This window comes from Hyperoodon ampullatus (assembly GCF_949752795.1).
Source record: "Hyperoodon ampullatus genome assembly, chromosome: 9".
Lineage (NCBI taxonomy): Eukaryota > Metazoa > Chordata > Mammalia > Artiodactyla > Ziphiidae > Hyperoodon > Hyperoodon ampullatus.
In genome coordinates this window covers 43329382-43401470 of record NC_136922.1, presented here as the reverse complement: position 1 = coordinate 43401470, position 72089 = coordinate 43329382, and the positions used below count along the sequence as shown (strand labels likewise).

The 72089-nt window shown below is 36.3% G+C and overlaps 1 protein-coding gene across 1 annotated transcript; it reads left to right on the top strand.

The window, feature by feature from the left end:
• Nucleotides 1-44804: 44804 nt before the first annotated feature.
• On the top strand, nt 44805-63874 carry TMEM106B (transmembrane protein 106B; the record flags this gene model as incomplete). Its single annotated transcript, XM_079711745.1, has 7 exons — nt 44805-45021; nt 48349-48412; nt 52242-52401; nt 61737-61877; nt 62129-62178; nt 62941-62994; nt 63736-63874. The coding sequence occupies 7 exons, from the start codon at nt 44805-44807 to the stop codon at nt 63872-63874; spliced, it is 825 nt and encodes a 274-aa protein (XP_079567871.1).
• Between the last annotated feature and the right edge of the window lie 8215 nt (nt 63875-72089).

The following is a 72089-nucleotide window of genomic DNA, read 5'->3' as shown; positions in this document are numbered from 1 at the left end:
AAACTCTTTTTCCTGAACACTTAAAACATCTGGCATACAGCAAGTGCTCAATAAATATTGAAGTGAATGAGCAAATAGAGTGAGAATCATTCTGAAAATTAGTATATCATGAAAACAATGTAGCCCTACAGTAACATAATGTAGGTAGAGAGCTCAACCAGCAGAATATACTAGATATATTTAAGACTAGAAATTCAGCCAAATACAAATGCAATTTAGTATAAAAGAGAGAAAACATTTCAAATTAGGAAAAAGATTGGTTCATAATTATTGGTGTTTCAACAACTTGAATGACTATTTGGAACAAGAAAATAAATTAAGCAAAATCCTTACCTTACACCTTAAAAGAAAATAAACTCCAAATGAATTAAGTATTTAAATATAAAAAAGGATACCAAGAAGTACTACAAAATCCATGGTAGGATTTTGAAAGTCACTTCAGAAATGCGATGAGTTTTAAAAATGTGGCACAGGGACTTCCCTGGTGGTCCAGTGGTAAGGAATTTGCTTTCCAATGCAGGGGATGCAGGTTCCATCTCTGGTTAGCGAACTACGATCCTACCACAACTAAGCCTGCAACTAAGCCCGCATGCCGCAACTACTGAGCCCACGTGCTCTGGAGCCCAGGCACCACAACGAGAAAGAGAAAACTGCACACCACAACTAGAGAGAAGCCCACACACCACAACGAAGAGCCCATGTGCTGCAACAAAAAGATCCCGCATACCGCAATGAAGATCCCACGTGCCACAACAAAGACCCGACACAGCCAATAAATAAATAAATAAATAACGTGGCACAAAGTCCAGAAATCTTTTTTTTTTTTTTTTTTTTTTGCGGTACGCAGGCCTCTCACTGTTGTGGCCTCTCCCGTTGCGGAGCACAGGCTCCGGACGTGCAGGCCCAGCGGCCATGGCTCACGGGCTCAGCCGCTCCGCGGCATGTGGGATCTTCCCGGACCGGGGCACGAACCCTTGTCACCTGCATCAGCAGGTGGACTCTCAACCACTGCACCACCAGGGGAGCCCCAGAAATCATTTTTTAAGTGTTGAAAATTTTTACTACAAAAATGTTTAAATGTCTTTATTTGAAAAATCATTTTTAAAAAACGCAAAGGAGAAAAAAACATTTGCAACTTGTATCACATAAAAATTGCAAATTTTCTCAATATATGAAAAGTTCCTAAAACTAAATAAGAAAACAACCAACAACCTAGTAGAAAAATGAGCAAAGTATGTGAATAGATACCATATTGAATTAAATAATTCCTAAATAATCCTTGAAAATATGTTCAATCACACTAAAAAAAGTGCAATTCAACTGACAATGACATGTTATCATTTCATTGTAAAGCATTAAAAAAAAATGATACCATACTGTGTTAGAAAGGGTAGATAGAGGACATCAGGTACTCTCATACACTGTTATTGGAAGTATAAATTGGAACAACTTCCATGAAGAATGTATTAGTTACCTCCCGCTACATAACAAATTACCCAAAACTCAGAAGCTTAAAAATGACAATAAACATTTATCTTCTCTGATAGTTTCTCTGGATTAGAAATTTGGGAGCAGCTTACGTTGGGCAGTCCTGGCTCAGGGTCCCTTACAACGATGCAACCAGGATGTTAGTCAGGGCTGCAGTCATTTTAAGGCTTGATGATGGCTGAATGATCCACTCTTAAAAGTGACTCACATACCTGGCTAGCAATTTGGTGCTGGTTGTTGGTGGGAATCCTCAGTTCGTCTAAATATAAGCCTTTCCCAAGGCTGCTTGAGTGTCCTCATGACATGGCATCTGGATTCCTCTACAGCCAGAGATCCAAAAGAAAGCAAGGTGGAAGTTGTGATGTCTTTTATGACTAGGCTCTGTAGTCACATATCATTTTCTCCATATCTTATTGGTCACATAGGTCAGCACTGTTCAATGTGGGAGGGGGCTACACAGAAACACATATTTCAGGACAAAAGGATAACTGGGGATCACCTTGGAGACTGGCTACCACAGGGGGCAATTTGGAAAAAAACTTTCAAAATAACAATTTCATGTAAATTCTGAAACCAAAATTCTACTTCTAGCCAATCTTCCAGATACAAACTCAGTTGTACACAAGATTATATTCATCTCAGCTTTGTTAGCAATCACAGAAAATTGAAATAATCTAAGTATTTTTCAATAGGGATCTGATTAAATAAATTATAATGCATCCATACAATGTGATATATATTTATTTTAAAGGAATAGAATACTGTGGATAGAATCTATTAAAAAAATAGAAATAATATTGCCTTTGGGAAAAGGAAGTTGCGGTCAGGGTGATAAGGGAAATTTATTTTTCAGTGAGTACTCTTCTGTACATTTAATATTTTGTAACTTTGTACAAAAATTATCTACTTTGAGAAAATGAAAAAAAATACATAACTGCTGTAATCTTTGTAAAACTAAGTTCCCAAGAAAGTGTTAGGTGGGCTCTACTGAGCATTTATGGCTTTATTTTGTCTTTTTGTGATATATTATTCAATTTGCTATCATCATCATCATTATTTGGACTTTGAACTCAATTCTTCTCTGAGATTTCAAGCTTCTTGAATGTATTGATTACCTGGCATATTTTGCATCCCCAAATATTCCTAAGCACAATATCAAGCACACAGGAAGTGCTTAATGCATATTTGTTTAAATCAGGATTTCAAAACCTCAGCATCACTGATACTTTGGGCCAGATAATTTTTTGTTAAAAGGGGCTATTCTGTGCATCATAGAATGTTTAGCTGCAACCTTGGCCTCCTAGTAGATGCCAGTAGTACACTCTAAGTTATGACAAACAAAAATATCTCTAAACACTGTCAAATGCCCCCTGAAGGGAAGGAATCATCCCCACTGAGAGCCACTGGTTTAAAGTAATGACATATCCAATCTTGGAGTAGCTACAGAATTTTTAAAGATTCTTAAGCAAGGTTTACTATATATTTTCTACTACATGTAATAATTTGGTATATACTTTTGGTATAAGTGAATTAAGAGTTGGAATATAATATGTTATAGATTGTAAACTAAACAAAGACTAATCTTTAATACTTTTGTCATTATTCATTTATTATTCTTAATTGTTCCTTGTTATTTTATATCCAGAATGGACCTTGCATAGGAAGGTGAAGAATTCAGAATTCCTCATTTAGTGAAACAGTATGATTTGCAACATGATGAATGATGGCCTATATGTGAGATAAATCATTTTCTCACCCTTTTCTTCTAGATGACTATAATGACAGTAAAAATTGATTATCAGTACACCAAGGGCCAAGGGTATGATTTGGAATAAACACTCCATTCTTTGATGCAGATCACCTCATCAAATAGGGATTAAACTATATAAAGATTAATTACACTAGCCAAAGTGTTAGTTCTGGATGATTTCTTTTAACTGATAACCAATGGTTTACAAACTAGAAATTATCATCTGTGAAATTGGATAAAGAGCCTTACAGTGAGAATGATAGACAGGGTAACACTAAGGATATCTAAGATAGATCATTATCATCTCACAAACAGCATTACTGGGGAGAAAAGACCTCCATAACACATGGGTGAAGGAATTAACAAATCTTTCCCTGTCTCTAAGATTGTCATTTTGTTATTGAAAGTCTCTGTGGTATTAAGAGCACTTCCCATCTCTCCTACTCAACTCATTTTCCCCCTTTGTCTTAATTCCACCAAAAGGAGAAGGAAGAAAAGAAGAAATGAAGGAGGGAGGGAGGCTGGAAGAAAGGGAGGGAAGAAAGGAAAAAGGTAGCAAAGGAGGAATGGAAGGTAATTTTCCTGTGATAGAATAAAATTGCCATAGACCTCTACTCTACAAGATAAAGATTAAACTAGTGGCCTAATTTTGTATCTTCTTTTCCTTTAATTCCACCAAAACACAATTTAGCCAATATCTATATGGCCCATTTTTGAAAAATACTTAAGAAACTTAGTTAGCCAATGTGACTATGTTCACTCCATTTTCATAATGTAATTTTTAAAAACATATTATGAAGGATCACTATAGACATACTTCCTGCTATTGTTCAGCCTAACTTCAAACAATATTCTTAAAAACTAAAAATTCCTGTTCCCTTTAATTCTATATTTACATTGCGTTCTCTTATCTGTCTTGATACCTGAGTATCTGCCACCAAATCCCAAATGGTTTTGTACATCTACCAACAGTTTCAGTACTTAAAAAAAGAACTAAAGCTATTTTCAGTTAAAAAAATTTCTGTCAATCCTAATCTGACTAGAGTACAAGATACTGACATTAGATACTGTTTTTAATACTGACTCCATTTTGTTTGCATCACTGCTGTATAATAGTCCAACATGTTAGAACAAAATATTAACAAAGAGTGAGGTACCTAGTTATTCATTATTTCATATTAACACAGAATATAATTGCAGCATATTATTATTATTTATTTATTTACAAGCCTACAGGTTTTACAGCTTGACTTTATAAAGCAAGAAGACATTACAGAATCATCCTATCAAGGTAGGTCACTTGTATAACTAGAAATTTTTACACAGAATTCACAATTCAGTAGTTTGAATGACTGGTCATACATCAAACTTTAAGGACAAAATAATTAATCAAGGAGGAATATGCTTTCTGTGCTTTCAGAGAGAAATATTACATTTTCTTTGTAAGATAAATGCTATTTAATGGATAATAATAATGTCTACAACATGATAAACCTCAGATGAACTGATCTGAGAACCATGGTGAAGCTATGTATAATGTTTATATTGATGAAGCTAAATGTAATGTTTGTCTGGAAATTCCAAGTTATCTTTCTTCCCAAGAAAAAAACTTGACATGTGGTATTATTCATTGAATCTTCAAAGACAAATACTCTTCATATCATAAACATTTATTCATTTTCTACTGTAACTTCTCTTATGTTAATTTAAGCCAAATGAAAGAAATGACAGAAATTGCAATTTCACATGGTTCAACCTAAACGTATGAGCAAGAAAACTAAGGAACTGAAATAAGAGAGGAAAAGAAAGAAGATAAAAGGAGAATACTGGCTTGGTAAAGGTAGGCAGTTCTCTTTAATTGTGTTATAATCAACAAAACAACTTACGAATATCACACAAAATATTAATATTCAAATAGGTCTTTCATTTTGAAAAACTTACATAAAGCATTATGAGGTTTAAAGAATCAATGCACATGTGACATGTGAATTTTACACTTTAACTTGGTGTCACAATCAGTGATCTAATGGATGAGAGATTAATAAATTAAAATATTCATATCCAGAGAAAAATAAAATTTGAAACGATACATGCATGCCAATGTTCACTGCAGCACTATTTACGATAGCCGAGACACGGAAACAACCTATAATAAGTGTCCATCGACAGATGAATGGAAAAAGAAGATGTGGACATATGTACAATGATATACTACTCAGCCATAAAAAAGATACTACTCAGCCATAAAAAAGAATGAAATAATACCATTTGCAGCAACATGGATGGACCTAGAGATTATCATACTAAGTGAAGTAAGAAAGAGAAAGACAAATAGCATATGATATCACTTACATGTGGAATCTAAAATATGACACAAAAGAACTTATCTACGTAACAAAAACAGACTCACAGACATAATGAACAGACTTGTGGTTGCCAAGGTGGAAGGGGAGGGGAAGGAATGGATTGGGAGTTTGGGATTTGCCAATGCAAACTATTATATATAGAATGGATAAACAACAGGGTCCTACTGTATAGCACAGGGAACTATATTCAATATCCTGTGATAAACCATAATACAAAAGAATATAAAAAAGAATGTGTATATATATATGTATAACTGAATCACTTTGCTGTACAGTAGAAACTAACAGAACACTGTAAATCAACAATACTTCAATAAAATAAATTTCAAAGATAATAATAAATGAAAACATTCTACTCAACACTGAATAGTTAAGCATAGTGAATGCCTAATTCTGATTATAATTTACAGAACTTAACAATGCATTTGCAAGAGAAGAAATCTTTTATTTTTCTTTAAAAGTTGACAATGACAGGGTTGTATCACACTTTCATGACTTTGATTTTAAAATTATATTGTAAAAAAAAAAAATTATATTGTAGGGAATAAGGGATGGTCTATGATATCTTACATCTGAAACTTCTCCAGCTAAAAACCTGGGGAGCAATTTGGCATAGATTTATCAGGAAAGTGAATGCCTATAATGAATTCTAAGTTATGAATCAACTATATAATAGATATATTTTGAAAGATATAAAGGTCAATTATCTATGATGATTTAGGATATTTATACTAACCTGAGAAGGACAAAAATGATGAAACTACCATTGATCTCAGCTTCAGTTTGATAACATAAAATTGGCATAATATCCAAACCAAGCGAATTGGCATAATATCCAAACCAAGTGAACATAATCAAGCACTTTAGATAATATAAGTTAAGACACTTACAGTACAGAGCTTGAAAGAATTCAAATCCCTCAGTGTAGGCTATAAGACATTATTCAGTACAAACATCATTGACCACACTTTCCATGTGAGTTTGAATTTTGGGTATTCCTCTAAGGGGCAGAATCACCTGGTAATTTAGGCTGAGAGAATGACTCAGCGGTTTCTTGCTCTGTCCAGTACTATCACATTTCAGTTGTCACATAATACATAATATACCCTGGTAATTATAGCCTGTACTTTAGAGCCCCAGAATTTATTCATCTTATAGCTGAATGTATATACTCTGACCAACATCTCACATCCCCTCCCACCCCCTTCAGCCTTTGACAAATACCTTTCTACTCTCCATTTCTTTAAGTTCAGCTTTTTTAGATTCTACGTGTTAAGTGACAACATATGGTATTTGTCTTTCTCTCTCTGACTTATTTCACTTAGCATAATGCCTTCAAGGTCCATCCACATTATCACAAAACTTAAGATTTCCTTTTTTTAAAATGGTTGAATAATATTCCACATGTGGTATATATGCCACATTTTCTTTACCTATTCATCATAGATTCGAAGTCATCTATGAACACACACTTAAGTTGTTTCTATGTCTTGGCTATTGTGAAAAAAAGCAGCAGTGAATGTGGGAGTGCACATATCTCTCTGATATCCTGGAGAAAGCAGGTGCTGGGGTGAGCCAGGGGCCTGAAATCACTCACCTGGTATCCTTAGCGCTTATGAAGTTACTTTCATGTGTGGATGGTTACTCAAATTGATGTTGCTAGGTAAAAACAGGCCCTGGAAATTCCTATACAGCCATTTTGCTGATGTCCCTCCCTTGTTCAGGAGTATTTCAAACTAAAGATTATATTTCTGCTTATGACTTCATTATTTATTTCAAAAATTTCTAAACTACGACAAAGTAAAATGAAGAATTCTAAAGACACTGAAAATCTCACTATTTAGAAAGAAAAGCTAAAAATTCAACTTTAGGATTAATTACCACATACTCCTTTAGCATTGTTAAATGGACATTTAAATTAATTGATGAGAATTTCACACAAAAAAGAAAACTATTCATGAAAATGAATTAACGTTCTGCTTTCACTGAAATAATTTCCAGGTGGACAAAATTTGAGACAATCCTCCTTTATTCTAAAGAAACTAAAAGAATTTTTGACCTATTAGTTAAGGTATATGACAGTTTAATTTTTTTAGATGTTTCTGTTTCATAAGATGAAGAATGATTAGATGACCAACCCATACATCCTCTGGGGCCTACTCTCTTTGGTCAAGAGCTGTTCCCTTTCTCTGAAACAAGTTATTTTGATCTATGCTTTGCCACTGCCACCTCCATGTCACCAGTACCTCAGCCTTCTCCACAAACCAGTATCCTCTCCTTCATCATAGAGTTCTGTGAGGCCATCCTGAGAGAATAACCTCAGCACCAAATCCTTATAGTGTCCCTCTTTGGCACCCACAGTTAACTAAATCAACTGTTACTGCATATTCCAAGTCCAAAACCTTCCACCACTCACTGGCCCAAGAGAAAATTGGAATTATCCAGCTTGAGCCACAAATATACTTCAGGACCATATCACTGAGGCCAGGAGGCAAGGACTTCTTGGTCATGTATACCTGCCCCTTCCTGGATTGTGGCCAAAGAGAAAATTCTCATAGAAGATTTGAGCAGAGAGCCAATTACATTGTTAATAAACCTTATATAGAGTGATAGTAATACTCAGAGAGATGGGGCTGTGTTATCAGCCAGTCCTCCTGCTAAATAGATTATCCTTTCTTTGACCTCTGTGGAAATTGAGAGTGTTGTTGTGTTTTATGAATGTCCACATTTTGGAAGATCAAGTACATTTTACTAAGGCAGCCTGATCTTTTTTTTTTATATAGGTCAAGGAGGAAGAAACATGGCCAGCTCTCCATCTGGTATGTGCACTTTATTCTTATAATTAAGCAAAGTAAAAGTACTACATGTCAGAGAATGTCAGGTCTCTTATACAGCTTTTAAAAACATCAATGCAAAGGTCTCCCTAGATACGCAGTACTAGGACAAATGTGGCTTTTAAAAATGAATTTAACTTCCTCAAAAAATGTGTCATATAACAGAAAAACTGTTATCCAGAATTCTGACTGGTACAGACCCTAAGTGAATTAGCCAAGAAATAAAAAATGAAAAGTGCACAGATTTGCAGACAAATGTGGAGGTGTTTGCCAAGCTCATGGCTTTCTTCTCTGATAACTGCACTTCCCTTCCCCCTACTCACAGAGATGGTGGCCTTGCCAATATGTTTATTCTAGGCACCCTGATTTCTTCCTGGCTACATTTATTTAGTTCATGGATTAGACATTTCATCTAAGCTTGCCAAATAAGATTTTCTTTCCTGAGACTTTGGCTTTAGGTTTAGAGACAGCAGTAAAATGCTTTAAAAAATTGACTAAAAAGTGACCTATAAGCAGTATTGGACTGATAGTAGTTGGACATTATATTCTAAGTGATTTCATCCAGTTCTACATACCAAATACCATCTATGGTTCATGACAACTGTATTCATTATCTATTGCTGCATAACAAGTTACCACAAAATTAGTAGCTTAGCAGTTTCTGTGTGAGAGCAGTTCAGGTATAGCTTAGCTGGGTCTCCTCCTTAGACTCTCACAAGGCTGCACTCAACATGTCTGCCAGGCTGCTGTGTTCACAGCTGAGCTCTTGAGCTGTAACTCAGCTAAGAAAGAATTTTCTTCTAAAACTCCTCCAGGTTTTTGGCACAATTAATTTCCTTGCAGCTGTATGACTTAGGGCTCAGCTGTCGGATGGAGGCAGCTCTCATGTCCTAGAGGTCACCTTCAGTGGCACGCCATGTGGCCCTTATCCATAGACAGTTCACAACATGATTTTTGCTTATTCAAGGCCAGCAAGGGAATCTCTTTCTTCAGTCTGGTAAACAGTCTTATATAACAAAACATAATCATGGGCATGATATTCCATCACCTTTGTCAGAGTCTATTTGTCAGATGCAAGTCATAGGCTCCACCTACTCTCCAGGAAAGGGGATCTAACAATGGCATTACTCATCGGGGCCACCCTAGGGTGTGTCTGCTACAATAACTCAATCAATGTGGCCAGCTTTGATCCCTCCCTCCCCTAGGCTCCAGACTACCCTACATCTCCGCTTGATGTTGAATAGGTATGTCAAAATGAACATGTTAAAGAAAAAAGAAAGAATCTTATCTCCATTCATAACCCCCAGCTAAACCTGCTTCTCCATTTCAGTTGATGATACCACAATTTACGCTTGTCTCAGGGCAAAATCCTTGGAGTCATTTATGATTTACCTACCTACCCCAGCTATTATACTCAATCCATCAGTAAATGTAGTTAGCTCAACCTTCAAGTCCCAAGTCTAACCACTTACTCATATGTATTGCTCACCATCCTAGTCATGAAAAGCTTTCTTACAGGTCTTCCAGCTCTGTCTCTCTACAATGCATTTATGACACAGTCAACAGAATTAGATTTAAAGTAATAATGAGAGAGAGAAAGAGAGGAAAAAAAGATGAAAAAGATAAGGAGGAAGACATAAAAGCAGGAGGAGGGGAGGAAAGTGCAGGAGAGAAGAGAAAATTAAGGATAAGGTATATGTGAGAGAAAAAGTGAGAGAGAGAGAGAAGAACGGAGGAATTGGGGTAAAAATAAGAGGGAGGATGGATAACTAAAGAAAGAAGAGAGTTGAGAGAGAATAAGAAAAAGACACAATAGAGTCATCTTTCTCTTTTTTCCCACCTTCCATGTGTGAGCTCTCAGCAAATCCTATTGATTCACCTTCATAATATGTCTGAAATCTGTCCATTAATCACCACTTCCATCACTACTACTCTAATGAAAGCTATCGCCTCTTGCCTGCGCTACTTTATAAGCTTCCTAACTGGACAACTTACTTATGTTCTGGCTGCACCCCACAATCTATTTGTCACATAGCAGCCATAGTGATTCTTTTAAAATGTAAACCAAATGATATAATTTCTCTACTCTTAATCCTCTTATGGCTTCCCATTATACTGAGCCAATAATAACAGTGATTGGTGAGCTGAACCCATGCTAGTTCTCTGACCTGGGTACTGATTCTTGCCCCCTTGCTCTCTCTTCTCCAGGCACACTGGATAACCCCTAAGCTGAGATATGCTTCACATGCTCCTACTTCAGAGCCATTGCTATTCCTCTGTATGATGTTCTTCCTCCAGATAATCACATAGCTGGCTCCCTCCCTTTAATCAGGTCCCCATTGGCACACCAACCTCTCAGAAACGTCTGTATAAAAATATCATCGTTCTTCATCATTCTTTTATTCTTATCTTGGTTTATATTCCTCCAATGCACTTACCAGTATTCAACATTTTAGTATATTGATTTTTATTGGTTTTTTTCCCTACATGTAAGCTCCATGAAAATGAGAACCTGTTCTGTTTACTTTTGTACCCTTATTATCTAGAAAAGTATCTAGCACATTGAAGGAACTCAGTAACTATTTGTTGAATGAATGCATGAAAAAAAGTAATCTGGACTTATTCCTAAACTCCCATCCACTTGTTAGCATCAGAAAGTATAAGCTAAATACTCCTAATATGCAATTTTACTTAAACTTAGTCAAATTTAGTGCTTTTAAAAGTCTCTTTAAGTTAATTCTAGAATAAACTGGTCTTTTTTCTCTTCATATATGATGCTGTTGTCCAAGTAAGGCAGAACTTAAGACAAGTCATATTACATAAATTGGTTTCCCTTTGCATGAATGCTCTAAATTTTCTGATGCATATAAAAATTAAGAATAAAGGGTCAGTAATTCGTAAATATTTTAATTTGTTAATGACCCTAAATATATAATTTTCTACCAAATTTATTCATCATTAACTTATTAGCAAGCTAGCGCTCTAACAATTTTTAGAATGTTAATTTTTAAAAAATGTTGGTTTTTCAGCAGATTTAACACAGACCTTCAATTACACAATTTAGCTGAGAATTTATTAAGCCAGTTCCCAAAAATATCAGTTACATGTATGTTTTCACATGTCAGACACAAACATATCTCAGATTCTCATTTCTATACCAGATAAGTGATCTGTCCCTTAAACACACCACAAACACCCAGTAATTGAGCTCTTGTATAGTTCTTCTACAATGATCTGAACAGATAATTGCAGATAAATAAGCACCTTAAAAGCAGAGGAAACATTCAGAAGTATAGAAAAGTATATCCTTTAACATGTATTTCACTTGTAATATATGAGTTTAAGAACTGGCATTTTTCCAAATGACGATAATTTGCCTCCTGATATGAGAGAAGATATTTAATAATATAAATGCATGCACTGCATTTTCAAAAATTTAAAGTAATATTTTATAAAATTTTAGCTATATCAGTGTCCTTTTTTTTCCACTTAAAAAGAATTCTTTGGAGTATAGTTTATCTTCAGATCAAAAATATGGCATATCAGTTGCACATCTAATTATTCTTCAATTTCAGCCTTATATTTTAAATTTTGAGGAACTACTAATCTAGGGGGAAATTGAATTAACTAAATTTTAAACAGATGGGTACATTATTATTTAACATAATTAATATTTTTAAGTTAGGAAACCAAATTCTATTCCATAGTCAAATAATAAGGAAAAAAGATGTTATGTAATATATTTGTATGTAATAGTAAATAAATATGTACTATTTTATGATTAAAAATTATCATGTGAAAACTATCATTAAGCTAACTTGATCCACAAAGACAGTAAGATTCTTTCTGGACGATTGTTAAAGCTTAGTCCCTTTAACAGCAGCCCCTCTAAAAGTCTCAGGTTACTGATACCGAGGGTCCTTGGAGAGGACTTTTTGTCTGCCTTTCTGAAGCTTAGTTGATCAATTCATATTTTAATCCACGAATTAACTTAATACCCTTCTAATATATCCTCCTCTTAATTTAAGTTACTCAAAGTTGACTTCTGTTGCTTGCAACCCAATGAACCACAATAATACAATTTATCAGAGTAAGGGTCAAAATGCAATTATTAAAAACATCCCCTCTACTCAACACCACAAAAAAGATTAAGTGCTGCTGTGCTGTCCAACAGAATAGCCACTAGGCACATGTGACTATTTATATTTAAATAAATTAAAATTAAAGAAAATTTAAAATTCATCTCCACTATATCCACCATTTAAGTGTCTGTACCCATATGTGGCTAGTGGCTGTCATATTAGATGGTACAGATAAAGGACATTTCCATCACTGCAGAAAGTTCTATGGGAAAGCACTGTCTAGAGACTGGGCATCAGAAAAATTAATTGTGGTCTGTGGGTATAGCAAAGCCTGGGAAAAGACTACTGGAAAAAAATTCTTCCACCGGCCATTGTACCAAGAACAAATTTATAAATTATGCCTCTATATTCTAATTTCTCTTTTCAGAAAGAAACTATTCATAAACTGCCCATACCTCTAGGAATGCTATGACATTCTTGAAATGATTTCTGTGACTCTTTGTTCAGTGTGCTGATCCAATCTTTACAGTCATTAGTAAACCATGCAAAGTTATTATTTAATAAAACAAATTTTCATTAAAATGATAAAAAATTAAATTTAAAATGGGAATTACAAATGAATAAAAGAAAAAAAAGCATTAAAGGATTGGATAACAAATATTAATTCAGCATGCATATTCATATCAAGTAAAATAGGCTAAAATATGTGTACTAAGTAAAATATGCTAAAATGAGGTCATTCTCAAAGACATTAAAGCAAATCAGCCTCATAGAGTCATTGCAGACTGATGAGGAGGGACTTAAAGGGCATTCACCATCCATTGGTTGGACAATGATATCTTTCACTGACAGTACAGGAGGTCATGTTGGTATTTTATTTTAAGTCTAAAGTCGTACTTTACCCACATAAAAAAGTAAAATATTACAATGTTTATGTTCGAGACTAAATATTTACCACAACATCCCCCAAGAGGCATGCACTTATTAAAGTGCAGCATCAACCTCATAAAGTGTAAGGGGACTACTGCATACATACATTAATACATTCATGTACACATACATACATACATATATCCACAAATCTGGATCCAGACTCTTATTTGTCTGAATCTTCAGCCCTGTGTTTTCCAGTCATTCTGTTTTCTCCTGATATGGGATTACATAAGCATGAAAATAGCCACTCTTTTGTTTTTTCTTGCTTTCAAACTACCATATACTGCATCTAAGAAGCAATAATTAATTATTTTAAAATCCCCTTATTAATGGAAGTAATGACCAAGTTATAGTCTGTACCTATGTATAAACATGCCATGGTAAGAAAACCCACAATATTCTGAAGTAAACTTAAAGTGACAACACTTATAGGCTGATGTGTTCTCTAACAATTGATAAAGAAACTATTTTTCTGCATGACATTTTAAATGCAACATGGTACTTTTAATCTGAATGTTATGATGAAAATATATTGACCATTTATTTTTAAATAAATAAACCACTTAATATCCATACCAAAATATGGATAATACTTAGAACATGAAACATTCTGACTGAAATTAGATTATTTAGGCTTTTAAATAATTGTAGGAAAGATTTTAGAGTATAAATGATGAATTAACTAGTTGGTAAGAGCAGTATGCTAATGAGACTTTGGTTCCTTTACACATCAGCTAATTTCAGTCTTTTTCATACCTCTTAAATCTTAAGACAGTGTGTGTGTGTGTGTGTGTGTGTGAGAGAGAGAGAGAGAGAGACAGAGAGACAGAGAGAGAGAGAGTGAATTAATGTAAATGATCCCTGTATCAGGAAGAACAGCTATGAGTACATATGCTACTGACATTGGATCAGTAGTATTATTTATTTGAAAATGACTTTTAACCAGATTGCTTGTTCATTAAGTTACATCTTCTAAATCTGGAGTCTATTATGGCCTCCATTATATCATATGCAATTCTATAATTGATAAAATAATTTTGGTGGGTCTTCCCAGCAGATCTACCAGTACTGATTCCATGAATTAAACCAACCCATTCAATTCAGTGTGGTTCAATTACATGTAATGGGCCTGTGCTCTCCTAACTCAGAAAACAACATTCATTAAACTGTGATATACCTCATTACTTCATATTACAAAAGCATCATACACCTAAGCAATAGAGCAGCTGTAGTAAAACAAAATACTCTCTTCCCTTCTGGAGACCATTAGAAAACCAAGTCTGACAGGTGAATTAAATCTACAGGGGAAGCTCAGGTAGAACAGTAAAACAATATGGATTGGGCTCCTCAGCAGAATTATGACCCTGTTAAAGGAGATTCCTCTCTAGAACTGTCATCAATGGCTCCTACACTTCTTCACACTAGAATACCTATTTTGTGTGGCAGATGGAAGGTACATCTGTTTCAAGCATGCAATGTCGTGTTATAAGACTTTGACGCTTTGCCATTTCTCTTCTCAAAGTTCAAACACACGTGGCATGATGTTACCATTGGTATTTCATGTTTATACTACTTTGCATTTTCCTAAAAAAATTATTTATCACTGACTATACTTTTTGTTTACCACTGATATACATTTTATTTCATATTGATGTTAATAGGAGTAAGGAAATATTATTTTGCTATACTATCATTACTACTGATTTTGGTGTTTGCAAATTTCCAAGGTAAGTGCAAGGAGAGCACTTTCAAGGCATTTCTACTGCACCAAAATGTTGTGCGTTTTTTTAGTGTAAATTTAAAATTTTTTTCATGTAAATGAACTTGTGAATGTAAATTTAAATGTTTTGAGAGAGCATTCCAGCTCAATCTATATAAATATGTTGATTTATAGTCAGTGAGCTATACAACAAGAAGATGAAGCTTTAGAGAGAAGAGGCTTGTGGGGTGGCAGTACACGGAAGAGGAGAGCAGTAGAATATTGAGAAATTTAAATTACAATCACATGAATTTTTAATCTTAAAATCAGTGTCCATGAAATAAATAGCCCCTTTTCCACTGGGAGGTGGAGGAAACGGAGGAGGAAAAATGTTTGCCAGATGCTGGGTGTTCCAGATAAGGAGGGGAAGATAGCCCCTCTACAGTACAGGTGCTATCTATCAACAAAGCGCTATAGACAGACCATGTGGTTCACTTTAATGAGTCCTCCTGAATGGCTATTAATTAGCATGTTATTATATAATGTCTTATTATCATTCTATAGTTTATAATTGGTTCCTTAGTTCCTTCATTTTTTTAGAGTATATTTCGCGTCTTATGAAGAAGTTCAAATGCTTACAAGACCTCAGGGCAGTAAAATGTTCTGTGGGGGGCAAGACTTGATACCAGTGGGGAGGGAGTAGACAATAAATGAGCCAACACAAATGGGGATAATTAGTAATAATGAAAGACTAAATAATATTGATGAGTGGAGCTAGTTAGTTTTCTGTATCTTAGGCTTTAGAACGATTTAACTGGATAAAATATATATAGTTCAAAGGAGAGTAAATATTTTTCCTTCCTTGATACTCATTCATTCATTCAACAGCTATGTATTGTTTACCTGTGCTATTTCTGACAATGTGGTCTGAGATAAAATTACTTTTTAAACTTCCTGATAAAAATAAATTTTAGGTCCCTTGCCTTTTGCACTTATACAAGATAAGTACCTTCTGACTTCAACCTGTGAAAAACTTTTAAAGGGTGAATGAAACACTGTAATAAAAGAAGAACATCCATATTCCTTAAAATATGTGAATAAAATTTTAATTCAAACATTAATTTGGAAAACAGGCAGAGAATTATTCTTACAAGGCTACAGTTTTCACTTTGGAAGAACACACAGTCTATGCCCATTTGCTGCACCTGAGAGAATGTCTAGGCTAGTATATATGTTGCTAGCAATTTCATAGGTCTACAACCACCATGGTGATCAAAAATTCTTTCCTGAGATAATTTGTGAAAATGAAATTAATTTTTACTATTATGTGAAAAAATATCCATTGGGGGAATTGTTGTGAATGTATTGTAATTTCTCATCTAGGTTCTATGTGAGATTCCAGTGTGGAAAACAGGTCAGTGGAACTTTACAATGATTTGTGTCAAGAGGAAAAGAAGTCATTTTCACTGTAAAAATTATATAATCAAGTATGCCAACAATTATTATAAACCACATCATCTGTTGGCACCTGGGTCTTAATATTCAAGAAGAAATCCTTCAGTATTTTTTGGTTTGTTTTTTAAGACCATTTTTAAGCCACCTGTTTTCAGATACTGTGGACAAAATGTTGAGGTTCAACAATCTATCTAACTATGCTTAAAATTATTTGTAGAAAATCTACATGATATCAGTATAAAATAGTTTACAATTAATACTTAAGAAGCTATTCTTTGTCATTACACAAAACGTATGTATAGTTCTGCTCTTTTCAACTTGGATTCTTCCCTTCAAAATCAGGAGAATTCTGTACCCCCCTCTTTTGAGGAAACTACTGAGGCAGCTACCCAGAAAACACAGATATCTACAAAAGAAAAACAGAGAGGTACAACACATTCTCTCTAAAAAGAAAAATACACTGTATCTTGAAATATAAAACTGGCATTATGTATTTTATAAAAAATATAAGAAAGAAGTCAACCTTAAAAAATATAACTAATAAAGACAATACTTTCACTTTGAAGACTTGGAGTAAGAATTAGAAAAATTTACAAAACAAACAGGAAACATAAGCATAAGGACACAACAGAATATCTACCATAATTGGAAATCCAAAGAAATGGACCCAAACTTGATTAAAAAGAAGGTGATGTCCTTTCATACATCAGGGTAAATTTTATGGCAATTTCTTAGTGAAAAAGGAATATGGAAACCCACTGTCTGTTGCACATAATTATGTTCCCAGTTGATTGCATAGTAAAGTTTATATAGTTCTAATTCTATAGTGAGTTCAGTGATTCTAGACAAAAACATAATTTACAGTCCTAATTAAAGAATTCTCCCAGGCATATTTGTAACAATGACCTCTATGTAATTACTCTAGCCAGGTTCTAGTGCCAGGAGTAGGAAAAACAAAATGAGTAGAATGTCTCACAGATGATTGTCTTTAATAGGGCTTATTTTTGTTTGGGTGTTCTACTTATTACATATGCATGCCATCTCTTGTGAAACTAATGCCCTATAGGAATGTCAAGTTAGAAGTAAGGCTCTGTAATTTTCCATTAGTCTTCAGGTACTAGATTCAAGCAGCAGATTGTGTCTTCCAACTGGTTTATTTAGCTGGTGCCAAAGCCTGTTCAAATGTTCCCTGTGTGTTGTTTACTTTTGTATTTGTGACTCAAAGCGTTGCTGCCAAGTATTCTATGAGCTCTCCAAAATAATTCAATGAATAAAATAGGTTGGCAAATGTCATAGGGATGATTATATTAAGGAAAAAGTTCAAATAAATCTACAAGGGAGTTGGGGCAGGGGGAAGTATTTCCATGTAGATCATTTAATTCTTAATAATGAGGATAATAAAAGTAAGGGACTGATGATATACTAAGTGTTTAACACTCACTGGGAAATAATGATTAAGCAGTAAGAACATATAAAACTGCTATTGGAAGGTGATGAGTATATTCCAAGCAGAAAGCAGAGCAGAAATGAAACCAGAGTGGCAGGAAGAACAACACAGCAAGGGACAATAGCAAGGACTGCAGTCCTGGCAGAGTGTTTGCACTTGGATTCCCTTGCAAAAGGCATCAGTATCCTGTTAAATAGCCATCCTAGCAAACACTCAAGCCCACATACCCAGGGTCAGACATTGAGGGGCTAAAAGCTGCAACAAATGTGACCAGACGAACAAAAGGGCACACTTGAGTGGAATTAATAAGCCAGTTCTTCAGGACACAATTCTCATTTCTTTTTTCCAGTATCTGACAACATTCTCTAACTCCTTCTCTAGATTATAGTGCAAATGGCATATCGCTATTATCATCTGATAACAGCTCTTCAAAGCTACTGTCAACTTTGCCTCTTTGGTTTATAGGATTCAATCTGTATCTATTGTCTGTTTCAAAATTCTGGACATTACATATGCCTATTTTCTCTCTCTTCCTAGTCTCTGTCCAGCAAAATCTTAAAAATAAATCAGAAAACAATTATTTAATAGTAAATGTTAAAAAAGAATTAAAGATATATAATATACAATGATTTTCATGACATGTATGTATTGAATTTTAAAATTTCATCCAAATTATTTATGATCAGATCAGGATAGATATATAGGAGATAACGCATCTATTCAAAAACAGTCAAAGCATCAACTCATTTATTACTCACCTTCATTATTTTAATTTACTTTTCTTGAAAGTAATTTCTTTCAAATGTATAGTATGCAATGTTAACATTTATTTCAAAACCAGCATATCATTCCTCTATTTCATGAAGCAGTATTGCAGAGACAGTGCAATGAATGATAAAGATACATAGACACAAGAAGGGGCTTTAAAGTTCATGCAGGTACTGAAGGTCAGAAACAGCAATAAGCTCAAAGTCTATGAGGACAGTTTGGGCAACAGAGATAAGGAAATAAAGCAGCAAAGAGACTGGGCAACACAGGTCAGACAAAGGCAAACCTTCTATACAATAGGAATTAAGAGCCTAACTCTAAATATTAATGGGAATCATAAGATATCCACATCAAATAGGGCCCCAAACTAATGAATTGAATATGACCTTGTTGTTTCATGGAAAAAAGTATGGCGTATTAAGCCTCCACCATGAAAAACCAAGATAAATAGAAACCTCCAGGCTGGAAGATGAAGTAAGGTAAAGAGAAAGAAAAGTTCATCTAATATTTTAACTTTTTTGAAGTATGAATTTTAAATTTTTTACTGAAGTATAATTTACATATAATAAAATGAAGATCTAAAGTGTTTAGTTCAAAGAGTTTGGGCAATTACACACAACACTTCTTCACCAAAAACAAGAACATCTATATAATCCCAGAAGGTTCCTTTACACCCCTTTTCCTGTCCATTTCTACCTCTACCTGAGACAACCACTTTCTGATTCCTATAACCATATATTAGTTTTGCCTTTTCTTGAAATTCATGTAAATGGAATCACATTGTATGCATTTTCTAAAATCTAGGTTCTTTTGCACAACAAAATGTTCTTGAGATTCTTACATGTTGTTTGTATCAGTAATTTGTTCTTTTTAAAAATCGCTGAGTAGTATTCTATGAATGTACAAATGTACATCTTTTGGTTTACTCTATTGGTGGATATTGGGTTTCTTTCTTCAAGTTTTGGCCTAGTAAGAATAAGGCTGCCATGACTATTCCTGTATGTGTCTTTTTATGGACATGTTTGATGTTCCTGTAAGTAGCTGGGTCATAGGTAGAGTTTGTTTAACTTTATGAAAAGCTGCCAGATAGCTCTCCAAAGAATTTATTTTTGCATTAGCATTAGCAATTTATGAACATTTTAGCTGCTCCATATGAGAGTCCTATGTACAACAGTTTCCACAATGTTAGCTGCTTTCATTAGTAAGGTAAATTTGTTACAATTAATGAACTAATATTGATACATTTGGTATTCACAGGTTTTTTTGTTTTTGTTTTACATTTTAGCCCTTCAAGTGGATGGGAAACGGTGTATCATTGTAGGTTTGATTTGCCATTCCAAAAGACTAATGATTTTCATTGCCTTTTCATTTTTTAACTGTCTATTCCTATGTATTCTTTTGCAAGGTGTCTGCCACATCTTTGGCCTGTTTTTAAGTTGGATTATTTGTCTTTTTACTATTGATTTGTTAAAGTTTCTGTATATTCTGAACATGTCTTTTGTCAGATAATTGTGTTATATTTTCCCAGTCTGTAACCTGCCTATTTGATGGTGTATTTGATAAGTAGAAATTCTTAATTTTGATAAAGATCAACGAATACATCAATATTCGTTGTCATTAGTAATTTTTGTGTCCTTCTAATAAATCTTTTCCTATCCTGTTAGTTAGAAGACAGTACAGAGAATTTGCATGTACCCTACACCCAGTTTCCCCAATTATTAACAGCTAACATAAACATGGTATATTTGTTACAATTAATGAACCAATATTGATACATTGCCCATACTTTATTCTGATTCCCTCAGTCTTTACCTAACATACGTTTTCTGTTTCATCATCCCATCCAGGATGCAACATTACATTTAATTGTCCTCTTGTCTGTGAGTTCCTGACTTCCATTGTTTTCAATGATTTTGTTTTGAGGAGTAACAATAAGGTATTTTGTAAGATGCCCCTCACCTGGGATTTGTCTACTGTTTTTCTCATGACTAGACTAGGTGTGCTGGTTTATTTTATGGGCCACAGTGCCAATATTTGGTCAAACATTATGCTAGATGTTTCTGTGAGGGCATTTGTAGGTAAAAGTTATATTTAAATCCATGGACTTTGAGTAAAGCAGATTGTGCTCCATAATATAGGTGGGCCACTTGCAATCAACTGAAGAACTGAATAGAATAAAAGACTGACCAACAAGGACCTACTGTACAGCACAGGGAACTCTTCTCGATATTATGTAACTACCTAAATGGAAAAAGAATTTGAAAAAGAATAGATACATGTATAACAGAATCATTTTGCTGTATGCCTGAAACTAACACACTGTTAATCAACTATACTCCAATATAAAATAAAAGTTTAAAAAAAAAGAGACTGATCTCCCCAGAGCAAGAGGGAATTTGGCCAGCAGATGGACTTCAGACTTGAACTGCAATGCTGGCTCTTCCTGGGTTTCCAACTCTGTTTTTCTATATCGATACTGATGTGGATATAGATATCACCATTGAAATAGATAAAGAGCAATACACCTTGTTGGTTTTGCTTCTCTGGAGAACCCTGGCCAATACACTGGAGTTATAGGTTTTCGGGAGGAAGACTCCAAAATTAAAGTGCCATTCTTATCCCACTATATCAAGGGTACATGCTATCCTCATGACTTATCACCACTGATGTTAACCTGAGCACCTGGCTGAGATAGTATGGGTCAGATTTCTCAACTGCAGACTTAGTATTTTTCCGCCTTTCCATACTGTTCTCTTTGGGAGGAAGTCACCATATGCAGCCCACAGTTAAGGAGTAGGAAATTATGTTCCACCTCCTTGAGGGAAGAATTTCTATGTAAGTTATTTCAAATTCTTCTACAAAGATTGTCTATTTCCCACATTTATTTATTTATTCAGTCATTAATTTATATCTGTAGGAATTCAGAGATGTGTCCTTTATAATTTAGGTTATTCTCATATACCACTTTATTTATATTGTTGCTCAAAGTGTACAAGCTTTGGTCATTGGGAACTTTTTCACTGGCTCTTGTGTCCCCTTGATATATCTCCATCATTGTGGGTTGCTATGACTTTGTGTGTTTTTGTTGGTTTGTAAGCAATTCCTTACTTTCCAGTACTACAAGATTCTCCAGGATCATCTTATAAATTTCTTGGTCTAGAATAATCCCTTTCTCTAAGGATCCCTGGTTTCTTTTATTAAGAAATGGTATTAGAAATCAAAGTCTGGGTACTAGGTATGCTCATTGCTACTCCCCACTAGCATGTCATTGCTTCCATGCCCTCACAACTGACAGAGAGAGGAAATCTATGTGTGTACACTAACCTGTGCATACACAAAAATCTATAGATGTTTTTGTAAGTTACTATCTGTATCTCTATTAAGCTAAACATGAGTTCAGTTGGACTCAGTTCCAACTGTAATTCATTACTGCATTGATTACTATAGCTTCTTACCTTGCATATCTGTAACCTCCCACTCCAACAATGAAAAACTTGGATCTACCTTTCTGCCATACATTCACTTAATTGTTCAGTTCCCACATATATGTATATGGTGGTATCAGAATTGGTTATCTGTAGCTCCACATGAAACAACTTTATGAACTATATTATGGTGCTTATGTACATTTTCTTTTGCCTTTAAAGACTTCATTCATTTCCAAAATTACTTAGGTGAGTATCTTTTCCCCCCAGTACCTTCAGCAAGGTTGTTTCATATGTTTATAATAAAGTTAGATTATTTCATCTTATTTTGGCTGTATCAATGCTGGGATCCCACAAACTGCTAAATTATTTTTTAATTTACATACATTTAGGCTCAGACTTTATATTGTAAAGTTCTGTGGGTTTTCACAATGCACAGTGTCATGTGTTATAGAATTATACAGAATAGTTTTAACATCCTAAAAATATCCCCTGTGCTTTACCTCTTCAACCCTCTTTTTCTCCCCCTGAAACCCTGACAACCACTGATCTTTATACCTCATATAAAACCTACCTCACTACTATCCATTTAATTTTGCCTTTTTCCAGAATGTCATGAAATTGGAATCATACAGTACGTAGCCTTTTCAGACTGGCTTATTATTATTTTTCCTATATAAGCATCCAGCTGTTCCAGAACCATATATTTAAAATGGTATTTATTTAAAAGACTGTTTCTTTCACTATTGAGTTGACTTCATGGTAAGTTAATTGACCATATATGCATGGGTCTACTTACAAACTTTCTTTTAGGTCTTATTGATCTTACTTGTATATTCTTACGGCAATGATACACCATCTTAATCACATCAGCTTTACAACTTGAAATTCAAAATTATAAGTCATCCAATTCTGTTGTTCTTTGGCAAGATTATTTTGGTTCTTCTAAGTCCTTCCATTTTTATAAAAATTATAGAATCTGATTGTTGACTTTATCATAAAAGACCTCTGAGCCTTTAATTTGGATTGAATTGAATCTATAGATCAATTTGAAGAGAAAACAATATCTTAACAATATTGAGCTTTCTAATTAGTGAAAATGGTATCTCTGTTTGTCTTCTTTAATTTCACTCTTAAATATTTTGTAGTTTCTAGTATAGATATCTTCCATGAATTTTACTAGATTTATTCCTAAGTAGTTAATGCTTTTAGATGCAATTGTAAACAGTATTTTAAACTTTTTACTTTCCAATTGTCATTACTAGCCTATATCATTACAACTGATTTTTGTGTCCTGTGAACTTGCTATCTGGTATCTTTTTTTAGATCCATGAGATACTCAACATACAAAAACTTGTTTCTTTACAGTTTTGTTCAAAAGACAATCTTTTCCATGCCTTATTGCACTGGCTAAGATTTATAGTAAAATGATGATGGAAGGTGATGTGAGCAGACATCCTTGCCTTGTTCCTGATCTTAGTGGAAAGTCAGTTATTAACTTATTATGTATGATTCTATAGCAGTTTGCTGAAAATTTTTACAATAAATGGATATTTAAAATTGTCAACTAGTTTTTCTACATTTATTTAGATGATCACATGATTTTTTTCTTCTCTACTGTTATGAATTACATTAATTTTCAATGTTAACCACTGGCATTATTCTTTTATGTATTCCTATATTGAATTTGCTAATATTTTATAAATTTTACATCTATTATCATGAGGAATCCTGGTCTGTAGTTCTCTTTTCTAGTACTGTATTTACCAGGTGTTGATACCAGGGTTATGCAGCCTCATAAAATAAGTTGGGATGTGTTCCCCCCTCTATTTTTGAAAGCACTTATTTAAGGTTGGTTTCCTCATTTAATGTTTGATATAATTCCCTGGCAAAGCCATTTGAGGTTTGAGTTTTCTCTGTGAGAAGGTTTTGATAACAATTTCAATTTCCTTAATACATATGAGACTATATATGAAATGGAGCAGGACGCTGTGGGGTCCTCCTGGAAACAAATCCTTTCCTTGCCCCCATTTCTTGTTTGTAGGAAATAGGAGTTCCAAAGGGCAGATTCAAACAGTTGCTTATCAGGGAAGAGAGGGAATGCAGAAACAAAGGAGGAGCAGTCAAGAAACAATAGTGAAGGAATATACATAGCAATACCTTTGAGTTCTTCTGTAGGAACTAAGGCCCCCATACAGGTGGAGAATGGTACCTTCAGGCTGAGCACAAGATGCATGGAGTACTGCCCTATAACCTTACCGCCAACCAACTAGAAGAAAATCTGCATACAGTGAAAGATAACAAACACTCTGACCCCCTCCCCGAATGATTCTCTGTTAAAAACTTTCAAGGTTGGGCAGAATCTTCAGAGTTGGTTTTTGGACATGAGTCTACCTTCTCCCCAGCTTGCCAGCCTCCTGAATAAAGCAGCCTTTCTTTTTCCAACCAACACTTGCCTCTGGAGTATTGGCTTTCAAGTGGTGAGCAGCACAACCTGAGTTTAGTAACACACAGATTTCTCTATTCCTTTATGCGTCAATTTGGTTAGCTGAAGTTTTCAAGAAATTAATTCCTTTGTTTAAGCTATTGAATTTATTAACATTAAGCAGAGCCTCTCAATTTTAACATTATGGGTATTTTGGGGTGGACAGGTAATAGGAGGATGTTCTGTGTCTTGTAGGATATTTAGTAGTATCCTTAGCCTATATCCGTAAGATGCCAATAATACTTCTTGCCCCAGGCTGTGATAACCAAACTATTTCCAGATATTGCCAAATTTCTACTCTGGGGAAAAAAAATGTCCCCAGTTGAGAACTACTGGCACAAAGTTATTCATAATATCCCTTTATTATGTCTTTAATGTTTGTAAGATCTGTAATGATGTCACTTGTTTTTTAATGATACTGGTAATTTATATTTTCTTCATATTGTCTTTGTTATGGGTTTATCAAATTTATTAACCATTTCCAAGAACTGACTTTTGAATTTATTTTCTCTTGTTTATCTTTTTTTTTTGGCCTCACTGCACGGCTTATGGGATTTTAGTTCCCTGACCAGGGATCAAACCTGGGACCTCAGCAGTGAGAGTGCAAAGTCCTAACTACTGGACCACAAGGGAATTCCCCTGTTTATCTTCTGTTTCATTAATTTCTGCTTTTCTATGTATTATTTCCTTTCTTCTTCCTAAATTGGGTTTAATTTTGTCTTTTATTTCTTAATGTGGAAGCTTAGCTAATTCACTGTATATCTTTCTTCTTTTCTAATATAGGCAATTAATGTTATAAATTTCCATTTTACTCGTGTTTTGGATGCATCCCACAAATTTTGATATATTGTGTTCTCACTATAAAGTTCAAAATATTTCTCATTTTTCCTTGTGATTTCTCCTGTGATTCATGGGTTATTCAGAAGTGAGTCACTTAATTTCTAAATATTTTGGCATTTTCAAGATATTTTTCAGTTACTGATTTCTAATTTGTGATCATAGAACATATACTCTATGTTTCTGATCTTGTGAATTTATTGAGACTTTTTAAGACACTAGCATAGGATTGGTCAATGATTGGTGCTGCTGAATATTCTTTGTGAAATTGAAAGGAATTTGTACTTTTAGTTGATGGGTATCACATTCTATTAACTCCATTAGTCAAGCTAGTACATAATGTTATTCAAGTCTTCTATATTTTTCCTGATTTTCTGTGTATATTCTGTTCATTACTTATTGTACATTTATCTATTTCTCCATCTAATTCTGTCAAATATTGCTTTGTGGCTTTAAGGCTCTATTAGTAGCTGCATGCATATTTAGAACCATTATATCTTCTTAAACAATGAAGACTTTTACCACTATGAATATGCTTCTGCATCTCTGGAAATACTCTTTGCCTTGAAGTCTTATTTTTCTGATATTATTATGGTGATACTATCATTCTTATGCTTATTGTTTTCATGGTATATTTTCCAATTTACTTTATGTATCTCCAATTTGTAAAGTTTACCTTCAAAAGGTAAATAACTACTTAAAGAAAAATATAAGAACACTGCAACACTATAATCCTATTTATATTCCCTCCTGTACTTTGTGCCCTTGTTGACATATATTTTACTTCTACATACATTGTAACCCAAAATATATTGCTACCATATTCATTTTAGTCAATAATGTTTTAAAGCTATATATAGCTATAGATAAATGATATATGGGATACATATAAAATAAGTAAAATAGAAAATATTTCTATATGTTTATTCATATATCAGGACTTTCATCTTATATCATTTCACATTAGCCTGAAGAACTTCTAGAATTTCTGCTAGAGATGTCTGGAGCTGAATTTGCTCAGCTTTTGTCTGTCTGAAAATAGCTTTATTTTGGCTGAAATATTTGGGGTTTTTTTGCTAGATACAGAATTTAAGTTGATATACGTTGTTTATATTTTTAGAACACTTCAAAAATTCCATTCCATTTTCTATGTCCTCTGTTGTTTTTGATATAAAAAAATCACTAGTGATTAATTTTTTTTAATCATTATTCCCCTACATGTAATGTGTATCTTTTCTCTGTGACTGGTTTTAAGATTTTTTTTGCTATGATTCTCTAGGTTTGTTTTTCTTTCAATTTTATGCTCCTTAGGATTCACTGAGCTTGCTGAATACCTGGATTGACATCATCAGTTGTTTTGGAGATTTCTCAGTTTATCTCTCTTCAAATACTTCTTCTGTCCCCTTCTTTTTTCTTCTCCTTGGATTCCAAGTACATGTATGCTAGACCATTTGATACTGTCCTGCAGATATCGGACACTCTTTTCCATCTGTCCCTCCCTCTCCCCCATTTTTTTGCTTTTTATATTTGGTTTGTATAATTTCTATTGACCTGTCTCAAGTTTATGAATTCCTTCTTCTCCTATGTCCAGTTTGCTAATAATCCTACCAAGTGGACTTTTTATGTCTGGTATTTTATTTTATTTCTATCATTTTCATTTGTTTTTTTTTAAACAGTTCCCATCTCTTTGCCAAAATACCGTCTATTCATGCATGTTGTCCACTTTTCCTACAGATTCTATAACATTTATTATAGTAATTTTAAAATCCCTTTCAGATAATTCCAATATGTGGGCCATTTCTGTGTTTGCCTCTATTAACTATTTTCTCTTTTGACCATGGCTCACATTTTCTTGTGCCTTCACATATCTGATAATTCTTATTGTATGCTAGATATTGTACAAAAGAGAACAGTAAATAATATTTACCCTAAAAAATATCTTTCCACTTTTTCTGAGGCTTCTTTTTTTTTTTTTTTTTTTTTTTTTTTTTTTGCGGTTCGCGGGCTTCTCACTGTTGTGGCCTCTCCCGTTGCGGAGCACAGGCTCCGGATGCACAGGCTCAGCGGCCATGGCTCACGGGCCCAGCCGCTCTGCGGCATGTGGGATCCTCCTGGACCGGGGCACGAACCCGTCCCCTGCATCGGCAGGCGGACTCTCAACCACTGCGCCACCAGGGAAGCCCTCTATGAGGCTTCTTGTTTGGAAGGCTGAGTCAACTGAATCTTTAGATTTGCTGAGTCTGGGCTTTGTTGAAGTTAATTAGAATCAGTTCACCATGTCCTTCAAATGTGCTTGGGTTTTTAGCACTGGCAAAACTCTGGAGACGACTTTGTACCTGACAGCCCATCCACCAAACTGTTACTCACTTAGCTCAGAAGCTTAGCTTCCAGCAAGTCCGTGGGTTGTGCTCTTTACTCCCCCAGTCTTGCCTGTCTTTCTGTGCTTCACTAGAACTCTCTCCATCCTGCTGCCCTGCCCCCAGCCTTCAGAGCATTGTTGGGATGCAACTGAAGAAGGCCTGGCATCCTTAAAGGGATTTTTTTCCAGTAATCCTGCCTTACTTCCTGCCTTTCACATACTACTTTTGGGTTCTTAGTTCAGGCCTTGAGAAAGAGTTAGAGGGTGGGGTGCAGACTCCCTCTATGATTGGAGTGCCATGAGATTATAATCTATCATTCCAGCCTACACGCAGCCATTAAACATTTGGCTGGTCTCCCTTTACCCCTGTTTGTGGTGTATTCATGTAATAAAAAAGCTACTTGATGTACCATAAATACCATAAACTGTTCTGTAAGAAATGAAAGCAGCTGTCATTCTCTTCTCTCCTAGGAAAATCTTAAATCCTTTTGGATTTAAGTTTGTTAAAGTTTACTTGTGTCTTCAACTTAGTATTTTTCAACATTTTTTCCCCTAGGGGAGGAAAAAGTGTAAGTTTATTTTACATAACCGAATTTTTGTGAAGTGGAGTAAGTCTCTTACTGCTTTGTAAATCTTGATTAGATTCTGTATTTTTATTTTACAACCGTTTCAAAACACCTCCTCAAGAGTTCTCTTTTCAGCAGCAGTGATGATCACTACTAAAGGAGTGAAATACTTCCTTCTTTCTCACCTAACCAGTTAACTATGCTTGTTCTCCCTTGCATTCATGTAGTGAAAAGTACTTCATGCCCTTGTGATTGTTATTATCTGGCCTTGCTTCTCATTCCCCGAGCCTCTGACTCTGGTCATGTTTTCCTTCTTCTCTACCTGTGCTAGTTGGGCCTCCCGATACTTTGAGAACAGTTCTGACCTTGGTCTATTATTAAGCTCCATTCTTGGAGTGGTACCCACCACAGATGCATCATTGCTCTGACATTTTGCCTGGATCCTTAACTTGCATTATGTTGGCTCTTTGTTCAGGGTTTCTCACACTGTTTTAAGGATAGCCTCTTTCAGAAACCTTTTGTTTCTTTAATACTAAGCATCTCATCTTAGCCTGAAACTGGAAAGTACTACTTCCAAGCTGGGCTGACCTTTTGGATTTGACCAACTGCCCAGCTAAACACATAAAACTTGCCTTTCATTCTCTGACTTCACTGATCTCTATAGTTATGACCTCTGAAGAAAAAGAAATCTGTCAGTTCCCCTTCCCTCCAATCACTAGAACTCCAACTTGAATAGTCTCATTGTCTCCCAAGTCACTTAGGAGATTTGTTGTCTCACCTGAGATTGCTCCTCTGATTATTTAATAATTAAACTTACATTACGAAAACAGGAGCTAGTAATTGCGATACTGATACCAGGAGAATATATTATTCTCCTAGAAAGATTTGAATATTATTCTTCTAGAAAGATTTGAATTCCAAATAATCTGCAATTTGCAAAACATATGGGGATATATTTTGAGTACAGTGAGCTTCACCTATTCCTTGACTACCAGTGTCTATTACTAATCTAATGACTATGTTGATCTACCAGCCACCTCATCAATCAACACAGAACAAAACATATAATATAAATAATGAAATTTCAAATTATGCATCCCTACTCCTTGACTACGCCATTTATATTGTTTAAGCTTAAAAATGCCTTTTTCCAAATTCTACATTAAACTCCTTCCACCGTCTCTTGGGCAATAGTCAGTGATAACCAAATCTTTCTGATTCTATTTTCCAATTATTTATAGCTATTCAACTACTCTGTCCCCCAGGCATCAATACTTTTGTCCTGGGTCCTTCTCACACTCCTTAGCTGGTCCCTCAGCCTCTAATACCTCTCCCATCCATTCCCCATGCATTTTCAGCAATAATTCCAAAACGATGTTTTAAAAATGCATATATAACCATAATTATTAGCAGTAAGGCATAACCCCTTAATGCACAGGATCCTTCATGACTGTTTTTTCTCAGTTTTCATCCTAATTTTATTTTCTATTTTGTCTTCATATGCACACTATGCTCCAGTCATACAGATATTCATAGTTAAATATACCATACTCTTTCATAGCCTGTGCACATGTTCTTTTCTTGCCTGCAACTCCATTTCCAGCTTTACTCAGTTAGCTCCTCCTCAAGTATCTCCTCCTTCAGAAAGTCTTTGTTACTCCCTAAGTCTGAGTAAATCCAGGGCAAATCCTTATCATAGGACTTATCATATTATATTGTAATTGTACTTAACTCTCTTATCCACTTAGCTCCCGGTAATATTTATGAATTTGATTCTATCAAAATTAAGAACTTCTGCTCTTTGAAAGACACAGTTAAGAGAATGAGAGAGAGGACAGCCACAGACTGGGGAGAAAAACTCTGCACATCACATATCGGATAAATGCTTGTATCCAGAATGTATTTTTTAAAACCCTCATAACTCAGTAAAAAGGAAACAAAATAATAACAAAAACTGGGCAAGATTTTGAACAGACACTTCACCAAATATGCTATGAGAGTGGCAAAGAAGGACTTGAAAAGATGTTCAACATCAGTTACTATTGGGGAAATGCAAATTAAAACCACAATAAGAGGTGTGGTGCAGTGGTTAAGAATCCGCCTACCAATGCCGGGGACATGGGTTCGAGCTCTGGTCTGGGAAGATCCCACATGCCGTGGAGCAACTAAACCCATGCACCACAACTACTGAGCCTGCGATGTAGAGCCTGCGAGCCACAACTACGGAGCCCACGCACCACAACTACTGAAGCCTGCATGCCCAGAGCCCATGCTCCGCAACAAGAGAAGCCACCGCAATGAGAAGCCCTCGCACCACAACAAAGAGTAGCTCCCACTTGCCGCAACTAGAGAAAGCCTGCGCGCAGCAATGAAGACCCAATGCAGCCAAAAATAAATAAATAAATAAATATATTAACAAACAAACAAACAAAAAACCCACTACTCATCTATTAGAGTGGCTAAAATTAAAAAGAATGACCATACCAAGTGTTGACAAAGGTGTGGCTCAATGGAAACTCTCTCTCTTTTTTTTTTGCAGTGTGGTTCCATTTATATGAAATGTTCAGAATAGGTAGAACCATAGAGACAAAGTAGATTGGGCTATAGGGCCATGACACACACCCGCTGACCAGATACTCCAGAAGCAATTCCAGGCATCCTGCCATCCAGCCAGAGAGCAAGCACTGGTCTGAGTGAAGGGCTTGGGGCTGCGAGTCCCAAGACCTGAGGATAGTTCCTTTCTTCACTAGCATTGTGACTCCAGGCAACTCAGCTAGTGGGAATATAAAATGATACAGCCACTTTGGAAAATAGTTTGGCAGCTTCTTAAAACTTTAAACATAACACCTACCATAGTTATTCTACTTCTAGGTATATACTCCAAAGTAATGCAAGCAACATGTCTTGGAAAAACCTGTACATAAATTTTCACAGCAGCTTTGCTTGTAACAGCCAGAAAATTTAAACTTAAGCCCAAATATCCATCAACAGGTGAACAGACAAATAAATTGTGACATATCGTTATAAGGGAAAACTGCTCAGCAATAAAAAGGGATGGACTATGAGTACTTAATGACAAGATGGATGAATATCAAAATAAGTAGACTGAATGAAAAGAGCCAGATGAAGAAGAGTACATAATGTTTGATTTCATTAATGTAAAATTCTAGAAGATGCAAGCTAATCTATAATGACAGAAAGTATATCAGCAGAAGAGTAGCAAGAATGAGGTTACAAAGGGACACAGAGAAATTTTTGTGGGTGTGAATCTGTTCATTATTTTGATCATGGTTTAGGTTTTACAAGTATATTCATATGTCCAAACTTCTAAAATTGTATACTTTAAACATGTACAGTAAATGGTATGTCAGTTATACCCAATAAAACTTTAACAAAAAATTTTTAAAAATCTCCTACACATTCCTTAGTTCCCCAAGGAATCTTCATCAATCTTTTAGTCCCAGATAGATAGCACTGTTTTATACATACTATCATCCACACACCTTATCATATTTCGTTGTTTTTGTTGATTTACCTATCTACCTCACTAGATTTTAAGCAATATAAACAGTGGTATTATTTTTGAGACTGATTTCTTAGAGATAAGACACACCCTCTCCAAAAACACACATTGGTTCTGTTCAAGGTAGAGCAGTGACTTGAATGGACATTGTCCCGTACTGATGCCTGTTGACTGAAGAAAAATGCACAACCTAAAAGCTGCAAGTTATGTTTTATTTGGGGACTTTACTGAGGACTGTAGCCTGGGAGATAGCCATAGCTCTGAGCAATAGCTCTAAGCAATAGCTCTGAGCTATTCAGATAGCTCTGAGGAACTGCTCCAAAGAGGTAAAGTGGGAGCCAGGATATACAGGTGTTTTTGCTGAAAACAAACAAACAAACAAAAACACCCATGGAGTCACACATCAAAAGATTAATGCTAATCACAAAAAACAGACATCTCAGGTTAATGATTTTAGTGCTTTTCTAAGTATGGGAAGATGCAAGAGTCTGGGCTCATTGAAATTATTTCTTGGATATGCATCTGAACTATCTAGGGCCAATATCCTGTTTTTCTCCATCCTGAATTCCCCTCAGGCTGCACCCTCAGGGACAGCTGCAGTGGCTGATGGCTTGATGGTGGGGCAACGTTCTGTGTTTACCAAAATGACAGGCAACATTTTTTGTCCACATGCTTATGTCTATATACTCTTTGTTGTTAAGGCTATCATTATTAATTACTAATGACTGAAATTTGAAGACTAATCTGAAAAGAATTTAACATCTTCACAGTGATATTGAAGAATTTTGAAAAGTTGAAATCAGAAGGTTAAACACATATCCTTTGACACACATCTTGTAGCTATGCCAGCTCCTATTTGACTCCTCTGTCTTCAATCTAAAACTAACCTGGTCCTCCTATGCATATCTGTCACTCATGGAAATTCTCAAGAAACTTTGTTAGGAGTTTCACTCTGGGAAACATAAAAGATAATAATGATAACAGGCCAGGCTGTATCTAGCTGCCGTAATTTAGGAGTCATAGTGGGGAAGAGCTTTAGAAAGCAGTGTTTAGGAATGAGAAAAGGAATATTTCCTGCCATATCAGTAAACAGAGGATGTCACAGTCATCAGCAATTGCAGCCACAGCCTATGGTGAGCTCTCAGGGAACTCAGAAGGAAAGAATACCTGCCATCTAGCAGCCATCAAATTACAGCCACTCCCCATGGTGAGCCCTGAGGAAACTCAGGATATGAAAACACAGGATACTGGCCTCAGATAGCTGAGGTCCATATCAAAGGAATGATTTCAGTGAGCCCAGACTCTTACATCTTCCCATACAAAGAAAAGTGCTAAATTCCTTAACTTGACATATCTGGTTTTCTTTAACTAACAATAATCTTTTGAAGTTCAGACTACCTGCCCTTTGTTGCAAAACTCCTATGTATACTGGCTGCCCACGCCTGCCCCTCCCCCGCCCTTTCAACCTCCTTGCAGCAGGTCTCTCAGGGTTACTGAGGTGCTGCCTCCCCGGCTTGAAGTCCTAAAAATTCCTGCCGAATAAAACATAATTCTCAACTTTTAGGTTGTGAATGTATTTTTTAGTTGACAGGGAGAGAAAACAAGTAAAATGAAAAATAAAGGAAAGTTTGGGGTTAGCACAAAAGTCTCAATAGACATTAAGATGAGAGGTAAATGGTATTCTTTTCTCCCTTAGACTAAAATTTTCTAGTTATATGGAATCAAAAAATCCTAAGAACTCTATTGGTGTTTTATGTTATTGTATGCAACTCTGTTATCTAAAAGAATACATCCTAACCACATATGGCTATTGAGCACCTGAAATGTGGCTACTCAGAATTGAATTGTACAAATTTTTAACTTCATATGAAAAACAGAATTTAAAATATCTCATTAATTTTTTATCTTTATATTTTTATATTTATGTTGAGATAATAATGTCTAAGATATACTGAATTATTAAAATTAATTTCACCCATTTCTTTTTACTTTATCTAATATGGCTACTAGAACATTTTAAATTACATATATGGCTTGCATTTGTTGCTCAATTATATTTTTGCTGAACAGCACTGTTTATAGAGAATAAACACTTTCATCCAAAGCCTGAACTGATAACTGGCATTTCAGAGGAAGAATTTTCATACCTACAGGTTAGTCCTTTTACATTGTAGTCATTCTATTTGAATAAAGGAACAAAAGAAGATTTTAATAGCAAATGTCACTGCGTTCTAAAAAAGTTGGGAGGATACTGCTGTGTTTGGGAACACACATAAGTGGGCATTTTGGTTATTAAAAAAAGAAGTCTCAAGGTTAGTCTTGTAACAGAGACGCTGCGATAAAGGTAGAGCCACGTAGGCCTGTATAAGTGGAATTTTCCATTTTCATTGCAGCAGCTTGAGAAAAGGGGAGTCTGGGCCCCTGGACTTATAGGAAAGCCATTTGGGAAAAATCTCATTGGAGAATCAGAGTGGGCTCCCGGGGAACTGATGGCTGACTGGGCTCAGGAAGAAGGGGAATCACTACAATATGACTCTTGGCACAAAATGAACTTTGAACTCTAATAAAAATCAATGTTGTTGCTGTACACCTGAAACTAACACAACATTGTAAATCAACTATACTCCAATAAAAAAAATTCTTTTAATGCAAAAACAAAAATCAATGTTGGATATTCAGTTTTAAGTTGTTTGGGGTTTTTTTGTACTTAAACCATTTTATCTGTTATACATACAGCTTTCTGTTTATGCTGACTTATGGTATGATAGAAAGGAACCACGTTTAAATGTGTGGCAAAGGGATGCAGAGAGAGCAACAAAGAATTCATAAGTAGTGATAAGACAGCACAAAGTGATCAAGATTTGAGCCAGGAACAGAGCACAGAAAATAATGACAGTCAACTACCAGCAAAAAGTTGTAAGCCTTCCTTCTCAAAAATCTTTAGAAAAATTGGGGAGTACATGCCCCTGGAAAAGAGGGTTCATGTTATTTTATTTGCCTACTAATGGAAAGGGTGACTCTGGAAGATGGGAGAACTATGGAGACACATTGGGTAATTTATGTATATGGAATCTTTACTCAGATATTTTCAGGTTTCTCATCTACTTTCAGTTCCTATTTCAGATTTAATATTTAATGAGAAAGAACAAATTCATTTAATTACAAACTCTAACTAGATTTTTATAACATCATTTTAAGCTTGGGGGATACTAGGTGTCAAATTGATAAGATCTCAGTATTTAGGAGCTCCCATAAGACTTTAAATTTTTAATTAATTTGATTTTTATTAATTCGCTCTTACTTTAAATTTACTGTATTATATTTTGAGTATCACTCATATGATTACGGCATTGATATTTTTTAAATGACAATCCATAAAACAATCAATCTACTTAGACATCTTCCCACCACTCTGCACCTTGTTGATCACTAAGGCAAATTTGAAGAACACTTAAAAAGCCAGAATCCAGGGTGCCAAAGCTATGTCCCGCTTCACAAATAAAAATTAAAAACTCACCCCTTTAAATGTTAAACTGCAATTTAAACAATGATATTACTTTTTAAAGAGAGGAAATAGAAAAACTGTAAAAAAAAAAAAAAAAAAAGACTCTTTTCAGGGTTTTCTGAAATGTGGAGTCACCTAGTATTGATATGACACAATTGAATACTGCCTCTATATCTAAATCATAATTACTATTTCCCAAAGCCACTTTTGAAAATGAGAAGGAATTATGGCTAGCAAATATAACACCATTGCTGCAATGACCGAGGTCTAAATACAGCCATCTTTGTCTAATTGGGTTTTTTTAAAAATACATTTATTTATTTATTTATTTATGGCTGCATTGGGTCTTCGTTGCTGCACACGAGCTTTCTCTAGTTGCGGTGAGCGGGGGTTACTGTTCGTTGCGGTGCGTGGGCTTCTCACTGCGGTGGCTCCACTTGTTGTGGACCACGGGCTCTAGGTGTGCGGGCTTTAGTAGTTGTTGCACGCGAGCTCAGTAGTTGCAGCACGGGCTCAGTTGTTCATGGTATGTGAAGTCTTTAAACAGTTTTTAATCTGGTCCTCATGGACAGACTTCTAGGAAATCTGTGACCCCTTTGAAAGTGTATACAAAATGTTTTTGTGTCTCTTTTTCTTTCCCCTTAGGAGAGGAAGGTTCATATCATATTTCAGATTATTAAAGAGACCTGTGACCTAAAAATAATTTAACAATCACTGCTTTGGAATGTATTTTAAATGAACGCTAATTTGATGACTCCTGTTATCTCTTAATGAATCCTGTTATCTCTTAAAGAAAACCTATCATGGGGATTCCCTGGCAGTCAAGTGGTTAGAACTCAGCACTTTCATTGCTAGGGGCCCAGGTTTGATCCTTGGTCAGGGAACTAAGATCCTGCAAGCCCTGCAAGCAATGTGGTATGGCAAAAAACAAAACAAAACAAAACAGAACACCTATCATCTCATATGTGAAGTATTAGACTAAGATTTGAAAACACAAAGAGTAGTAAAATTCTTGATCTATTAGGGAAAAATATCTAGAAAAAAATTAGAAAAGCCTATGAGCATATTTAAGATCCTACCTCTCTAAGAAAGCTAAAAAAAAAAAAATTATTCTTGCTGCTTTTAGCATTCTCTTCCATGAAAGCCCATAGCAGTTTATTCCCGTCACAGTCTCTGATATGAAGTTTAAGAATTATTTTTTATATTAGCATATATCTTTCAGTGTTCATGTATTTTAACCTTTTTTTCAGACAAAAATCCATCTTTCTAGTTAAACACATACACTTCTGCTATGGTGGTTAATAGTTTAGGCTTTGAAATCAGAATATCTGAGTTCCAGTTCTGCTATTTACTAGCTCTGTGGCCATAAATAAGTCATAGTACCTTGAATCCTCTATTTCCTCTATTTAAATAAAAAGATGTGGGATAATAGTAGAACTTAATACAAAGTATTTCTATAAAAGTTAAATGAGGTGGGAATTCCCTGGTGGTCCAATGGTTAGGACTCGGCACTTTCACTGCTGAGGGCACGGATTCAATCCCTGGTCGGGGAACTAAGATACCACAAGCCGAGTGGCACAGCCAAAAAAAAAAAAGTTAAATGAGGTGATGTAAAGAATGCCTGGTAAAATAAATTCATTCATTCAGCATAGTTTTCTCAAACTCCTAAAATTATTCTCATTAGAAATTATGATTAAGACAAAGATCCTACAAAAAATTCAGATGAATTAAAGTTACTAACTAGTTTTAATTATTTTTACTTTTTTCCAGGTTTATTGAGATATAATTGACGTATAACATTGTGTAAGTTTAAGGTGTACAACACGTTGATTTGATACTCATTTATTGCAAAAGGATACCAACCACAGCATTCATTAGCTAACACCTGCATCATGTCACATAATTACCATTCCTTTTTTGTGGTGAGAACATTTAAGATCTACTCTTTCAAGTATATGATACTGTATTGTTAATTATAGTCACTATGCTGTACATTAGGTCCCCAGAACTTATTCATCTTGTAACTGGAAGTTTGTACAACATCTCGGTTTTATCCCACTCCCCAACCCCTGGTAACCACAATCCTAGTCTCTGTTTCTATGAGTCAGCTTTGTAAAATTCCATGTATAATGTGATATAATACAGTATTTTTCTTTCTCTGTCTGACTTGCTTCACTTAGCATAACGCTCTCAAATTCCATCCATGTTGCCACAAACAGCAGGACGTCCTTCTTTCTCTTTGGCAAATAATATTCCTGTGTTTGTGTATACATATGTATATACACATATATGTGTATATATATACATATGTGTATATATATGCCATATATATATGCACCACATCTTGTTTATTGATTCATCCATTGACACTTAGGGTGTTTTAATATTTTGGCTATTGTGAGCAATGCTACAATGAACATGGAAGTGCAGATATCTCAAGACCCTGTTTTCCTTTCCTTCATATATATACTGAAGAAGTGGGATTGCTGGATCACATGGTAGTTCTAGTTTTAAGGAACCTCCATAATGTTTTCCAGAGTGGCTGAAGGAATTTACTCTCCCACCACCAGCACAAAAGGATACCCTTTTCTCCACATCCTTGCCAACACTTCCCTGTTGAAGAGGTAGGAAGATGAAGAGAGCCCTCCCAGGCCTTCTGACCTGCTATGGAGTGCCAAGCACCAGATTCCCTTCTGGTGTTTGCATAGGTGGGAGCTTCCCTAGCTGACCCTGGTGAAAAGAGTATTAAGATCACTTGAATGATCTTAATTCCAATGGCAAATCTGCTTATATCTTCTAGCTTCCCCTGGTCCCTGAGCTCATTCTTTGGCTTATCTCTCTCACTTTTTTTCCCCATTCTTTGTTGACACACTTTGACTCAAATTCTAGCTGTGTTGCTCAATATCTGCGTGATGTGGGACACAAGTTGCCTCACCTCACTAAGCCTCAGTTTTCTCATTTGTAAAAAGGGGGGAGATTGTACATTTCTCAAAGGGTTGTGGAGCTTCAGTGGGCTCATGTTATAGTTATTTATTGCTGAATAAAAAGCCATCCTGTATCTTAGTGGGTTAAAACTGTGAGTTACATTTATTTTGGTCATAAATCTGCAACTTAGGTAAGACTCAACAGGGGCATCCTCTATGTTCCACTTGGCGACAGTTGTAGTAGTCACCCAGCTGGAAAGCTGGGTGCTGTCATCATCTGAAGGCCTGCCCACTCATGTGTCTGGAGATCAGTGAGGTCTCAGTTGGGTCAGATAGCCAGAACACCTACATGAGGCACCTCCCTGTGGCTACTTGGCTGCCTTACAAGATGGTGGCTAGGTTCCAAGGATGAGCATCCCAAGAGAGAGAAAGCCAGGTGGAAACACTGCCTTTTATGACCTCACAGGAGGTCAAAGAGGGTGACTTCTGCTGTTTTCTGCTCATCAGGAAGGTCACAAAAATCCACTCAGTTTCAAGGGGAGTAAAAACAGATTCCACTGTTTGAGAGGTCTCAAACTCAAAGCAAAACTTCTTCTTCTTTTTTAAGCAAACTTCTTTTGAAGTAAATTTTGCAATATGGTTGAGAGCTATTAGGATTTGGGTGATTTACCATTACAGTAGACTAAAGAGAAAACTGGAATATAAGGCAAGGCTAAGTTTTCAAAAGTTAATTAAACATAGAAAAATCATTTAGCTTCAGCATCAGTGGCGAATATAACCAGAAATCATTACAGAAGAATTATCACCTATTCAAAGTTATCCTGGGGGCTTCCCTGGTGGCGCAGTGGTTAAGAATCCGCCTGCCAATGTAGGGGACACGGGTTTGAGCCCTGGTCGGGGAAGATCCCACATGCCACGGAGCAACGAAGCCCGTGCGCCACAACTACTGAGCCCGCGTGCCTGGAGCCCATGCTCCACAACAAGAGAAGCCACCACGACGAGAAGCCCGCACACCACACTGAAGAGTAGACCCTGCTCGCTGCAACTAGAGAAAGCCATGCACAGCAACGAAGAACCAAAGCAGCCAACAATAAATAAATAAAATAAATAAATAAATTTAAGAAAAAAACAAAGTCATCCTGGACTCTTCAATAAAGCATATGGCCTTCATATCTGATAGCACAGAGACTGAAATAGAACTCAGGAAATCATTGTTAACCAAACAACTGCAAGCTTTTCAGAAAACTTTCCTTCCAAAATGTGCTTTAATGGTGAAAATCAGAGTACAGGGGCAAATGCATCAAGCATTTAATATCTATTTTTAAAAATACTTCATTGTTACATAGGCAGTAAGTTTGTCATTAATATTTACTAGGTAACTTAAGCTGTCAGCTCCTGGCTGCAACCCATTGAGACTGGCATTATTACCATCTCTGTTTTACAGATAATAAAAGTTAGGAATAAAGAAGGTTAAGTATCTTGTCCACTGTTACACACACTCTATATATCCCAGTCAGGCTGGGCTCATCCTCAGGTAATCTGGCTCTAAAGGCTATATTCCTAACCATGCCACTAAATTGCTTCTTACAGGGATCTTTTTGCAGAAAGACTCACTCCTATGTGAATTCCAGTTATTTGGATAAGGACATGCTGCCCAGCCAGAATTTTTAAAGTTAAGTGATAAAGTTAGTTGAGAGAATAATGACTAAGTATTTCCTTGAGAAATAAAAAAAAAATAATAATACCTTTTTTTTTTTTTTTTTGCGGTACGCAGGCCTCTCACTGTTGTGGCCTCTCCCGTTGTGGAGCACAGGCTCCAGACGCGCAGGCTCAGCGGCCATGGCTCACGGGCCCAGCTGCTCCGCGGCATGTGGGATCTTCCTGGACTGGGGCACGAACCCGTGTGCCCTGTATCAGCAGGCGGACTCTCAACCACTGCGCCACCAGGGAAGCCCAATAATACCTTTTTTAAACTGAAAAATAGTACATGTTAAATTATAGAAATATTTGCTAATTTAAAAATGTATATAGTAGAGAAAATAAAAATAGCCTCAAACTACAAATGACTGTTTATATTTTGTATAGTTCCTTCCATTTATATCTATATGTTCTAAATGTGAATATACTTTACAGCCTTAATAATACTTCATATACCATCTATTGCATACTGCTTTTATTTAGTGGTATATTATTATCATCACTTCTCATGTAACAAAACATCTTTACAACGTAACTTTTACAGGCTTTATGAGATCTCATTGCATGGCTATTCCATATTTAAGTAACCCTGTAATTCTATGAAAGGTAGGGTCATACACGTAGACCGTCAGAAGATTTGGAAGCTGCTTTTCTTTTTTTCCCCCATGATTCTGATATGTTTTAGCCATACTATTTATTTTGAAATTTGAAACAATGTTAGTGAAAGATGCCCACGCCTCTCCTCAACTTTGGAAGGCCTGGGCTGATTATGAGGGGTTAAATGATTTAATTAACGTCCCAACAGAAGACATGGGCTAAAAGGAGAGGTCAGGGAATGATTTAACCAACGTTGCATTGTTGGACATTTAAGTTATTTAAATGAATGCACTTTGTACTGTAATCTTACTAGAGTTCTCATTAGGTTTAGGATAAATTCCAAAAGGTGGGATTGTGGGACTAAAGGATGTGAAAATTCGAAGTTTTAATACTCTTGCTACATATTGCCTAACTGCTTGCCAGGAAATGTATGAGTTTATATCTTCACCAACATAGTGTGAGAAGGCTCACTGTCTTACACGTGTATGTAATAATTTTAGATATTAAATTGTATGTTTTTGACTTGCATTTATTTTTACATATCTTCATATTCTATTGGCCAAACACACCTGTCCTGTCAGAACACAGAAATAAATTACTATCACTTTCTTCCTTGGTTACTATGTACCTTGTGGCCGTGATAGTTAACAATAGCTTTCATTCATTAAACGTTAAGTTCTCTGCAGGCAATGAGTCTAGTCCATGTTTGACAATTATTCCCAATATCTCATTTAACCCTCAAAACAACTCTGTATTGTTATTTTCATTTTCTCCATGAGATTACCCACCCTTTGAAATGTTAGGGAGAGTAGCCCCAAGTCTACAGCGATAAGCTGAAACACTGGATTTGAGCGAGGATCTCCCTAAGCACTGGGGGGAGGAGGGTGACACCACGTACAAAAACAAAAACAAAACAAAACCGCGGCTGTTTCTTTCTAGTAATAAAAAGGTTCTAAGTTAAAATATATGTGACTTTTCGGCTACCAGACATGTGTCTACCAACCAGTTTATCTCACTTCCTAGCGTCGCGAGTGTCAGGACCACTTGAAGGGCGTGGACGAAGAGGCTGCTCAGCTCAGGGCTGAGGCAGGCAGTACACGTCTTTCCCCTCTGCAAAGGGAAATAGCTGGACAGGGAAAAACGGAGGGGGGACTAGTATTTTCAAATCTTCCAGTGATAGGGCAGCCAAATTTTACCTCTAAGTCTTGGGAGACCAAGGTAACGAAACGGAGGGCGAACAAGCACAGACGCGCCTCAGGAAGTTCCCTTCATCGCTTTAGGAAGACGGAGGAAGAACGCATGCGTGGTGCACGCTTCCGGGCCACACCTCCTCCTCTCCGGGAGCGCTCTGCGCAGGCTCGGGCGCAGGTTGCAGCAGAGAGGGGCCTCAGCTGTTGTGGTTATTGTGCCGCCCCTCCCCCACCCGGGCCCCGCGGCGACCCAACGCTGCAGGCCCGTCGCTCTAGCCTCAGCACCCGGGACTGCGGATTCCGTGACCCTGTCTTCGGGCCTGTCCGCGCCGGAGCAACTCGGGACTGCGTAGCACCCCGTATGCCGGTGAGCGACCCGGGACGCGCAGCCTCCAGGTCCCCTTATGGAGCGGGGCCGAGCGGGCGCCCTGGGGAGAGCCGAGCCGGATGAGGAGGTGGAGGAGGGGAGGCTACGGGGCCGCTGGACACGCGCGGAGACCGGGGAGGCGCTCTGGGCTGGGTTATGGAGGTGTGTCATCACCTCTTATCCGGGCCCAGCTTCCTGCCTAGGGGCTCAGGGCTTCGGTTCTAGCCGGGCGCACGGGAGAGATTCCAGGTCCCTACACCTTGAGTGGCCAGGTGGCCCCTGGTTTTCCTCTTTTTGAGTTTTCTTGCCCGACTGCCTGTATTTTATCTTTAACCTTTCCAAAGTAGGCAGGCTGTATCCTGGGTTTTGTTGATGTAGCTTATGAAAGGCGCCGACTTCCTTCGTTCAGAAGATCACGACCCATTTAAATCGGATGGAGTCATGTACTTTTTTTTTCCTTTTTCCGTAAGGAGTCTAAAGTTCGGGTTGGTTTTAAGTAAATTAAGGGATTTTGATAAAAATATTGAGCACAGGGGCCTAGTACCTCTTTATTATAAACTAAGGAGTCTCCAAGAATAAAAGTTGTTAAACTTAGCAGTGCTCTGGGGAAAATCCAGTAGGGAGGGCAAGGATGCCCAGTACCTGACGAAATCTGGCACTTGTCCATTAGCCTTGATAAAACAAACACCAGTCCAAGGCCGACTGTATCAAGGCAACTGTTACGTAAGTATAGAAAGCAGGCCCAGACTGAGAGCCACTTGTTCTTGCCTTCTGTGTCTTTTCCCCTCTTAAGGCATTCCAGTGGGAGGCACCCTATACCTCTGTTAACTGAGATCGTAAAAGGGTGCCGCTGAGGCCCATTGATCCCAGCTCATCTAATATTCCACATAGGCCCCAAGGTCAAAGTGTGTGGGGACAGTGATGTTAATTCACCCCTGAATCACCTGTGACTGGCAAGTATTGGTTTGGCTTGCATGTAATGTCTTCGAGCAAAATCAAGAGAAAATAATGCATTTTTAGGAGTCATAAATCATTTACGTTTTTGAACTTAATGGGCAATGTGTGTATAAATTTTTTAAAAATAGTAAAAATCAACATCTTTATTCATCATTCTGAAGTTTTAAGTTTGTCTACTAGTCGTATAAATTTTTATCCTGCTGTTTACAGTGTGTTTGGGTGACCCTAACACATGGATGGCATGCCAGTTTTAAAAAGCAAACTTTTCTTCATAGCATAAGATAAATTGAATTATTTTGAGTGTCAGTTTTCCTCATTCACATCAGTTAGAATTTTTTAAAGAAATATGTCTCTTTATATGAATGTCTTTAATCTATTTTTAGGAACTGATAAAAAATATAAGGTCAAATTTAGAAAGAGAAGGAATGTATTATTTTTTTTTTTTCGGTACGCGGGCCTCTCACTGTTGTGGCCTCTCCCATTGCGGAGCACAGGCTCCGGACGCGCAGGCTCAGCGGCCATGGCTCACGGGCCCAGCCGCTCCGTGGCATGTGGGATCTTCCCAGACCGGGGCACGAACCCGTGTCCCCTGCATCGGCAGGCGGACTCTCAAGCACTGCGCCACCAGGGAAGCCCGGAATGTATTATTTTTAAATTCAGCTTTCCCGCTTTGTTAATTTGTCCTCAGAATATCAACCGATTAGAATATATGACTTTTTAAGTTTTTTTAATCCTTAAAATTGTGACTTAAACTGCAGTGTTACTGAGTTACCTACCTACAGAGGTTATTTTGATGTAGGTACTAACACTATTTTTATTTGTCTTTAAATTTATAGTTAATTTCTCTTGTATTTTTGATACTGTCATCCTAAAATTTTGAAATTAATGTTCTAAATTTTGCTGTTTTGTATTGGTAAATTATAGTCAATATTTTAGAATATTAATTTCATAATTTTAACTCCACCAACTGTTGAATGAAAGAAAAATCTGTAGGTTTGTTTTTTGAGCTGTTTTTTGTTGCAAGTATTTAAATGTTTAAAGCAAGAAATGTGAGGATGAGAAAGATTGGGGATTTTATTTATCACATAGGGGCATGAATTTTAAAAGGCTGAAAAATACTACTTTGATATTTCCTGGTGATACCTAGTTGTAATCTGCCCAAAGCCACTTTTGCCTTCAGTGCTAATTGATTTAAAGGTAGAATGTGTTTTTGTTTTATTCTAAGAAAAGTGAAGTCCATGTGTTTCTTTTCAGAGAACTCTAAGAAAGTGGAGACTTTTGTCAAATTTTAATGTTGTTTGAAAGCCCATTCTTATCATAACTGATATATCATTTCATAATATTTTGTTAGAAAAACACTTTTGGACTCTAGTAAATGGCTCCCTTGTTTCGGACATTATTTTGATTGAGTATAATTCTAATCCAGATAGTGATTTGAACGCTCCCTTGAAGGTTGTTCTAAATCAATTTGATCAGTATAAATATCCTATAATGTTCTTGAGTATACTTCTTGACTGAAGTTTACTGTAAGATTTTTTTTTTCTTAGACATGGGAAAGTCTTTTTCTCATTTGCCTTTACATTCAAATAAAGAAGATGCTTATGGAGTCACATCAACTGAAAATATGAGGACTGGATTGGTTAATAGTGAAGCCCATAATGAAGATGGAAGAAGTGGAGATGTCTCTCAGTTTCCATATGTGGAATTTACAGGAAGAGATAGTGTCACTTGCCCCACTTGTCAAGGAACAGGAAGAATTCCTAGGGGTATGTGTTATTGCACTGTTTTTTCTTTAAAGAATGTTTCCAAGTGTTTGCACAAATACTGTGAAATCCGTGGGTCTGAGCACAACCCTTTATGTTTTAAAAGACTTAGAATTACAGTTAAAACTTCGGATCAGTTATTTTCAGTCAAAAGGACACAAAGAAACAAACATAAAGATTTTAATTAGGGTCCTAAAGCAATAATGAAAACCACTCTTCTACCTCCAGTATCTTTTCTTTCCCACCTGCAATTATAGCAGATATGCAGCATCTCTTGACTGTAAACTTTTAGTCCTATTTGGCATAAGTAGAAGTCATATCACAGTCACCTTGCCATATTGAGTGTTAGGAGCAATTTAAGTAATGTGGTGACCTAATTTTTTTTTTTTTTTTTTTTTTTTGCGGTACGCGGGCCTCTCACCGTTGTGGCCTCTCCCGTCGCGGAGCACAGGCTCCGGACGCGCAGGCCCAGCGGCCATGGCTCACGGGCCCAGCCGCTCCGCGGCACGTGGGATCCTCCCGGACCGGGGCGCGAACCCGTGTCCCGTGCATCGGCAGGTGGACTCTCAACCACTGCGCCACCAGGGAAGCCCGTGACCTAATATTTTTGATTTGTTATTTAAAGAATAATAATAAGCTGGTCATGCACTAATTAGTTATTTTTAAAAGGATCTACATGAAGAGGGACAGTATATGAAAGTGAGCCATATAGGAAAAAAAAAATCAGTTTGTGGCATGTCATAGGGGAAGTCAGTAGGGAGTAATCTCCACCTGCTGTTTGTAGGCTACTTTAGTAGCAATGGTAATAAGTAGCAATAGTAAAAGTACCTTGTACTATTCTCATTTTCTGCTTGATTGAAGTTGATACTTAACCCTGGAGAGACCCCGAGGGTAGGAGAAAATGACAATATAAGGCTTTATGTTTGCAGAGGTAGTAGGTATTTGAGAATAAAAGGATTATTGTAGTTAAAGGTATTAATGCACCAGGCTGAGGGCAGGGGGAGGGCTGGAGTCTCATTTTTGCAATCTGGATACTATATTTTTGAGGTGTAGCTAGTAAGCATTTTTAGCAGCCTGGATGTACATTGTGGATAGTAAGATTGAGGAGGAATTCAGAGGTATTTTTTGTCTGAGCACCTGGAAGAATGGAGTAGCCATTTATTAAAATGGAGAAAAGAAGGTTTGAGTGTATGTGTCAGGTGAGAGGTCAGGAGCTCAGTGTTAGATATGTAAGTTTAGAGATGCATATTTGACATCTAAGTGGATATGTTCAGTAGGAAGTTAGCTATAATAAGGGCCTGGAGTTCAGATGCAAGGCCTAGGCTGGAGTCATCAGTGTATAAATGATACTTTAGGTGAGTTGGATGACAGCACCAAGGTTGTCAGTGTGAATAGAAAACAGAAGAGACTTTAGCACTGAACTTTGGGACATTGCAACATTTTGGGTCAGTGACATGAGAAAGAATTAGCAAAGGACACTAAAAAGAGCAGCTAGAGTAGAAGTAGGAAATCCCTTTGTGGTGTCCTAGAAGATAAATGAAGAAGATGTACTCCTTGGTAGAGGAGAAATTGATCAACTATGTTAGACCTGATCAAGTAATGTGAGGACTGAGAACTGGCCATGGGATTTGGTGATTTAGAGGCCACCTTTAAAAGAGCAGTTTTGGTAGTCTGCAAAAAAATGTATAGCATGTATAGAGTAGGATCAGGAATGCATAGAAGGAGCAAAGTTATAGTTAGAAAATAGCTTTTTTGAGGAGTTTTGCTGTTTTAGAGGAAAAGGAGAGAAGAGAGGTGGTAGCTAGAGGGGGCTGTACATCAGGAGAAGAATTTTTTAAAGATGGAATGAATACTATGTTTGTATGCTGATGAGATTTTTCCATAGAGAAAACATTGATAATGCAGGCAACAGAGGACAATTATTAGATCTGGTGCACAAGTGCAGAGGGCTGCTCCTCCAGAGAAGCATGGGCAATTTGCTCCCAGCAGTAGAAGGGAAGGTAGAGTATATGGATGCAGAGGCAGGTGGGTGGGTGGGTAGATGTGGTGGTAGCTTGTGGAAGTTCTCTTTTCCACATCATGAGCTAAGAGTAAGGATAGGGGAGAAGATATTGGAGGTTTGAAGAGAAAGTGGAAGTTATGAAATTGTAGTTTGGGAGAGTCAGATTAAGAGTATGCACTTTTTTGGGGGGCCGTGCCACACGGCTTGTGGGATCCCTGACCAGGGATCACATCCAGCCCTATGGCGGTGAAAGTACAGAGTCCTAACCACTGGAACACCAGGGAATTCCCCAGATTGAGAGTATGAACTAGAGAAATATAGCTGGCATTATTAAGGGCCACTTGAGATAGTAATCTAAATGAGACTAGTGAGCATAGTTGTTTGTTTTTCTTTATCTACTTTTAGCTGTGTGGATACAGGTATAGTCGCCAAAGGGTTGGTTTTAACCAGTTGCAGTTTAGACAGATGAATACCACCAAACAAGATAGGATATGTACACACACACACACACACAGATACATATTATATATATTATTTATATGTGGGTATGGTAGGGGGAGTGTAGATGAGGGGAGACGTGGAGGGAGCAGGGAGGAATAATGAAAGTATTATGGAAAGCGTTAAAAGGGAACTTGACTGTGGTGCTTTGATAGTTAATACAAAGAGCCAAGTTGTGAAAAGATTGGAAAATTGGCATTTAAAAGTCCATTTATCCATTAAAGCATATGGATAATGCTCAACCCAAGAAAGAACTACTGAATTTTGAAGTGACTTAATGTGGAGAGGGGTGTGACCTGAAAGAGTCCTGGAAGACTGTGTATAAATAGGGGTTCTTGGAGCATGAGACTTAATATGTGTCAGTTTTGGTTTTCAGGGGAGATAGTGTAGGAATCTCTGCAGTTATAGGGGTTTCAGGACAGCAGTAACAATATGTTTCTTCTGCTCTCATTCAGATAATCAAATTGAAGTCTTAATGGAAAACTGTGGGGAGTAGAAAACTGATTGGGTGAAGGAAGGCCTGGTAAATTCAGATCTTCTGAAAGCTGGGACTTTTTAGATTTTTTTCTCAGTGGAAGAAAGAGTTACTCTTCCTCATTCTTTATAATATTTTTATTAGCTAGAAATTGAGGTATGAAAAAACACAATATCTGCTTTGGAACTCAGCTGCTACTGGATAATTTTTGAAGATGTTGAGAGCAGTTTACTAAAGGAATGAGATGAGAACCAGATAGTATTCTGGTCTTTCCAAACCAGACTTTGATGAGGAACCACTATATTTTTAATTAATGATGTTAATAAATTTCTAAATCTAATTCTTTTACTTTTAGGACAAGAAAACCAACTGGTGGCATTAATTCCATACAGTGATCAGAGATTAAGGCCAAGAAGAACGTAAGTGATTATAAGAAAATGGCAGTTTGTGTGTTTTTTTTGTATTTTTTGCTTTTTAGATTATGTATAAGTAAATATTTTAATTAAAACTATTCACCCAAGCAAACAAACAAACAAAAACTATTCAAAGGAAAAATGCTATCAGGTTGTTAAGTTATACCGTCATATACTTTATGTCATTAAATTAAAAAATGATTCCTGATTGTGGTAAGTTCTTGAAAAGTACTTGAGAGAAATGGTGTAGAACACAAGCCAAGGAAATTGAGCATAAATGTAATTGGAGTCCCTGAAGAAAATCAAAGGAGGCAAACTGAACAAATAGCAAACATTTAATTCAAGATCACTTCCCTGAAGTAAAGCAATACGTGAATCTACATATTGAAAAGACAAGGACTTCCCCGGTGGCCCAGTGGCTAAGTCTCCGTGCCCCCCATGCAGGGAGCCCGGGTTTGATCCCTGGTCAGGGAGCTAGATCCCGCATGAGGCAAGAATATCCTGCGTGCCACAACTAAGACCCGGCACAGCCAAATAAATAAGTAAATATATTTTTTTAAAGTTTAAAAAAAGAAAAGACATACCATAATTTTGGAAATAATCAACCCTTCTTAGTGAAATGAGTGGACTTTAAAGGTAAGAACAAAAAACTGAAAAGCCCCTTTGAGCATCCAAGCAAAGCATCGATTAATTTATAAGGGATAGAAAATCAGATTGGCATGTTACTTCTTGACCACAGTGCTTTAAACACGTAAGCAGTAGAACAGCATGTCTAAGTTTTCATGGAAAGAAGATGAACCCAGGAGTTTATAAACAGTCAGTCTGACCCTTTATTATATAATATATAGACAGTTATGAATGTGCGAGAAATTAGGGTTAATTTCCTAACCCTAACAAGCAGAGGGAATAGCACCTGAAAGGGCCAGAGGAGTGGTCTAGCCTTCAGATGTATGGCTAAAGTAAACAGCACTGTGGGAAAGTGGTACAGATGAGGCTAGAGAAAATAACAAGGACCAGATCCTGGCACCTGTAGTAAGCTAAGAAATCTGAGAACTTATAGGAAGCGCCTCAAGAATTTTTAGGAGTTTCAGATTTGTAATAAAAAACAGTAACTCTCAATATGTAGTAAAATTATAATATTTTGGGAAAACTGTGGTTCTTTATAAGTTGGAGTTGTGATGAGGTAGTCAAGAAATTATTAATTGCTTTTGTCTCCATACTTTAGCTATGTCATTTAATCCTCGAAACAAACCTACAGGTTTTAAAATGGAGGAAAAGAGTAAATTACCTAAAATGCTGCAAATATGAAATGGCAGATACAGAATTGTAACTTGAGTCCAAATAAACTGCACAACCTTCATAACTTCATCAGTACCATATACTTTGCAGGACTCTGTTACTGTCCCTAGAGCCATAAGAAAAATTATTACTGATGAGTTTTGTAATGGAGATCTATGTACTTCATCAGTGAACTAGCCAATTTTTCAATTTGGTATGAAATACTAAGGGGAATGTTATTTTATTGTCCCACCAGGTTCAGTAATATTTGTTACGGCTGTAAGCTTTGGGCACAAAGTAATTTAGAATACTGATTCATATATTCACACCTAGAGCTGACTTACAGGCCCTAGGTACCAGAGTGTGGTGGGCTCACCTGCACATGAGAAATAAAAACACTAAAGTGTAAAAAAATCCAACAAAGTTCACATTTTTATCATGATTTTTAAACTCTTTTTAATACCTTTTTAAGGTGTTTTGGTGTATAGTGGGTACTATAAGTGTGTTTTTAAACTACCTATTAGGTAATCCAGTAGTGATCACCACCCTACTCAGGTTGGAAGTCCAGAGTGAGTGAGTGGGAATTTCTCTCTTTGCTCCAGACAGCAGTATAGGTCAAGTAGTAGTGATTTAGTGAATTTTTGTTTGTTTTATATTTTTTATTTTTTTTGTGTGTGGTACATGGGCTTCTCATTGTTGTGGCCTCTCCTGTTGCGGAGCACAGGCTCCGGACGTGCAGGCTCAGCGGCCATGGCTCGCGGGCCCAGCCGCTCCACGGCATGTGGGATCTTCCCGGACCGGGGCACGAACCCGTATCCCCTGCATCGGCAGGTGGACTCTCAACAACTGCACCACCAGGGAAGCCCTATTTTGTTTTTTGATAAACGATTTTGCTCTCTTTTCTTAACTTGGGCAAGTTAAAATACTCAGAAACATTTATAAAACATCTGCAAGAGGTACTTGAAATAACTGTTGTGAGGGATAAGATGAGATCCATCAGGGCATTTAGGTACAGATCTCTCTTTAGGGAAGAGAGGATGGAGGAAAGGATAAAACAAGAATTTTTTGGATGGCTAGAATATAAGGAAAAGATAAACTAAGTGACATGCAAGACAGAAAAAGAAACCAAAAGAAGGGTGCTATGGGCTTTGACAGAGTGCTGTTTATTGGAGAAACCAGGGAAATTCTTTCGTCCCTGAGTGTCCATGGGGAGATTGCTTCCAGGAGCCCTCACATATACCAAAATCTGCTGATGCTCAAGTCCCTCATATAAAATGGCATAGTACAGTCGACCCTCCACATCTGAGGTTTCAAATCTGTGGATTCAACCAACCATAGAGGGAAATTTTGATCCATGGTTGGTTGAATTCAGGGATTAGAAACCCACAAATATTGGAGGGCTGACTGCAGTGTCTTGAAACTCTAGTTTTGTTGGTAAACTTAAAGATAAGAGGCAGTTTTCATCTATGGAAATAAAGAGTGAGAGATGGAAGAGAAACACTTGCATCTGGGCGGTAGATGAATAGCAAAGTCATGTGAGTTTTATTTTTTCTTTGTTTTATCTCTGCATAATAATATCCCCTTTCTTGATTTTAAAGAAACAGTTTAACAGCATCTTCAAAGCAGACATGATTAATGTAAACAATATTTTTAAAAAGGAGTACAGGGACTTGCCTGGTGGCACAGTGGTTAAGAATCTTCCTGCCAATGCAGGACACACGGGTTCGAGCCCTGGTCCGGGAAGATCCCACATGCTATGGAGCAACTAAGCCTGTGTGCCACAACTACTGAGCCTGCGCTCTAGAGCCCATGAGCCACAACTACTGAGCCCACATGCTGCACCTACTGAAGCCCATGCACCTAAAGCCTGTGCTCCGCAACAAGAGAAGCCACTGCAATGAGGAGCCCGTGTACCACAAAGAAGAGTAGCCCCCGCTCGCTGCAGCTAGAGAAAGCCCATGCGCAGCAACGAAGACCCAATGCAGCCAAAAATAAATAAATAAATAAATGTATTTAAAAAATAAGTAAAAAGGAGTACATAAATACTTTTGGATGAGGAGACTCAAAACGGACTGTCTTAGTGAGACTGATGAGGCATATGGTTATGTCATTACATTTTTAAGGGCTTCATAGGTGGTTCTGATGAGCAGTCACTTTAGGGAATCATATAATGCCAAAACTCATATGTGAAAATTCTGCTTCAGTGAATTAATTCATCAGGGAGTCTTGAAATCTATAGTTTTATAAAGCTCCCCAGCTTGATTCTAATGAGCAGCCTGGTTTGGGAATCACCACAGTAAATGTTCTATCTATAATAAGCCTGAAATCCTAGTCTCCAAAAATGAAAATATGTCTTTTAAGGAGACCATTTTAACACTTAATAGATTCAAAACTAACCCTGTTCAATACTTTTATAATGTAAAAACTTGGTAAAAATCATACATCTTTTCCTGCTGGTATAAAAGGGGAAAAATTCAAAATGAAAATGTCTTCTCTAAATGTTTCATTATGTAATTTTTGATGCATGTATATTTAAATATTCCATTTTCCTTTTCAGAAAACTGTATGTGATGGCTTCTGTGTTTGTCTGTCTGCTTCTTTCTGGACTGGCTGTGTTTTTCCTTTTCCCTCGCTCTATCGACGTGAAATACATTGGTGTAAAATCGGCATACGTCAGTTATGATGTTCCAAAGCGTACAATATATTTAAATATCACAGTAAGTACATATTTATATTAAAAATATTTGACTTCATTCTGTTGTCATGTTAAGCAGCACCTTTGTCCTTATTGAGAGAACGTTAAAGGTAACACTTACTCAGTTTTCTTTCTGTGTGTCTGCTATATTGACCTTTTCTGTCATTTCTGATTCTGCTGAAAATGGCAAATTGGCAAATTCTGTGTATTCAGAATCATTTAGCATTTGAAGATGCCTTTGGGAGGGTAAAATAAAACAATTAATTACTGGGAAAAAAGTAATTACAATCTATTTACTTTTCAACATTTGACTCTGAATAGCTTCTAGCCAGACGTTAACATAGTTAGTTCAATACATGTTATACATGTAACATTTTCATTTCCTTGTGTTTTGTGAAACACAATTTTTGTCATCTTTAACAGACCATTCCTTTGTTTTAAAAGGTAGAGAACAAGTGACTGATTTCTCTTGCAAATTAGTATGTGTGAAAATCTGTGTTTCTCAGGACAGTGGTTTTTAGGACTCTACAACCTTCCCACACTTGAAAACAAACAAGCAAACAAACAAACACCTCAGAGAAGGTCTTGTACCTGTTTTACATGTTAACATTTATTTGAAAGAAGCATGGTTTGCAAACCACCGTATTATTAAAAAGGAATATATATATTGCTTCAGGCTTTAAGGTACATCTGTGTGGCAGTGATTTGTTTGGAAGAGAGATATTGGACTTCAGTTGGTTTTCCTCAAAGAGGTGGTTGGTATGCTTGAGGTTGAGGTAGAGATGCCTGTGGTGCTGGTTGGGAGGAGGGGGATTTAGAGGGACAGGAAGTGAAAGGGAATGTGTGTTAAAGTGGAATTACTACTTAATTATAGGAAAAAAAGAACTCCCATGAATTCATTTATCCTCATGGCGTACTGTCAAACGTTGTCAAACTTTAAAAAAAACACAGAAAAATTTTAAAAACCCTGGGAATTCCCTGGCACTCCAGTGGTTAGGACTCTTCACTTTCACTACTGAGGGCCCAGGTTCCATCCCTGGTCGGGGAACTAAGATCCCACAAGCTGGGACTTCCCTGGTGGTCCAGTGGGTAAGACTCTGCACTCCTAATGCAGAAGGGGCCCAGGTTTGATCCCTGGTCAGGGAACTAGATCCCGCATGCTTGCCACAGCTAAGAAGTCCACATGCTGCCACTAAGAAGCCTGCATGCTGCAACTAAAGATCCCACGTGCCGCAACGAAGACCTGGCACAGCCTAAATAAATAAATATTCTAAAAAAGAAGATCCCACAAGCTGCACTGCGCGGCCAGAAAAATAAACTATATACAGGGAAAAAATATATATGCATAAAACATAACTACTAATTGTAAATCATTTCCTATCATTGGGGAATTATTGTTGGGTATTTTTCCACTGTAACAGCCATTTGGAAAAAGGAACAAATTTTCCCTTTTTGTGTGGGGTTTAAAACAATGGCTGGATATTTTTGGCCAACCTCCAGAGTCTGTTTTAGTATTGTAAATTTATAATGAAAAATAATAAAATCCATGTGCTGGTCCCTTTTAGATACCAGAAAGTATATTTAAATGTAAATATCTTACTTTATTTTAAATAATTATTCAGGAATTCCCACATTTAGGGGTACTAGTCCTTCACTAAATTGAGAAAGTGTGAACATTAAATAGGAAATAGGTTTATTATATAGATAAACATTAGGTTTAACTGAGTGACAGTGAGATAAAAAGCTGAGATTTCTCAAGGGGGGAAGATGGCGGAAGAGTAAAAAGCGGAGATCACCTTCCTTCCCACAGATACATCAGAAATACATCTACACGTGGAACAACTCCTACGGAACACCCACTGAACGCTGGCAGAAGACCTCAGACCTCCCAAAAGGCAAGAAACTCCCCCACGTACCTGGGTAGGGCAAAAGAAAAAAGAATAAACAGAGACAAAAGAATAGGGATGGGACCTGCACCAGTGGGAGGGAGCTGTGAAGGAGGAAAGGTTTCCACACACTAGGAAGCCCCTTCGTGGGCGGAGACTGTGGGTGGCGGAGGGGGGAAGCTTCGGAGCCACGGAGGAGAGCACACCAACAGGGGTGCGGAGGGCAAAGTGGAGAGATTCCCTCACAGAGGATCGCTGCCAACCGGCACTCACCAGTCCGAGAGGCTTGTCTGCTCACCCACCGGGGCGGGCGGGGGCTGGGAGCTGAGGCTCGGCCTTCGGAGGTCGGATCCCAGGGAGAAGACGGGGGTTGGCTGCGTGAACACAGCCTGAAGGGGTTAGTGCACCACGGCTAGCCGGGAGGGAGTCCCGGCAAAAAGGCTCGACCTGCCGAAGGGGCAAGAGACTTTTTCTTCCCTCTTTGTTTCCTGGTGCGCGAGGAGAGGGGATTAAGAGTGCTGCTTAAAGGAGCTCCAGAGACGGGCGCGACGTGCGGCTATCAGTGCGGAACCCAGAGACGGGCATGAGACGCTAAGGCTGCTGCTGCCGCCACCAAGAAGCCTGTGTGTGAGCACAGGTCACTCTCCACACCTCCCCTCCCAGGAGCCTGTGCAGCCCGCCACTGCCAGGGACCCGTGATCCAGGGACAACTTCCCCAGAAAAACGTACGGCGCACCTCAGGCTGGTGCAACGTCATGCTGGCCTCTGCCGCCGCAGGCTCGCCCTGCATCCATACCGCTCCCTCCCCCTCCCCCAGGCCTGTGTGAGCCAGAGCCCCCGAATCAGCGGCTCCTTTAACCCCATCCTGTCTGAGCGAAGAACAGATGCCCTCAGGTGACCTACATGCAGAGGAGGGGCCAAATCCAAAGCTGAAACCCAGGAGCCGTGCAAACAAAGAAGAGAAATGGAAATTTCTCCCAGCAGCCTCAGAAGCAGCGGATTAAAACTCCACGATCAACGTGATATACCCTGCATCTGTGGAATACCTGAATAGACAATGAATCATCCCAAATTGAGAAGGTGGACTTTGAGAGCAAGATATATTATTTTTTCCCCCTTTCCTCTTTTTGTGAGTGTGTATGTGTATGCTTCTGTGTGAGATTTTGTCCGTATAGCTTTGCTTTAACCATTTGTCCTAGGGTTCTGTCCGTCATTTTTTTTTAATTAAAAACAAATTTCTTAATAATTATTTTTTATTTTAATAACTTTGCTTATCTAACTTTATTGTATTTTATCCTCTTAAAAGAAAATTAAGAAAATTGTAATAGGAACATACATATTGATAATTACCTTAAATGTAATGGATTAAATGCTCCAACCAAAAGACATAGACTGGCTGAATGGATACAAAAACAAGACCTGTATATACGCTGTCTACAAGAGTCTCACTTCAGACCTAGGGACACATACAGACTGAAAGTGAGAGACTGGAAAAAGATATTCCATGCAAATGAAAACCAAAAGAAAGCTGGAGTAGCAAATCTCATATCAGACAAAATAGACTTTAAAATAAAGACTATTAGAAGAGACAAAGAAGGACACTACATAATAATCAAGGGATCGATCCAAGAAGAAGATATAACAAATGTAAATATTTATGCACCCAACATAGGAGCACCTCAATAAGGCAAGTACTAACAGCCATAAAAGGGGAAATCGACAGTAACACATTCATAGTAGGGGACTTTAACACCCCACTTTCACCAATGGACAGATCATCCAAAATGAAAATAAATAAGGAAACAGAAGCTTTAAATGAAACATTAAACAAGATGGACATAATTGATATTTATAGGACATTCCATCCAAAAACAACAGAATACACATTTTTCTCAAGTGCTCATGGAACATTCTCCAGGATAGATCATATCTTGGGTCACAAATAAAGCCTTGGTAAATTTAAGAAAATTGAAATGGTATCAAGTATCTTTTCCGACCACAACGCTATGAGACTAGATATCAATTACAGGGAAACATCTGTAAAAAAAAAAAAAAACACATGGAGGCTAAACAATAGAAGTGATCACTGAAGAAATCAAAGAGGAAATTAAAAAATACCTAGAAACAAATGAAAATGGAGACACGACGACCCAAAACCTATGGGATGCAGCAAAAGCAGTTCTAAGAGGGAAGTTTATAGCACTACAATCCTACCTTAAGAAACAGGAAACATCTCAAATAAGCAACCTAACCTTGCACCTAAAGCAATTAGAGAAAGAAGAACAAGAAGACCCCAAATTTAGCAGAAGGAAAGAAATCATAAAGATCAGATCAGAAATAAATGAAAGAGATATGAAGGAAACATTAGCAAAGATCAATAAAACTAAAAGCTGGTTCTTTGAGAAGATAAACAAAATTGATAAACCATTAGCCAGACTCATCAAGAAAAAAAGGGAGAAGACTCAAATCAATAGAAATGAAAAAGAAGTAACAACTGACACTGCAGAAATACAAAAGATCATGAGAGATTACTACAAGCAACTCTTTGCCAATAAAATGGACAACCTGGAAGAAATGGACAAATTCTTAGAAATGCACAACCTGCCAAGACTGAATCAGGAAGAAATAGAAAATATGAACAGACCAATCACAAGCAGTGAAATTGAAACTGTGATTAAAAATCTTCCAACAAACAAAAGCCCAGGACCAGATGGCTTCACAGGCGAATTCTGTCAAACATTTAGAAAAGAGCTAACAACTATCCTTCTCAAACTCCTCCAAAATATAGCAGAGGGAGGAACACTCCCAAACTTATTCTACGAGGCCACCATCACACTGATCCCAAAACTAGGCAAAAATGTCACAAAGAAAGAAAACTACAAGCCAATATCACTGATGAACATAGATGCAAAAATCCTCAACAAAATACTAGCAAACAGAATCCAACAGCACATTAAAAGGATCATACACCATGATCAGGTGGGGTTTATTCCAGGAATGCAAGGATTCTTTAATACTCGCAAATCAGTCAACATGATACACCATATTAACAAATTGAAGGAGAAAAACCATATGATCATCTCAATAGATGCAGAGAAAGCTTTTGACAAAATTCAACACCCATTTATGATAAAAACCCTGCAAAAAGTAGGCATAGAGGGAACTTTCCTCAACATAATAAAGGCCATATATGACAAACCCACAGCCAACATCGTCCTCAATGGTGAAAAACTGAAACCATTTCCACTAAGAGCAGGAACAAGACAAGGTTGCCCACTCTCACCACTCTTATTCAACATAGTTTTGGAAGTTTTAGCCACAGCAATCAGAGAAGAAAAGGAAATAAAAGGAATCCAGGGCTTCCCTGGTGGCGCAGTGGTTGGGAGTCCGCCTGCTGATGCAGGGGACACGAGTTCGTGCCCTGGTCCTGGAGGATCCCACGTGCCACGGGGCGGCTGGGCCCATGAGCCATGGCCGCTGAGCCTGAACGTCTGGAGCCTGTGCTCCGTAGCGGGAGAGGCCACAGCAGTGAGAGGCCTGCGTACCGCAAAAAAAAAAAAAAAAGGAATCCTAATCGGAAAAGAAGAAGTAAAGCTGTCACTGTTTGCAGATGACATGATGTACTATAAATAGAGAATCCTAAAGATGCTACCAGAAAACTACTAGAGCTAGTCAATGAATTTGGTAAAGTAGCAGGATACAAAATTATTGCACAGAAATCTCTGGCATTCCTATACACTAATGATGAAAAATCTGAAAGTGACATTAAGAAAACACTCTCATTTACCATTGCAACAAAAAGAATAAAATATCTAGGAATAAACCTACCTAAGGAGACAAAAGACCTGTATGCAGGAAACTGTAAGGCACTGATGAAAGAAATTAAAGATGATGCAAATAGATGGAGAGATATACCATGTTCTTGGATCGGAAGAATCAACATTGTGAAAATGACTCTACTACCCAAAGCAATGTACAGATTCAATGCAATCCCTATCAAACTACCACTGGCATTTTTCACAGAACTAGAACAAAAAATTTCACAATTTGTATGGAAACACAAAAGACCCCGAATAGCCAAAGCAGTCTTGAGAAAGAAAAACGGAGCAGGAGGAATCAGGCTCCCTGACTTCAGACTATACTACAAAGCTACAGTAATCAAGACAGTATGGTACTGGCACAAAAACAGAAATATAGATCAATGGAACAGGATAGAAAGCCCAGAGATAAACCGACACACATATGGTCACCTTATCTTTGATAAAGGAGGCAGGAATGTATAGTGGAGAAGGGACAGCCTCTTCAATAAGTGGTGCTGGGAAAACTGGACAGGTACATGTAAAAGTATGAGAGAACACTCCCTAACACCATACACAAAAATAAGCTCAAAATGGATTAAAGACCTAAATGTAGGCCTTCCTTGGTGGCGCAGTGGTTGAGAGTCTGCCTGCCGATGCAGGGGACGTGGGTTCGTGCCCCGGTCTGGAAAGATCCCACATGCCGTGGAGCGGCTGGCCCCGTGAGCCATGGCTGCTGAGCCTGCACGTCCGGAGCCTGTGCTCCGCAACGGGAGAGGCCACAGCAGTGAGAGGCCCGCGTATAGCAAAAAAAAAAAAAAAAAAAAAAATTAAAGACCTAAATGTAAGGCCAGAAGCTATCAAACTCTTAGAGGAAAACATAGGCAGAACACTCTATGACATAAATCACAGCAAGATCCTTTTTGACCCATCTAGAGAAATGGAAATAAAAACAAAAATAAACAAATGGGACCTAATGAAACTTCAAAGCTTTTGCACACCAAAAGAAACCATAAAAAAGACCAAAAGACAACCCTCAAAATGGGAGAAAATATTTGCAAATGAAGCAACTGACAAAGGATTAATCTCCAGAATTTATAAGCAGCTCATGGAGCTCAATAACAAAAAAACAAACAACCCAATCCAAAAATGGGCAGAAGACCTAAATAGACATTTCTCCACAGAAGATATACAGACTGCCAACAAACACATGAAAGAATGCTCAACATCTTTAATCATTAGAGAAATGCAAATCAAAACTACAATCAGATATCATCTCACACCAGTCACAATGGCCATCATCAAAAAATCTAGAAACAATAAATGCTGGAGAGGGTATAGAGAAAAGGGAACACTCTTGCACTGCTGGTGGGAATGTGAATTGGTACATCCAGTATGGAGGTTCCTTAAAAAACTATAAATAGAACTACCATATGACCCAGCAATCCCACTACTAGGCATATACCCTAAGAAAACCATAATTCAAAAACAGTCATGTACCAAAATGTTTATTGCAGCTCTGTTTACAATAGCCAGTTGATGGAAGCAACCTAAATGTCCTTCATCGGATGAATGGATAAAGAAGATGTGGCACATATATACAATGGAATATTATTTAGCCATAAAAAGAAGCGAAATTGAGTTATTTGTAGTGAGGTGGATGGACCTAGAATCTGTTATACAGAGTGAAGTAAGTCAGAAAGAGAAAAATACCATATGCTAACACATATATATGGAATCTAAAATTTTTTAAAAATGGTCATGAAGAACCTAGGGGCAGGATGTGAATAAAGATGCAGACCTACTAGAGAATGGACTTGAGGACACGGGGAGGGGGAAGGGTAAGCTGGGACAAAGTGAGAGAGTGGCATAGACATATATACACTACCAAACGTAAAATAGATAGCTAGTGGGAAGCAGCCACATAGCACAGGGAGATCAGCTCGGTGCTTTGTGACCGCCTAGAGGGGTGGGATAGGGAGGGTGGGAGGGAGGGAGACGCAAGAGGGAAGAGATATGGGAACATATGTATATGTATAACTGATTCACTTTGTTATAAAGCAGAAACTAACACACCATTGTAAAGCAATTATACTCTAATAAAGATGTTAAAAAAAAGTGAGATTTCTGTAGGTTTTCTATCAGTGTTTTCAAAAATGTAATTAGTATTTTGTTTCTTTTTTTTTTTTTTTTTTTTTTTTTTTTTTTTTTTTTTTTTGTGGTACGCGGGCCTCTCACTGTTGTGGCCTCTCCCGTTGCGGAGCACAGGCTCCGGATGCACAGGCTCAGCAGCCATGGCTCACGGGCCCAGCCGCTCCGCGGTATATGGGATCCTCCCAGACCGGGGCACGAACCCGTATCCCCTGCATCGGCAGGCGGACTCTCAACCACTGCGCCACCAGGGAGGCCCTAGTATTTTGTTTCTTAAAATTAGTATATATTACTACTACTACTGTTTTTTAGTAATATTTATTGTCTTTACTTATGAAAATGTTTAATTATCATTAAAAGACATTTGAAAAATACCATAATGTATATCTTTACTTCTTTCCAGGCCTATTAACATGTAGTCTGCCCTCCATATCCACCAGTTGTGTATCCATGGATTCAATCAACCTGATTGAAAATTTTTTTTTTAATTCAGAAAAAAAAATTTTTTATAAATTTATTTGTGGGGTTTTTTTTTTTTTTTTTTTTGCCTGTGTTGGGTCCTCATTGCTGTGCACGGGCTTTCTCTAGTTGCGGCGAGCAGGGGCTTCTCTTCGTTGCAGTGTATGGGCTTCGCATTGTGGTGGCTTCTCTTTTTGCGGAGCACGGACTCTAGGCACTCGGGCTTCAGTAGTTGTGGCATGCGGGTTTTAGAGCGCAGGCTCAGTAGTTGTGGCGCACGGGCTTAGTTGTTCCGTGGCATTTGGGATCTTCCCGGGCCAGGGATTGAACCCGTGTCCTCTGCCTTGGCAGGTGGATTGTTAACCACTGTGCCCCCAGGGAAGCCCTATCTTTTATTTCTTGATTTAACATTTTTCTTTTTTATTTCGTTGACTATTTTCTAAAGTAATTTGAAACAATTGTTTTAAGTTAGAATTGCAAAAGTTGGCCCCAGCTGTTAAGTATAGAAATGATACAACTGCATTTCTTTCCAGCCAGTTTTGAATCTATCCCATTTCTTCTCAAAAGTGACCTGCTAGAAATCTCTACTCATGAAGTTAAAGTACCAATTTTTTTTAAATAGAAGTTTATTTAAAGTTGTGTTTAACATTTTAAAAGATTGTCTTTGTATTTAATCGAATCAGAAGTAGCTTAGTCTGCGAAGATGTACGTGTTAACATTTAGAAAAATTTTGATGAAATTTTAGAATGTTTTTTATTGAATTTTTGCTAAGGCCGCAAATACATTTTCTAACATTCATTTTTCTGTATTCTTGTACTATACATTTTCTCTGCCTACTTTTTAAAAGTATGTGTTCATTGTAGGCATTTTATATACATAGTACTCATGCTTAAAACCAAATAATTGGTTCACTGAATGTTCTTTGACATTTTTGGTGATACTTTCCTTCCTCCTAATAAATTAAGCATAGCCACAGCTGGAGAGTCATCTTCTGTATTAATTTTGATTCATATTATGCTTATTCTAAGATAACTTGTACATTTTGTGCCTCCTTTCTTTTTCAGAACACACTAAATATAACGAACAATAACTATTATTCTGTTGAAGTTGAAAACATCACTGCACAAGTTCAATTTTCAAAAACAGTTATTGGAAAGGCACGCTTAAACAACATTACCAATATTGGTCCACTGGATATGAAACAGGTAAGCTTCATTCATGAAATACTTTGGAGAAGTTAAATGAGTCTCAACTTTGTGTGTTATATTAACTTGAGGGAGATGGGGGATTTCCTAAAGAACTAGACTTTGAATTGTATCCCATACATGTGTAAGAAAAAGTCCTAGAATCAAACCCATAAAGGGAGAAATTTCCAAACTCTTTGAAGTTATAAAATGTATCTGAAATACTTGATGTTTTGATCGTGTTCTCTATTGATTTATTTTTTGCCTTTCAGATTGATTATACAGTACCTACTATCATAGCAGAGGAAATGAGTTATATGTTGTAAGTTCTGATTTTTAATTATTTTCTCTCATTAAATTATAAAGAGTAAGTGTGTGTAGGTGTGAATATATATATATATATATGTTTAATTTCCCATCATCTTAGAAGTGACAAGACCACATTTTGGAATATTCCTTCTGGCCTCTGATCATCTCTGTCCTTCTCTTCTCCCCTTTCAACATGTATAACGTTAATGTATATATACGTATACACATAATTTTTTTTTCAGAATTAGGATCATATACACCATGGCACTTTTTATTTACTATGTTATGAGAATCATAATCTCACATATTCTAGTATTTGTTTCTGATTTAGTATAGGAGGACTAAAAATGCTAATGATGTTTAGAACTCTATTGCTGGTTTGAAGTTGTAAAGCTTTTAAATTAGGTCTAGATGATTATTAGCTCTTGTTAAGTAAAAAATAGTGATAATTTTTATCACCTTTTGATGTCAGCCTGATATAGAATTTCTGAGTAACTAATAAACTGGTTACTAAAATTTCAAAAGGTAAACAAAAAGTAGAAATAATAAGTAGACAACTCTACAATTGTTGTAGTATGAAGGCATAGAATAAGAAGCCATGAAAATATTAATCATCATTTGAGATACAGAAAATGCTCAACCATTAAATGCTTATTTATTATATCTTCTTAATAGTATTTCTGTTAGCTTTAACACAGGAAGAGGAACTGTAATTAAACTATTTTAAATTTACAATGTCAGTTTGTATTTATTCACATTGTTTTTTCTTTAACAGTGATTTCTGTACACTGATATCCATCAAAGTGCATAACATAGTACTCATGATGCAGTAAGTACGAATTTTTTTTTGAAAGATTCTTTGTTTAAAAACTTTAGATGTATAACATTGGCTTAGAGTATACACATCTTTATAAATGCTGTCTCATTTGGGTTTTAAGCCTTACAGGATTGCAATGAGGTGAAGTAAATAGTATCCCACTTTACACATGAGGAAATGGGAGTTCAAAGGAGTAGTGAAGGATCACACAGCTGCTAAATAGTGAATCTGGACCTTGCAAGAACTTGGGAAAATGGTAGAAATTGGGATAGAGAGAAGGATGAGCTCAACACCCAGTTCCTTGCTGCCTGTGGTAAAGGCAGTAACAGTAGTGAAGACCAGGAAAGTTATTGGTTTGCAAATTGGGTGTTATCCTAAGCCATGAAAACACTGTAGGTTATAGGTTGGGTATTTGGACCATTAGCTAACATTTGATAAACCTTTTCCTCTGATGAGAGAACTGTGTGATTATTTTTAAGAGTGCAGTGAACTAAATATCTATTTTAATTAAAGATAGGTGTTTTGAAAAAATAATTTTTGTATATAATTATTTTTGGATAGGGCTTTCTCAGCCAGCATTCCTGTTGTCTGTTGGGGAAATATTCCCTAAGAGGCCCATGTCCACAATATTAAGTTATCATTAATCAAATAATCTCTCCCTGGAGAGAATTTTGATATATAAAGTGTTCTCACTTTAGAAAGCTTTTTTATATATAACTATTCAGTGTTTCTCCCCATTTATTTTATTTTTAGAGTTACTGTAACAACAACTTACTTTGGACACTCAGAACAGATATCCCAGGAGAGGTACCAGTACGTTGATTGTGGAAGGAACACAACTTATCAGTTGGGGCAGTCTGAATATCTAAATGTACTTCAGCCACAACAGTGAAAACTGAAAGATGCACCTGGAGAGGAAATACCTATTGACATTTTCCAAACTCTGAAGGATGAGGTACTTACTTCCTGATAGGAGATCTTAAATTGAACAACCTAAAGTTTATACTTCTGTTTTAAAAGTATGGCTAAGAGTATGTGGACTTGTAGGTTATTACAACTCTCCACTCTGTGTTCATGATATTTGTACCAGGATCTTTTACTTGAATCTAAATTTACTGATTGGTTTTCTTTGCTCCTGGTCCCCAAAGGGGAAAACTAAGACTTCTCCTACAGGATAAATAATTATTTAAAATTCATAGCTCTAATCACTACTGAAAACATAATTGATGATTTGTGATGAATATAATTATGTGATGAACATAATTTGAGAAACTTTATTTCTGAATGTTTTTATAGAAAATTACTGTGGGCCTATTCATGAAGACATTTAAAGAGTAACCTTTTTTGTCCTGTTTTATAAATTCCCATTGCTACTTGGTAGTATTTCAGTTATGTGCTATTTTAGCTTTTAGCTAAATGTTTTTATTTTTTCATGTTGAAATCCTACTCATTTGCATGTTTTTGTCAATCTTACTTCAAGCTATTGCTTGCATAACACTTAATAAACCAAAATAATCTTTGCAAAATTCTGTACCTAAAATTTTTTAAAACCCCTAAATAATGTGTTTCACATCTTTCCATGTTAGTTATAGTTGTGTGAAATTTTTATGTAATCTTGAAACATAATCATTTAATGTACAGTATTGTAAATAAATTCTGCATGGCTTTTATGTAGCTTTAATGTCAAATAAAGTGGTACAGATTTAAAATATAGTAAGTTGCTCATAAAAATTTGTAAAAAAAAAGGAAAATGATATTCAGAAACCTCTAGAATATATGTTTCCAATTACATATTAGATCAGGCATAACATAGATTTGAAATAAAATATTTTGATGCTCCACTTTTTTTAATGTTGCTTTTCATACTAAAGAATTATGGATACACTTACTTTTCACAACTGTTAGGTACCCAAATGATCAATTTTATGAATGTTTTAGAGGAGGAGGTTATTTCTTTGGTAAAATTATCCAAGAAATCCTGTTATTAAATTACGGTGGCTATAGCAAAATAAAACCTATATTATGCTTTTAAAAATTTAATTACTTTGCACATCTTGGATATCATGCCCCTAGCAGGTTACATTTTTAAAGGTTTCTACTTTTGGTTTGGATTTTATTTAAAATTGTTTTCAAGTGTAAATTATTGACTTATTCATTTTGCTATTTTATATTTTTAATACCATTTTGCATTTGGGCTTTTTGCCTTTTTGCTTACCACGTTCTGAGTACCTTTTAAATACCTACCACTGAGCATAGGGGCTGACTGTGATACCAAAAACAGTAAGTGGCTTGAGAGTAGTTTCCTATGTTCCCTAGTGACAGAGATCAGGTTACCCCTCTCCCTACTCCCAAAGTGCCTAACATGGGTCTGAAACATTCTTATTTATAAGTCTGACTCTCTCAGCTATAGAACATGAGCTTTATTTAATTAGTTAGAGCTAATGAAGCCCTCCTTTCTGCCTTTAAACCTACTCAGGTTTCCCCTTACTTAACTTTCATGTTACTTTCTCTAAGTTTTCTTCAGTGAACATTTAAATGGGTGAAATGCACTAACTTCTTTTTTTTTTAACTACTTAGTCTTCCCTTAATCCATCGCTAACTCATCCATCCTTACTATTAAACTAAAATCACCCCTTTAAATTTATTATGGATTTTGTAGTCCGACCCAATCTTTAATATTTTTTTCTGCTGTTTTTTGACTACTCCCCTTCTCTTCGAAATTGCACTTTTCTAATGTGTGTTCTATTTGTATTTTTCATATCATTCTCATTTCATTTTTTCTCATTCTCCTATCTTTTGATATCTTTTAATGAGTAGTATCCAGACCCTCTTCTGCCTCAAAATTTCTACTCCTGTATCTTCAACAATCACCTATATTAAGGCTTCCAGCTCTGTTTCTACATACCTGACCAGTAACCTATCTAGTTTCTCATTTAGCTAATGACTTAGAGATAACAGTATTTCAGTGACCGTGTAAAAAGCAAACAATGTTAAAATAATTTTTTATCATGTTTTGTTCTCACCTGCCTTTATGTTCCATTTCTTCAAAATCATTCTTCAGATATGCCTCCTTCAAAAATCAATCCTGATTTATTTTCCTGCTTTGTATCTTTTAACCTTGGAAAACTATATAGTGTAAATTAAATGGACTTTTCTGTTGATGTGTAGCTTTAATATCCTTTTAGAGTGCATGCAGAGTATCTGCTGAAGAGTCAGAAAAGTGAGAGAACATTTGCTTTTACTGACTTAGTTTTGAATTTTTTTATTCTTTAAATTAAAAACTCTTTATTACACCTACTTTCTGTGGAGTTCAAGTGAGAAAAAAACTGGAATTTAAAATAAGTTAAAAAAAAAACAGTAGTAGAAAAATAAAGATCACCTGTGACTACTTTCAAAGAGGGTTAAGTAACTGCCAGAAGAACCCTAGAGCAAAGCAGGCTGTAAATTAATAAAACCACAAAAGCACGTTAAGGTGAAGCAGACTTATAGCCATTAAAAAAAAAAATCTGGAAACGATGGATGAGTCTTTAACTTTTCTTAGGTCATTGTCCAATGCAGTTTCTTACATGGTAATAGGATTTTTTTAAAAACAGCTCTCAGACCTTATTCAGAAGATGTGGTAAAGATACTACAATTTTTTTTTCTGATAATTCCAAGAATAAATTTCTCATAAATTGCACCTTAAATAGACTGGTCATTCTAACCAAATCTAATACATAACTAGCCTACATGTTTTCATATTACGTTTATATAGCACTGTGCCCTTTTCAGAATTCTTTCATATGTTTTTCTCATATCATTTGCCATCGTCCTGTGAGTCAGAAAAGGAGGGTAGTAGGATCCTCCTCTTTTAGAAAAGGAAAAAGAGGCATGGAGAAGTTGAGGGACTTGCTGAAGATCTCATATTTAGTAAATAGTTTAATTGAGGCCAGACCTAGTTTTCCTGTCACCCATATCTGTGCTCTGTCATTTAAAATACCCATTGGAAAGCCCTGTTGACTCAGGTTAGTATAAATAAAAATTAGAGAAAACGTTCATGTAGGTAATGGTGACAATCAGAATGATACTGATGGACTAAGATTTTGGGTATCTTGAAACTGGTACCTTAAATGTTTTAAATGGGAAATGTAAAATATTTTGGAGCATGATCTGTAGATTAATTTTCTGTTAAAATTTAGTACTCTGTGATCATTCCAGTAAAGATAATAAATATGTTTCAGAGTAGACTAATTATAAATAATAGAGATTAGTGGATTGAGATTTGAAACAGTAACAGTTTGAAAATAAGAGATATCAGATAAACTGCTTGAAATTTCTAAATAACCATCTTTACTGTATTACATAACATGTAAATGGCTGTGGTTTTGTGTTCATTTTTTCCATGCTTTTTTTGTTTCTTTAAGCCAATGAGGTAATTATTTTCTCTAAGAATTCATGACAAGAAAATAAAATTCACTTCAGATCTTCTGAATTGTAGTTTGGGAATAACACAGCGTGGTGTTCAAATAGATAGGAAGTGACTGCCAAAACACGATAAAAGTAACTTACGAGACTTCACATGTCAGCCTAATGAATCATTTGTGGTTCTTAGCCTTATCATTATTGCAATAATTCTAGATGTTTAATTGGAGGACATGTCCCCAACTTTCTCTCATGCCATTTTGTTTTTTAAAAGTTTTAAAATAAACAATTCTTTGTATAATGACTATTTCTTATTTAAGAGAACGGTTAGGTACTTGACCCCAAAGTCACTGCTCAGTATAGCTAATATTTATTGGTTACTTACTATGTCACATACTGTACTGTACTAACCTTTCATGTGCATTATCTTATTATCCCTCAGAAGAGTTCTTTAAGGTAGTTACTGTTATTGCCCCCCCATTTTATCTCTGAGGAAATTGAGTTTTAGAGAAGTTAAGAACTATGTATAAGTTGGAAAGTGGCAGATTAGAGATTCAAAACAGGTCTGTTTGACTCAAGCATCATTGTTCTTACAATAAGCATATTTTCTTTCTAGCCTTTGAAAATGTTTTAGTCATAAAAATGTATTGGATATTGCACTTAATATAGAAGACTGAGGTTTTTGATAGTATTTTCAAGAATACTATTAAGATGCTTTATTATTTTGTAGATCTTTAATATAAAAATGTTTATCATTTTTTTAGCTATTAATACTTATCTGTTAGATGGATTTTTTTCTTTACAAAAAATATAAAAATTTAAATTTACAAATACATATCAGGCTTCCTTGATAAGCAGTATGAATTGAATTTCAAGTTATTAGGTTGTAAGCCAAAGGTTACTCACCAGAATGTCATGATTTTTAGCTCATAACATCTGGAAACAGTAACTACTTGGCTCAAATACATCTAAGAAGAATTAATTTTATTTCTCTCTCTTTTTTGTAATATCAGATTTTAAATGAGATGTTAAACTATTTTAAGGAAAGAATGTTTGAGAGGGTGGGATAAAAAGACTGTGAAACATTATTTCTTTTAAAAATGTATTTTTACATGAAAATAAGATATATTTGCAATGTGTTCAATCAAAACATTCACTTCTATATCCCAGATCTACATATTTCAAAGTAAAAATGTTCACTTGTCAGCTGAAATTCCTGATTAGAACTAATATTTGTTTATTTTTGTGCTTAGAATGTAAATTTCACAGTGGATTTTTTTTTTAATTTACCTTTAATTTGGATAAAAGCAAGTGATATATTTATATACTACAGGGATAAAAATGGTAATTTTCATTTTTTAAAAAACTACCAATGTGATTATATTTTTAGTTCTTTTTACTCATGTTTAGTAGAGGCTTTAAATTAAAAAATACACTATGGTCTGTATTGACCCAAAAAGTATTCCATAATTAATTTAACAAATATATGGCAAGTTTTTCATAGCTATAGCTAATTCTTCTAGAAGGAAGTTATTGCCTTCTGTTTAATTACATTAATTGAAATGTGTTTAAGAGAAATGTTTTCAGCATATTTTGTATACTGAAAAAAAAATAGGGTTAGTATTGGGCCAATGGCCAAGAGGTAACGTTACTACCTTGTAGACTGTTACAGTTCAAATTGTCCCACTTCCCCCAGAATTTTAGAAACTAGAAGTCTGGGAGATGCTGTATCAGCTGTACTCTGGTGATTATAAATGCTATAAGTACTGTTCATCTTTTGTTATTGTGTGAGATGGGAAAAAATGCCAGATTGCAAAAGATGCATAATTTCATTGTATAATGGTTTATTTTAGGCATAAAATATCAGCAAGCCTTGTCTTGTGTGTTTTGTCTTATATTTCCTCATAGAACTAAATTAAATAAGATTTTGGGAAATGATTTTAAATGCTTTCCGAGTTGACCTGCTTGGTCAGATATTTGAATGATGGCATTGCTGAGTAGACTCTAACCCATGATTCTAATTGTGGAATAAAGAATAATGTAGAGCATGAGACTATGTTTGGGCACTTACTCTTCATTTATATTAGGTATTACCCTCCATCATAACATACTTACTAAATTTCCAAGTTAAGCAGTTCTGTAATTTTAACTATTGTTGCTGTACCTGTAACAAAACATGCTTATGATAGTAAAATGAATAGAAGCGCCCCCAAATACTATTTTTTTAATTCACTTTTAACTGTTCCTCTTATAATTGTGTATGACAGAATCAAATTTGTAAAAATTTTAGCATGAAAAATAAAATTTGTATCAGTCAAGTGTCTTGGTTATGCTTTTGAAATTCTCTTGACATAAACAAATCAGTGTAAATATTAAAAGTTCTTCAGCTTAAAGCTTTTAAGTTCTTACAGTTGTTAGCCAAACTGCACTTTAACATCATATTTGATTTCTTTTTCTTTCATCTACTTAGCTTCCAATTTGTTGCCTAATTCTATCTATTCTACCTCTCTAGTATCTCTGGAATCTGTCTCATAGTTGAAATGTCTGTTGCTACTACTCCCTAATTTTTTATTGAAAAAAGCCCAAGTCCTTACTGTGGTATTAGGAATCTTTTGTTATCTGCCACAACCTAAATTCACAATCTTATTTCCTATCTTTGCCCCTCATTTATGTCCCAGGCAAATTGAGATGTTTGCCATTCCTTGGAAATAGTTCTTTCTTTTATCCACACTTTGCTCATTCTGTTCCTTTTTTCCTAGAAAATTATGTAACCATTTCTTTAGTCTCCCAGTCTTACTTATTTTCCAACACCCAGCTGAAGTGTCCTTCCCTGCTCTCCTCTTCCTCCAAACTTACTGAAACATTTGGTGACATTTCCACATGTGTACTTTGAAAAGAATTGCCTAATCACAAAGAAGATTTTTGATTTTGTTTTTGAACTTTAGCTTTTTGTTTTGAACTGAACTTAAAACTTGTTTTAAACTTTTGTTTTAATCATTAATTATTCAAATACGTTTTGCTCGCTTAGAGTTAGTATTTTCATTAAGGTTTTAAAAATCTTTTATCAAGTAGAATGATCTGAAGTTAGATGAAATGTGATAAAAAAATATCTTGGTAGAATGATAGGGGTGAAAAAAAGATTTATTATATGCATGTGCTTTACCTTGCCAGTTTCTCAAGAAAGAAAGAAGAATCATTAGCAAATTCATGAGGGTTTTTTCCTGATAGATTTCTGTTCCTTTGATCAGTGGCTTTCAGAATTTCTTTTTAAGTTGTAAAACCTAATTTTTATACAATGTCTTACATAGAACCCCAATATGTGACAAAATGTAGCCACTTAGATTTCATTGGGAGAAGACTCGGCAGTCCTTCACTACTCATCTTCCCCAATAGCCCCTGAAGCCGTTGGTCTAGAGTGTGATGTAGTCACTTCTTTAATGATAACTTAGTGCAGTTTAACAAAACTGCTTTGGTTTATGACTGAAACATATTTCATAACTGGGCAAATATAAGCTTAAATTTATATTTTATGTCTATATTTTATAAATAGCTTTGAAAATGACCATAAAGGGAAAAACAAATTAATTCCTATTTTCTAATTAGTTATTTTCCATTCTTACATTTATTTCATATTGTTAGTCTTCAAAGGGAACTTTTAAAGTAGTTTAAGACTTTGGGCAATGTGTATCATCTTAAAGTGATTTTGTAATGAACAAACATTTTCATTTCATGAATTCCAGATTCTAATAGAATATATTGATAATAACATTTTTGAAAAAAATGCCCTCAAGGAGACTAGAACTATGAAGAATTCTAATCCCAAATCTGCTTCAGATATTTAGTTCTTTTTTTTTTTAGATTCTATACTTTATTGTTTTTTTAATTTATTTTTGGCTGCATTGGGTGTTCATTGATGCACACAAGCTTTCTCTAGTTGCGGCGAGCGGGGGCCTACTCTTTGTTGTGGTGTGTGGGCTTCTCATTGCGGTGGCTTCTCTTGTTGCGTAGCATGGGCTCTAGGCATGCAGGCTTCAGTAGTTGTGGCACATGGGCTCAGTAATTGTGGCTCGCAGGCTCCAGAGTGCAGGCTCAGTAGTCGTGGCACATGGGCTTAGTTCTGTGGCATGTGGGATCCTCCCCTACGAGGGCTCGAACCCGTGTCCCCTACATTGGCAGGCAGACTCGTAACCACTGCGCCATCAGGGGAGCCCCAGATATTTAGTTCTTAAAGTTTAAAGGGTACACTTTCCAAATAAAACTGACTGTTTTGTCTTATTGATATTTTGTAAATAACTATTTCTACTGTTTAGAATAAAAACAAATGGTATCTGTAAAAACCTATGTAAAGTTAAGAATGAGGTTAAAGTCAGATTTTTTTTATAGGGAGTATTTACTCAAATGTAAACTTTCATATAATACTTGGGATAAAGTCTTTTATCCCAGAAGTTATTTGTTCGCATATAAATTGTAATTTTTTTAAGTTACACCCTACTTGTTTATATATTAATTTTAATTTTGTCCTTATGGATAAATTTTGTGCTTTTTGAGTTAAGCAATATGGAATTTCCTAAAATTACATTTTGAATATTCATGTTGTTTATCACATGTAACTTAAAAGCATTACCTTCTTCAACCAATATCTTTTCCTTCCTAAAATACTAGCTGACTATTTTATAAGCCTTTGCCTGGTTTAAAAAAGATAAGAG